Genomic DNA, 60,948 nt, shown 5'->3' with positions numbered 1-60,948 from the left:
TATTACTAGTAAGATTGGTAATTTACTCCCCGAGGCACTCTACGAGTTATTTTAAGTTTTATGATGGCGACTTAGTAATACATAATTAAAAAAATAACCATCGCGTCTCATAAAAATCGCAAATTTTGTATATTACCCGGTTTTGGTAATATTACCGGTAAGATTGGTATTTTACTGGTAATATTCCCAAATGGAAAAATACTGGTAACGAGTATTTTACCGACGACCCATCACTATGCGCACACGAGGCGACGCAACTTTTTATACTAAATACGAAAGTCGCCGAGCAACTGTTGCCTCCGTGTGCGCGGAGCCTTAGATTAACCTTACATTGTCTATGATATTCTAAATGTGCTGCTGCTGTTGGTGCTGTCAATGTCAATATGTCATGTCATAAAACCATAACAAAACAAATTGCACAAATATTATAAAACATAACAAAGTATATATATTTTTATTACTAATTGTTTACAATGGGCGTCGATATTGAAGTTATCTCTCCCGGAAATGGTATTCACACTTACTATTTGTTTTTACGATAATTTAATCTACATAGCTATACATATATGTATTAATAACCCTTTTGGTATTGTTACCATTTTAGGATCTACATATCCAAAACCGGGTCAAACAGTAGTTGTTCATTACACGGGCACCTTAGCCGATGGAAAGCAGTTCGACTGTTCTAGAGAGCGTGGTCAACCCTTTAAGTTCACTCTTGGCAAAGGAGATGTAATCAAGGGATGGGACAGAGGTATTCCAAAAGTAAGAAAACCATTATGTTATTGCATCAGTCAGGGTTCATGGCAAAGATATGACCACGAAACCAAACTTTCACGACAATACCATACAATGTTTGCCTATATTATTTGGAAATTGACCTTTTTAATTTAAAACAGTAGATGTAACGTTTATCATTGGCCGTGTCCACTCAGAGCGAGGCAGGTCGCGAGGCAATTTCCTCGCACAGCAAACGTGCTATGTAGGTAGGGCCTGCTCCCGGTTCTCTCAGTACCGGGAATTTCCTGGTTCTTTCCCGGTTCTATGTTAAATAATCAAGATGCGTGTTTTTTCAGAGCTGTGTTGTGTAGGTATTAACAAATATAGCAGGAGATTATGTTTTCACCACACCAACTGGTAGACTTACTTTGCTATTCGAAAACAGATAGCAAAATTGCATTTTATCCACAAGAGTGCAAAGTAATTTCATACAAATTTTAACTTGATGTCTTGAGCTGGCTGGTATAATTTACGTGTAAACGATGATTCTCAATCATACATATTGATTAGATTGATATAATATTTGATTTAGTTTGATGTTTTATAGTCAGTATTTTGTTTGTCTTGGTGTGGTGAAAAATGTTGTGTTTCACTCGGTGGAAAAGTTTGTTTAACCTACGTGCCTTGAAACCCTCGCAACGCTCAAGATTCCACTTTTTGAACCACTCGCTACGCTCGCGGTTCAATATTGGAATCTTTCGCTTTCTCGGGTATCAATATTGGCACGTGCGGTTAAACAACAACTTTGCCCCCTTGTAAAACAAATAACTATTTTAAGTGTTATGTAGATATGATCGCGTGATTCGTGTGCTTGTGTGTGTATATGTCGCAGGGAAATGGCCAAAACAGAGATTTCATCAAATCACTATAGACACTAAGGGATATGATCAAATCACGCAAGATGTCAAAATGGCGAATCCATTTTAGAAAATTTCAGTCATTTGACTAAATCCCTTATTCTGTTTAGTGAAATCACAAAACCGACCAATAGACACGCTACGTTTTGTCATTTCACTAGTTTTTTTAGGGATTTGATAAAACCCCTGAACCACGTCAGTAAGTTGACGAAACGAGCTTATAAAGTCAATTAGTTTTATCATTTCGCTTAACAAGTTCAGTGAAAAGACAAAATGTTTTAATAAATATGAAAATAGACTTATTCTATTTTTCGTCTTATTTATAGAAAACCGAAAAATCTTAAAACGGATTCAATTTTACCATTTCACTAATCTAGTAAAGGATTCAATCAAATCAAGCGACAAAGGCAAGGGTCTAATAAATCTAATTGGATATATTAGATTCTTGGCTTTGTCATTTCACGAAACCGGTTCAGACATTTGATCAAGTCACCAGTTGAGACTTTATCATTTCCCTAAATTTGTTTAGGGAAATGTTAAAACTAGTTGACTTTTTGAGTTCGTTTCGTCAACTCACTGTCGTGGTTCAAAATGACAAAACGTGGCATGTCTATTGGCCGATTTTGTGATCTCACTAAACAGAGTCAGGGGTTTAAATGACTGAAATTTTCTAGAGAAATGATGAAATGGATTCGCCATTTTGACATCCTGGGTGATTTGATCAAATCCCTTAGAGATTTGATCAAATCTCTGTTTTGGCCATTTCCCTGCGACATATACATTTTTTATATTTAAAGTAAAACATTATCCCAGTTTTATGTCCCCAACCCCATTTTTTAACCGCCGCCTCAAATCCCTCAAGGAAGGACGGTTCTCAATTCGTCTGTATGTTTTTTTTTTAAGTTTTGTTCCACGATATCTCCGTCGTTACTGGACCGATTTTGATTTTTTTTTGATTGAATGTATATGCATACAGATTGGTCCCATTTTTCTCAGGACCCAGTTCTGATGATGGGATCCTGGAGAAATCGAGGGAACTCCTCAAATCTGAAAGGCACACATATGGTGATTTTTGTGTTTTTTAAGGAATAGTATGTATTTACGTACGGAACAGTGACATTTGGTGCAGTGGAACTGCTGATGATGGTCAGAACGGAACTCCTCAAATCTGAACGGCACGCTTATAGTGACTTTGGTATTTTTATAAGAACAACATGCACTTACGTCCAGAACAGTGACAGGAAATGGTGCAGAGGAAATGCTGATGATGGTCAGAACCTAACTCCTCAATTCTTAACGGCTGACTTTGGTATTTTTATAAGAACAGCATGCACTTACGTCACAGAGAACCTCCTATAGAGTAGCAATATTAATATAATGTATATTTTGTTCGCGATACGAGTCACCAGTGTTTGGGGTCCGAGGAGCGGACGGGGAATGTGTTAAGCGCGCTGTGATTGGCCGTTTCAAGGACGGCGGGCAGTCGCGCCAGATGAAAAGGGACAGAAGTATGACTGTCCCTCTACTGACGCGTAAGTGGCCAATGTAAGTTGACCTATGCCGGCTCTGAATAAATTATAAATATGACTTATTTGTGGAATGTAATGCCGTCTGTTTTTAAATTTGAGCTTCTTGTTACCTTTCCACACCATTTCACACTACAGGTGGACATCTTTAAGGCATCAAAATACCCTTTTCCAATTTTTTAGTGCGAAAAACACGCGCTGCTTTCGGGTCTGTTACTTGGTCGATACTAATCGGGCACGGCGAGCGCCCGCGCTTATATCAGTGCAAATACTAGGAAGGCTGGCGACCGCGAGTCGTCTTGTAATAGATGTCTATAGGGGTTGGTCTGTGACTTACGTCCAGAACAGTGACATTTGGTGCAGTGGAACTGCTGATGAAGATCAGAACGGAACTCCTTAAATCTGAACGGCGCACTTATAGTGACTTTGGGATTTTTAAAAGAATAGCATGCATTTAAATTCAGAACAGTGACATTTATTTAGTTATGTTTGTTAAGAATATTGAGTTTTCAAGTCAAATTTTGTCAAGCTTCGATTTCTTATAATCGAATTCATGAGGAATTGAGGAAACTCCTCAAACCTTAACGGTATACGTATATTCATTTGTGTTGCCGTCAAATCATTATCATCCTCCTTGCTTTATCCCGGCATTTGCCACGGCTCATGGGAGCCTGGGGTCCGCTTTGACAACTAATCCCAAGATTTGGCGTAGGCACTAGTTTTACGAAAGCGACTATCATCTGACCTTCCAACCCGGAGGGTAACTAGACCTTATTAGGATTAGTCTGGTTTCCTCACGATGTTTTCCTTCACCGAAAAGCGACTGGCAAATATCAAATGACAAATGTGTTGCCATCAAATATAATTAATGTATTAAAAGCAGCTTTAAAAACCGGCCAAGTGCGAGTCGGACTCGCCCACCGAGGGTTCCGTACCTACAAAACTATTAGGTACTTTTACGTTACTCACATAAGTCTAAAGACTGGGCTAGGCTAGAAGTATAGGTTCTCTAATGAGCATAATTGTGTTTAGCGCCACCTCTCGACGAATTCGCGAACTAATTAGCACAGCTTGCGTGAGGTCTTTTATAACGTTAACCAAATTCAACATTTTTTTTTTATTTTAAAGTAGGTGTTTTATGTAAAATTTCGTAGCTATAAATTTTAACACCTTTATTCATAAACGTACACTAAAGTTATCCAGCCGATAAAGTTCGTTTGTCCCTTTCTATCACACCAATACGTCGGAAAGGGACAACCGAACTTTATCGGCTTGATACTTAGTGTACGTTTATGAATAACGGGGTGAGTATTACCGTACTGTAAAAATGTAATGTATACGGATTAATGAATTTAATATAGATAGGTAATTATTGATATGTGGCAAATGATGATATTTTTTTAATTTACCATGTTACTTCACGTACCTACTTAGGTACTTATTTTAAAAACTAAAAATGTCTATTGAGTTTCTGTCGCAGACCACCATGTGGCTTCTGCATATTCTGCGCTGTGATAGAGTTGCCATAGTAGGTATGTATATATTGTATAATAGGCAATAAGAGGCAAAAAACATATTGTGCTAAAATATTTAAAATACCTACAGTCATTTCCGAAACGTGTGAATTCATGTCAATACTTTCTTTTATCAGTATTACACGGAGTAGGTAAACGTTTCGTGGCAGCGGCAGCGCACACTGCAGAGAGCGCACGTGGACACCGGCGCGGCGCCACAGAATATATAATAGCACAAGTAAAGAAGGCCCACTGCTTTGATGTTTTATTTTTATTTTATTTTTATTTTTTAATTTTAGTTTATGGAGATCCAACAGCTACTTTTACAATATAACGCTACTGAATAAAAGATAGAAAGCCAATTACAGGATCACACTTATAGAAACAATACATATTAATACATTTGAGTACATATTACTCAAATGAAAAGCATCAACGCACGGACACAAACACATTGACGTAAGAATTCAGACCAAACGTGGTATTTCAATAGTGGATGGTAATGACAATGTTTCCGAAATGTCGCCTTTTTAAATACCTACAACATTCTTACAAAGAAACGAGCCGCACGTGCGCGGCGTCCGGTGATAGGGTTACCAATGGATCCAAACGAATTAATACTCACATTAAATGTTATATTATTATATTCAAGTCTTGAGTACTTTCTAGGTATATACGCTGTATTTATATATTTTTGTTCAAGGTTCCAACATCACAAGCCTTATTGAACTTTTCCGTAGGACTTAATCAGTAGTAGATCTGTATAAGAATATCTTTTGGTATTTATTTTATTCAATATGTCTATTTAATTAAGTATTATTAGCCATTCCACCCGCGGACATCGCTTAAAAAACCTCGCGACGTAAAGTAACAATAGAAAGTGCGAACGTGCATTCCGTGAGAATGTGCGCCACCCCTGAGTAGGCCGCGAACTCGCGGCCACAGCTCGCGGCCGCCAGGATATACTTGTAGCGCGGCGATAGGATAGCGGAGTGAGCCGCCCCTGGCGGCGCCAGCGGACGCGTCTGTGTGCGTGAGCTAGGTATGCATACAACTACAACTGCTGTAGGCACCGCCCCCCTCAGCGCGTCCTCTGCGGCGCGGCGATAATCACCTAGCCCTAAGGCCCTGGTTTCTCTGGCCCGTCACACGCGCCCGGCGGCGTTTGGATGTGAGCCGCATGTGCCGCTGTGCCACACGCTGTCGGTCGCGGGTGCGTGGGTTTTCTGACCCTTGGTCACCCGTCGTCGGCGACGGAACTCAGAAGCTCTGGTAGTCTGATTTTTGAACTGTTGTGTTGTGCTCTGATCAAAATGAATGCAAAAATACTTACATTGTAATTCTTAGAGGAAGAAGATTATACGCGACTTAATCCGTTTCCATATAAATATTGATATTACCCAAAAAAAGAGACAGTCAAACGATATTTTTGTATGAAACCGGCAAAAAGAAAGTGAAATTATTTAACTTGGTACTCAAACACTTGCATTGTAGTAAAGAAAAATTTACATCATATATTCGATTAAGTATATCGAAAACAGTTCACAGAAGTACAATTCATCCATTGAATTACTATGTACTAACATACTAGAAATTACACCCCAAACAAAGTCTGTGCTCCGGCCGGCAGCGCGCGGCGCATGCGTGGGGAGGTACCGTGTCATAGAGTAAGACTTGACCAATGACCACCTAGACGCGACACTCTTAGTGTAGACCTTTTTTTATACTTTTTTGTAAAATACTAACCCCTTATTCATAAACGCACACTAAAGTTATCAAGCCGATAAAGTTCGTTTGTCCCTTTTCGGCGTATTGGTGTGATAGAAAGGGACAAAGGAACTTTATCGGCTTGATAACTTTAGTGAACGTTTATGAATAAGGGGTAAGTAGTTTAATTTTAGCACTATCATACATTGTGCTATGTTTAAGTTCTACTAAGTGAAACAAAAATACATTATTGATTTTTTCATATACCTACTTTAATTGCCCTTGAAGAAAATCATAGGTTATTATTGTATGAAAATATCGATTACAACTCGTGTTAGAACTGTGTAGTATTCATAAGTATAACGTGAAATAAATTTAACATTTCTCTTTTATATATTACAAACAGAATATAATCACAATTACTATACTTCATTACCTACATGTCAAGTCTGTGCGATTATGATGCGATTAATCTATGATTTCGTTCAACAAAATGGCAGCGATAGCTTCGCGTTTGAGGAGCGCGTGAAGCGCGTCCCTTCATTGAAATAATTACTTAAATAAAGATCGATTAACATAGCGTGTATACTAACCGATTAAATGTGACACGTCAGTTTTATTCGATTTTCTCGTATGGCTTAAACAGCATCTTGTTGCGCAGGAAGGCATTTTTACATTTTATTTGTGTGCAGGCAGAAACATAAGTCCAATGGACTTATGTTTGTAGCGCAAACGTTTTGCTCGCAGTGTCCTCTCTAGTATTACCTCAATGAGTTCATCATTATCTTTAGTGAAGTCAGTCATTTTCCATATCAAGACGGCACCCGCCGTCCGTTGCTATTGTACAAAACGAATACAGACCGTCGCGTGCGGCGTGTGACCTTCGCCCGTCGAACCACCCGCCGCCGGCGACGTTTCAAAGAAACCACCCTCAAACATTTCCGAACAAAACATTCGAACGTCGTCAGTCGCGGACCCGCGTAAAAAACCACAACACGTTCTATGAACATTGGTCAAGTGCGAGTCGGTTTTCGACTTTTCCATACAAAGAACTCATGAGCGCCTGAACGACTGTGATGGCAAAGTTAACTTTTCGCACTTTCAAGACTTTACGTATATATCTCGGAAACGATAAGAGATAGAGCAAAATGGACTTCAGATATGGGCTGTCGTTGGCACAAATTCTATGTTTTCGTCAACAGAGACCTTTTTTTGGACCGATTTGAACAAAATTTTGCTCAGTCCACTTACAAACGGTCTTAAACGCCTCCTTTTTAGTAGGAACTTAAGTCATTTTGGCAAATGAAAAAAAAATTGAACAATTTCTAAAAAGAAAAAAAAGACAGAAATTAATTTCTTTCTACCTGTCCATCACGCTTACAAAATTTTAAGACGTTTAGTAACTGCTTGCAGCGTCAGTGAGTGAAAATCTTAATTTGAGTTTTTTCTCGTAAGTCCGACTTACGCTTGACTGTAGATTTCTAATAGGTTTTCCTGTAATCTACAGGTAGAGGGCTATCTCGTGTATTTTTTTGAAAATTTTACGCTAAGTAGTTTCGGAGATAAGGGGGGGGGAATGGTCATTTTTTGTCTTTTTTCTTAAATTACTTCTAAAGTACCAAAATTAAAAATTAAAAAAAAATATATTTCAAATGCTCATAAAATGCTCTTTCATTTGATATATAACACAATATAGTTTTAATAACTTTGATTTTTAATTTTCAAGTTTACCCCCCAAAAGTGACCCCTATGATTAAATTTCATTTAATTAAATTACATGTCCGTCTTTGGGCCACAGGTTTACATATGTGTACCAAATTTCACATAAATCGGTCCAGTAGTTTCGGAGAAATCGGCTGTAACAGAGGGACAGACAGACACACGAGTGATCCTATAAGGGTTCCGTTTTTCCTCTTTGAGGTACGGAACCCTAAAAATACCTACACATTTCTACATAATCCAACATTCGCAAGTAGCTTTCATCAGAACCCCAAAGGCTCAAATTACAATCTCGATGCGTATATAATTTGTGACATTTTCATAAAGGTACCACATTGTCGCTTAACAGGTAATTCGTATAAAGATATGAGCGAATTTCGTCCATATGGTAAGAGAAAATCTGGTACCTTTTACTTCAAAACGTCACATTTCATACTATAAGCGCTGCATAACGGTTTACTTGTATTTATTTGTTCAATAAACAATTTACTAATAAAGTCATACGCAGATGGAGGAACCGGTCAGAACCGGGAATCCCGGTACTGGTAATGCTCGGTACCGGGAAATTAAATTCTCAGTACCGGCCCCGGTACTGCAGGCCCTATATGTAGGCGTGCCTCAGCCGAGGCAGTGCGTGAGTTTTGCTTGGCCAAGCAACCTGTCTCGGCCGAGGCACGTCTACATTGGATGATTGCAGCGCGAGCACATCGTCTCGCGACATGCCTCGCTCTGTGTGGACCCGGCTATTGATACAAACCTCTGTAACTCCAAAAGTCCAATGCAGAAATGCAAAGGCCAAATGAATGGTACATTTAATCAAAAATGCTGCAGTTTAGTAGGTAATGTGTCTTAAATCCATTTGCTGAATCTACTTCCACTTAAGAAGTAATATTTTTTGTTACAGATGTCAGTAGGTGAGAGGGCCCGATTAATCTGCTCACCTGACTATGGTTATGGCTCTCGAGGCCATCCAGGGGTCATCCCACCCAATGCTACTTTAATATTCGACGTTGAACTGCTTCATGTTGAATAGCTAAATAATTCAGGTTAAAAAGTTAAGTTTCTGTATTATTTAATTTGTAATTTATGGTAGCAGAATCTTTGTTGTTGAGTCTAGAGTCTACATGACTTCTTATTTAAATCCTATAACCCTCCTTAAATCATATTAAGTCTAATTAATTTCCTAATGATTTAAGACAAAAGAGGTCTACCTGAAAACGAATTTATCATACTTAGTCCTTGTATGCCTCTTTGGATTTCAGTGTTTCAATTACTTCTGTAATAATAATACATGGTTAAAATACAATTATTATATTCTATGTCTTAAAAATATTTTTCAAAATGTTGATTCAATATCCAGAGATGACAATGACTTGATGGGATTTTTTATTATTTCTCATTATTAAAATAGGAACCTTTCTCAGTTCAGACCAGCTTTATTGCTGCATAATATTAATTATTTGATAACTATTTTAGGGATGTATGATTGTCTTGATGATGCTTTTAATTGTAAATATTAGGGATGGATTGACTATATTGAGTACCTGTTATTCTTTCACTTATTTATTACATAGTATAAAACAAAGTTATTTCCTGCCATCTGCTTGTCCCTTAGTATGCTTAGCTCTTTAAAACTATGCCTACATAGCTACATAGTTATTGAAGAGGAAGGTTTATTTAGTATAATAGCCGTGTGAAGCTGGGGTCAGATCACTAGTAAATTATAAAGTGAAACACAAACTACAATTGTGGCTGGATTTTAGCCCCAATTAGTCAATACATCCCTGGTAAGTACATGTATGTTGTATGTCTCCTAGCATATTAACTGGTTCAGTGACTTAAGAAATTATTTTATACCAAAAGTATTATGCTGAATTATTTAGCGTTTATATTTACGTATGTTTTATATACTTCCATATTTTAGTGTCTTAATTCATGGTTGCATTTATATACTTGTTATTGTTTTACTTAGAAGTGTTACAAAAAAGATGTATAATATTCCCCTGTGTGGTGACGGGTTAAGAATTTCACCACCTCTTTACTCCTGTAGGTGTTGTAGATTTGTGGGAGATTGGTTCAATTACGACATTTCTTTCAACCCTATAATTGCTAAAAGTTTCACTGAAACTTGAGCAAACTCATGTGTATGATATTAATGTATCATTAAATTGATAATGTATGAATCTTACCTCTTCTTATGCAAAATACTCATAATATTATTCAAATCACCATGATTAAATAAAAATGTTATATTATATTATCATATGCATATTATTAATCTAACCTTTGCGTGTCCATTTTTTTTGTATAAACTAAACTTGGTAGTTGGTACGCTACGAGTACGACGCCCCCTACCGCCGCGCGGGCGTGCGGAATACAGAGACTAATTCATCATATTTCAGTTTTATTATTTTTAAATTATTTTATGCGTTTTAGAATATTGAATAAGAGAAGACCACATGGAGAACCTCAAATGGAATATCATTGAAGATTTACTTTCCCATTGCAACAATCACTGGTTCGTGGTGTGTGCTACGCGAGACGTGTCTATTTGATCATGTAAGTTTTTAATTAATATTTCTTCAAATGTCGAAGATGACAACACGTCGTCTTCAATTGGTTGTAAATAATAAATAATTCTGTAATACATGTATGTCTGTTAGTGTCTAATAGTAGGTAGTTATAGCAGGATCTCTTCATTCGGTGCGGATTTATGCAATGATACAGTTGTCTTTCTTACTAGACGCGGTTGTTTTATGCGATAAACGCGGAGAAAAATGTGTTTGTCGCACTCCTATGTTTAGTTTCACATAAGACTTCAATTAGAGATGTGCCAAACCGAAAATATCGCAAACCGGGCTGAACGGTTTGATTTTCTACGTAAACCGGTTTCAACCCGGTTTGACCAAACCGAGTTGCTACGACGGTCCTTAGCGTATTAATGTAGCGGTTAGGTTTGGCCCGTGTGAAGCGATTCGTCAAAATTAAACACGAATCAAGTCGGTCGGGTCGAGTCGAGTCGAGTCAAGTTATGCCCAAATCACATTATATAACGTGACGCGCGATATAACGACTTAAAACGCGTCACAATTAAAGTTGTGTTTGAACAAGCTAAAACTAAATTAATGCAAATAAATATATTTAATTTCATCAAAATATTCGTAATGGAGACAAAATTCACACAACATCGGCAAGGGCGGCAACGGCAGAATAGCGGGAGCATTTAATTACAGTTGTAAACTGTTGTATTTTCCCATTTATTATTAGGAAAAAGAGTACCATCTGTTATACATACTTCAATGCCCTTTTACTCCTAAGCAGCTCTACCCTTTTCCACGGGCATATCATTATGATTAGACGTATGCGATCATCGCTGCATCGATTCGCATTAAAAGCCTGGCGTCCACATGGAGTCCACTAAGGTGGAATCGAGTCCTCATACAATTTGAATGCGATTCGACGCGGCTCGATTCCTTAACGGCCTTAACGGAAGCAGTTTCATAAGAAACGCAGTAAGCGAATTAACGAGGCTCGACTCGGCGAGCCTAGTGGGCACCAGGCTTAAACGACCGTCGACCGGGCTTTCGCGTCATATACCAAATTGCCAATGTGCTCAGGTTTTAACTAGAGGTGAGGAGGAAAGAATAAATTAGCATTTTAAACTTTTATTTATTCGAAACAACAACTAGTAGATACAAGGTTAATAATTATATTTTGGAGTAATGAGCTTTTCATTACTATTGATAGACAGGTTACATTTTCCTATAGAAAACTTTAGAATATTTAGATTAGGTAGGTACATGTAGGTTGGGTAGATAGGTCATTAATAAATCGCAGGATTTACCTTTTTATAGTCTCTTTCAATTGAATCAATTATTCCGGCTTTGCGGTTTCGTATCTAATTACTCTCTTAAAGCTATTGTTAATGGACAGTATAAATAACACTAATAAAATATTTAAGCTTAAACTAAGTAATAATATTTGTTACATAAATTACTTTTATTCCCCTTCAAGAAAATTCGACAATGTCAACTACTAGTTAAATACTACCATTACCGTAACGAATTACTTCATTGAATGTTCGCATAATTTACAAAATAGAATTCTTGTTGGGAAATGCATGAGGATTAAATCTTTGGTTTTTCTTCCATCCTTGCAAGCCTTTGGTGGCCATATAAAAACATACTAAGATGATGTCAGTGCAGTCAAAGTAATAGTTAATATCCATGAGGAAAAAGACAAATTAATTGGTCGTAAAATTCGGTTACTTTGAAATATGAAATAAATATTGAAATATTTATTTATTTTCCAAGTAGGCATATTACAATGCGCATATGCACGTCAAATAAAGCTTTCTGTACTTGACTAAAATACTTTTCTATACTAATTTTCTAATATTTGAGAAGCAATGAATCCATCAAGAGCCAAATGCTAATCTCCCAGGGCCTTAGACTTTAATGGCTGTCGAGCTAGATACAATTATCAGTCTGTTCAAATACATTTTTAAGGGCCATCTAGTTACCAGTTCACTCAATTGTATTTCCGCACACTGTATTACAGACCTAATTTAAAAAAAAACTGTATATATATAAAAAAATATTTATTTCCCAATAAGTATGTAGCTTATGTACATAATAACAGTATAAAAAATAGTGAGTGCTTTTATTGTTTATATTGTAATACAAATCAGGTAATCTACACCGATAGCATGGTCGCGCGGTAAACGATAAAACATCGGGCCGTCACTGTCGCACTTAGAAATAGTGCGATAGAGACGGCATGATGTTTTATCATTTATCGCGCGACCATGCCTGCCTGCCTATGAATCTGATATGAAGTTTTTTAATTTATATGAGAATGCTTGCTTTCACTCTTCAATTAAAATAAGCTAAATGCACGACTAGTGCTGCCCTAATTTTATTGGATATTCATAAGATTAGATATACATCTATGCAAAAATGGTTTTTTATCGTGTTTTCTCTTTCTTTCGGAAACGTTCGTGTTTGTCGTGCTCGGTCAGCGTTAGTACTTCTTGTACTGAGCCTGACTGAAATACGAGTAGCATGACTGCACGCTCGTGAGTTTCCGTGAAAATACGAAGGACAACATTTCGCACATCTATAGTAAATATTTGTGACAATCAGCGCGACTCTTCCGCGTATACTTTTGTGATAAAACTTAATTCAAATCTTTGGTCTTGCGTCTGATTCAGCTGTTTGCTTGGATTATTTCGGCGACAATGCAATATTATCCAAAATATACCAGTTTTAAATATGCAGTTAAAAGCTATCTAAAATAACTTTATTACGGAGAAGCCCTAACAAATTCTAAACACCTAGGACTTTTTTCAGAAAAGTGTTTGATAGGGCAATAGGTTTATAAAAATGTTTTCAAACAGCAATTTGTAACAATCCTGATCCTAATTAATTTTAAAATGTCACAAGAAATATCCGCACAATTTCTTTATTGCAAAAATATTAGCATACCTACATTTGTTTCAGAGACGCGTCGAGTACCTATTGACGAGTCTCGACTAAGACTTCTGGCTAATTTACCCTTAAAGGAGCTCTTGGCACCAACAATTTGTTAAAATATTTTATTGTATCTTGGTTTATACGCCGGACGTACATGTAAAGTAAGGCTCTATCTGTAGTATCTATCCCTCAAGAGCTGGCAAGGCACCTACGCCTATAGCCCGACGGCGCTACTGGAAAACGGTTCTTCACGAAACGCCCTGTGGACACTATTCATGTTGTTACACTTATTATTACTTACGTGCTCGCACATTAGGTACAACCACTTATTTGACGCTGCGTAAATACCTAAATCAGTAGAATGCGTCGTCAGTGGCTATAAAAATACTACTACTTATATACATCTCAGCTCTAAACATGTAGGAAGTAGCTACTTTTGGTAGTTATATAATAATGAGTGCACTCGGCCGAGTTAGAGTCACTGCCCTGTTCGGGCCGGGGTGGTGATCAGTACGTTTAGTTAGGGCGCAGCACTGAGTTCCCGGAGGCGGAGGCGGCTCACTGCGCCGGCGCGTTGAGGTCGCGCAGGCGCAGGTCCGCGAGCGGGTGCGGGTGCGGGTGCTGGTCGTCGGGCCACTTGACGACGACGTTGGTGGTGGGCGGCAGCGTGACGGGCGGGTCCACCACCACGGGCAGCCCGCCCTCGGGCAGCACGTGGCCGATGATGGCGCCGACGCGCCGGAACGCGGGCGGCAGCGGCAACGGCAGCGGGCGTTGGTCGTCGTGCGGCAGCAGGTGCGCCACCACGATGACGGCAGCGTCCTGCCGCGGCGCGCCGTCGCTCAGCGCGCGCATGCTGAGCACGGGCGCCGCCGTCTGCGTGCCCAGGCACGTCGACGACCCGCTCACCCGGGCGTTCAGGTTCTCCAGCATCATCACCATTTCATTCATCCGTTCGTCGCACAATACCGGATTATCTGGAAACATAATAATTCTTTGCTTTTATTACGCTGATTATTTATGTATTTAATTAGTTGCATTTGACAATCATTGTTAAAGCAGAAATACGTCAAGTGTATAAGTTATTTAAAATGCAACCTTAACTTTTCGTCGTCATGAACGATTAACGAACAACACACTTAAGAAAAATTGAAAGGATTATTTGTCTTTTATAGAAAAGATAGAGCGCGGCGCAGCCAGCATACACCTACACAATTTAAAATAATTGTATTGCTCTCTTAACCATCAGTTCTGTTATTGATGTTATTATCCATATTCGTAAATATCCCGCACATGCCATTACCGATGGTAAGTTAGCAAATATGAAATATAAGAGAGCTTGGACAGAGCACATAGACGTTATGAGCACGTCTACTTACGGAGTCCAAGGGTTAGTAACGTTCAAATGATAAATAAATAATACACATGAAATCAAATAGAAATCTAATTCAGTCGCTAGATGAAACGGGTACCTATAAACCACATCCAAATAAATAGTTAATCGATCGCTAATGCAATAAAGTGACATACCAATTCGCCTAGCTTTTGCAGGTAGAGAAATTAAACATAAAATAGAAAAACTAAAATACTCAAGTTTTGAAATACACAAACTAATAAAATATCACTACAGTTAGCAAACTATTATATCAGCACTCTTTCAAATAAAAATAAATGCTGAGGTGCAACGCAAAGCTAAGTTATGCTGTCCTTACCAAGTAGTGCCAGCATACTACTTAGAGTATAATAAAACAATTACACTTTTAATGAGAATCTTATTAATGACAATTAGTGCTTTATGTTTATTTTAATGAAAATAGTAGTTTACATATCTCGGCCAGTAAAGTAAGAAATTGTTTCCTCCACCGGCAATCGGACAAAGGAGCCGCGTTCATCGAACATGTTATTTGAGGCTTTTTTATTTAACGGCCAAGCTGTATGTACTACTTTTCTGTTCAACACAGCCGGGAAGAGATAACTTCGATTAGCACAGCGCCAGCGGCCTGTTTGACGCTTTCCGGTCGGAGGACAGAAAAGACATTGTGTGCACTCACCTTGAAGATATATCTTCAGTTTACTGGGCACTCCGTTGATGGTACACCGCGTCTTGGACACGAGGTCGTAGTTGATGGAGCGGATCTTGTTGTAGGACAGGTCCGCCATGCACAGCGACGGCAGCCCGTGGAAGTCCTTGTCCAGGGCGCTAATGTTGTTGTGGTGGGCGATTAGCTCCTCAAGAGATGGCAAAAATGACTGAAACGTAAAAATAACGGATTTACACATACGCAAAATGGCATTTGAACTAATTTTGCATTGACTCACTTAGCATTCATGCTTACTGCATATGTTTATTAATTAGCGAACAAACCTTAGAAGTTTCTTCCAGCGTCGCGATGTCGTTGAACGATAAATCGAGAACTTTTAAGTCCTCCAAGCCGTTGAGGTCGTCCGATGACACCTGCTGCAGCTGGTTGTTGCTCAGGTTGAGCCTCATGAGGCCGTGGAACCCAATCAGGGCGCCGCCGAGGGTCACGAGATGGTTGTGGTCCAGGCGCAACTCCAGAACTTTAGTCTCTACGTCAACTAGGTTCTAAAAATGAAATATAAAGATTTTTCATTATGTTCAGAATGAAAGCGCTATTATAATAGTACATTACGATACAAGTGCGAAAAAAAGGATGTTCGAAACGAGTGGCGATAAATTAAAACACGACCGAAGGGAGTGTTTTAAATCGACACGAGTTACGGATTTCCTTTTCGCACGTGTATCGTACGACGTTTTTCAGTACAGATGGCACTCCGAAATTGCGACCTGACGTATAATGAACCACTTCTCGCACTAGTGCGTAAAAAAAACATCATCTGTACTGAAGAATTAACTGTTCGTTACATTTACCTCCATATTTCCAGTAATGTGATTAATTTTATTGTGCGAAAAATCGATTACATCTAATTTCTTTAATCCTTTTATTTCTTGCAGAGAAAACTCTGTTAAAGCGTTATAGGTTAAATTCAAGTAGCGCAACGACTTGAGGCTTCTCAAGGAACCATTCAGTGATTTTATTTGATTGTACGAAATGTCGAGATATGCCAAAACTTCAGCTTCTGCAAATTCATCTTCAGCTAACTGAAAAAATAATTTTCATAAGATTATATGATTAAGAAATTAAGAATACAAAATCATGTTCAAGACATTTAAATCTATCGTATTCTTACGCTTTCGATTTCATTAAATGAGAGATTGATCTTTGTTAATTTTCGAGATTTTTGCAGTGCCCCATCCAACAGTTTGATGTTATTGTCATAAAAAAATAGGGAGTCCAACGTAGGCATTTGCCTGAGGTCTTTGGGCAAACTTTGCAGCTCGTTTTGTGCGGCATGTATGAAGGATATCTTTTTGGACTTCTGTAAAAAATATGAGCACAATTTAATAACATTCGAGTAAGAAGTTCTGTTCGGTTCTGTAGGTCATTTCGATAGAAAATTCATGGTACTTACGGTTGGCAATTCATTTTCGAGGGATTTCAGATTGTTAGCATTAATGAAAATCCACTCCAGCTCATCCAAATCTCTAAGTGCGCCATTTAGGCTGTTCAAGCTGTTGATGCCAAGGTGAATGTGCTTCAGGGCTTTCGGTAAGGCGTGCCGCTCGATCTTTGATATTTCATTGTTGGCTATTAACAAGTGTTCGAGTTCTTGTAGGTCCTGGAACATATATTTAATTTGCTTAGTTATGATTTCATACTGTTAGTAAGTTTTGTGAAGGAGTGGCCTGATAATCATAAATATACGATAGCGACAGCAAGCGAAGCGTTACAGCTAAATTGACTCCATAAGATTTAACATACTTAAAAAGCCTAGAAAATGAGGACAGCACCAGTAGTGCGCTTGACGGTGTCGAATAATAATCACAATTAATTTAAGTTCCTTTTTCGTAGGGGTTTGAATTAAATTATTACATGTGGCGCCGAGTGCCGAGACGATTATATCTAGGTAAATATTAAATAATGTTAACATTAATGTGTCTGTCGCCATCCAGCGATTCCACGCGTCGTGGATCAATAATGTAATCAGTTTCAAATGTATTCCTTCGTATAAATTTAGAATCTTGTCTATTGTATGCTGTTATTTATTTACACAAGAAATTTTACATATTGAAATAAAGACTAAACATCTTAATACTAGCTTAAATTGAAATTAGGCCATGTAGCACAATACCACAGTATAATAAAAGAGTACTATCGTATAGTATGGCCACTCCCGCTCCCTGCTGAAAGTGCCGCCCACCCCCTCTCGGTTACCTCACAGTTACCGCCTGTCAAACCTGTCGATCTGTCATATTTTACTCATAGAAGCATACTACGCGTTCAGCTACAGTCTACACGAGCTTAGACTGTGGTAATAGGAACGCGCCTCTTTCATATATTTGATCGCCAGTGTCCGAGGACGACAATACTGATATGATAGGTACGTTGTGCGTGGAAATTGCCATCATTGGTGCCGTCTTTGGTCATCATCAGCTGCGTAAATAACCGGTTCACTTGTGCGCTCTGAGACGCGCCATGGGCCTAGAGTTTCAGTGTAAAGTTGAAGGGTAATAGTTACTTTAAAGTCGTCCTCAGTGAGCTTAGAGATCTTGTTGCGGCAGAGATCCAGGGTCTTGGCGTGCGGCAGGTGGCGCGCCACGTGGCGCGGGATCTCGGCCAGCTCGTTGTCCGACACGCTGAAGTAGTCCACCAGGTCCAGCCGCGTGAACGCGGTCTCTGGTAGCTCACTGGAAACAACACACACTCATTGAGTACAACACAATGTGTTGTCTGATATCCCTTTCAAATTTTGATATTTTCAACCAACTTTGATGATCTAACTATGACGTGCTGCTAGAAACTCATATGGGACATTTTTTTTCAAAGTAGTCCGTCCACCCCACTTTTTTTGTAACATGGGTATTTTCTACACGATTCATACTTAGAATTGCGAGGTCTCGATCCTGTTAGGGGAAAAATGTCCCCAGATTCCCATAAATTTTTCAAACCTTCCATTCCGTTACCACGCGCCACACAAAATGTATGAAAAAATGGTACCGAAACGGAAAAAAAAACCTTGGGACACTTTTTTTCTCTTATTAGGATTGAAAGAGCTCGCGCTCGCTAAAAGTGGGGGGGGGGGGGACAACTTTGAAAAAAGTGGCCCGTCTACCTATGTGCTAGAAAACAAAAAAAAACACTCCCTAACTTTTTCACTCATTTATTCATAGCTCTTGCTACAGTTGCTCGGTGCAACGGATACATAAGTAGCGGAGAAACTTATATTATTTTTAACATCCCTCATTTTGCATCGGTGGCTAATAAATAATAAACCAAAATGTAGCAAACGAAAAGCGTTAGTTCATGGTGTTCTTAGGGACCCTTTAGGTACGAAAACTATGAAGTAGGCATCTTTAAAAGGTTAAACCACATTCGTGGGCTCATGAGTGCATTAACTTTATCAGCGTCATAACCATATACTCGTACCTAACAGATGAATGACGCGATAACATCTCGCCGCGAAGTACATAAATTACGTCTTTTCTAATTGTATTAATGATACAAAGACGGGTATTCTATGTCGCGGCGACATAATCTCGCACCTATTATGTGCTAGCACTCCGAACCGAGCTTATAAACTACATATTTACATTTTCATTTTTTATTAAAAATTGAATTTATTCCGTCAGTGGCCAAGTACACCTGCCTGTTATTGACCAGCATTATGCCTATATCGAACTAATGGTTTAAAGTGTCATATCTGTAATTACATCATTTGATAACTCTGAAGAGAAAAAGCTAAGAATAACAATACATGCAACTCATGCAAAAATAAAATGATGTTACAACGAAACGGTATAATTAATTGTATCGTCCTTTTACGTACTAGCTATTTGATATGTAGTTGTAGGTACTCATTAAAGCAATTATACCTACAGACATGTCGTGATAGGAGCTATCAGTTGCATTGCTTTGAACTCGAAAAGATGCAAATCAAAGTTTATTACCCTTATCATCATCTAATGATGATGTATTAAAAAGGTTTGTTTTGACACAGGAAGTGTGGACTTATAAAATTAAAATCGACAGCAGTTAACTGGTTATTTAAGAACGCCCTGGTTCTAAATACCCAGCAGATAAGCTAAGTAGCTACATCGACGTCTAGTCATCGGTATCGTTCTGACCCGCAGCTATCTATCTGTTTTTGATCGCAGACATATTTAACTTACTTCAATAACGTGAACACACTTAATCCGTCAACCGTGAGATAAAGAGCAACTGCATATCAGTGAGCGTCACCGGACTCAATAAAAGTCCAGGGTAAAAATAATTCTTGTGACAATTATAGCTTTTATATCGCACTGACCTGTGCCCTCAAAGTCTACTAGGAATGAATTACTACAATGGTTATTTTTCTATGGCTACGCGCATACGTAGACCAGTATACCTACGTATGCTGCACCAACTTTATCGCGCGAGTCTTTGTTTTGACATCTAAAACAAAAGAGCGATTATATTTGAGTAGCAGATTATGTGACTGTTCATAGGAGCAGAATGACATATTTTCGGCGAGGGAGTACATTGAATCCTGAACCAAGCGAAGGACTCTATAATTGAATTCCCAGCAACAGATTCTAAAATCCAGAAAAGAGCTTACACCCGTCTTAAAGACGGGCAACGCACCTCCAACCCTTCTGGTGTTTCGGGTGTCAGGCGACCTGTCTGCTCGTTTGCCTACTATCGCATAAAAAACCTGAGCGTAGTGAGTGATTCAAGTGAAGAGCGACTTTTCAAACGCGCTTATTTATCTATCAAAACAAAGATTATCTTGCTACCATGTGACACGTGTGAAATTGACTTCCTCACTCAAAACGCCTCATAGTCATACGTTAAACGCCACAAAGTGTTTTGTGTCCAAGCTCCGTAGTAGAAAATACAAAGACGATCCTAATACGGTCGATACTCATGTAAGGATGTGAGTCTTGGAGGCTGACACTTAAAGAAGAAAATAAGCTTCTCTTTGGCAAAGCCCAGAATAATCCTGGACCCTGTAAGAAGAACAGACGGTAGTTTTAGAGTCCGTAAGAATGATGAGATTGAGGGTCTTGTAGCTGCGCCCAATATTATTGGTAATAAAAAAGCCCATCGCCTACGCTGGCTGGGCCGCATTACGAGAATGGATGAGGATCGCGGCGCGAAAAGACCATACCTGGGACTCTTGACCGGCGAACAGAAAGACGACCCAGGTATCGCTGAGGCAATGCTATTAAAGTGGATTTGTGCATGTGCGCTCTCTATTATCTCCGAGCTGCCAAGTTGGCGGGAGATCGGACAGGAACGAGACAACTGGTGTAAGTCGTATCGGAGGCCGACACTCATTTTGACCAAGGACAAGAATTCATATTTTATATTGGCAACTGGCAACATATGTATAGTCTTTGAACAAAAAAATGCCACTTGTATCCCTTTAAAAATATTTTAAAGGTGCTTAACTAATACTTCCTGACAGTCACTTGTTTTATTGTGCTTGTTTCCGTCCTATTTTACGTTTATCTTACTGTCCGAGTCGAGTTGTACGCCAGAGACCTACTAGAATAATATTGGGAAAATCTATAAGAAATGACAGCCTACAAGCTCTTTCGTTGATTTTATCTCTTGCACCGTACTCAGACTCAGGCTCTACTTACAAAAGGTCGGAAGAGCAAATGAACCCGTCCTCTCAATGTCTGAACTATGTATGTGTACAACAAAGTGATGGTTCTATGACGGCCTTCTCAGGGTAACGTTTTATATACCGGTCTTTCCCACATTAACCTTACACCTCATTATCATAGTACCGACTGCGTTAGAGACATGGGATAAAATTATTAGTCACGCGATTAAGTTGTAGTGACTTTGGTTATGCTGATGGTCATGTATGCGGCTATATGTCAGTCTAGGGCTAAGGAAGATAATAACTTAATAACGCCCTTTTGAAGAGAGTGCTGTGTCTGGGATTGGGCATATGCAATGTGCATTTTGTCTTATACATATAAATGGGTTGGATAAGTGCTGAAGGTTTCTTTTCTTATGCTCATGACTTTTTTCGTTAGTTTTAATTTACTTAGGTGTGAAATATGTACTGGGTGTGCCAGAAAGAAACTGTAAATTTTAAATGACAAAACTAAGAAGAAATACTTAGCTAGTTATAATTTGGCTTGAAAAGATTCACCAGGAGGACCTAAATTAGTTTATTTGTACCCTATTTTGTTACCAACGTGTTTTCAGTTCTGACTGTCCAGCTTCTTCCGAACACCTTCCAGAATAATTTTTCCAAGCTCTTTTTGCCTTTGATTTCTCTCAATCTCCACTTTCCGCATGTTTCTAACAACTCTCCCGACTGTCTTAATATACCCTTGTCTTAGGCCCAGCAATGCTCGTTGGGCGGACGTGTATCCCATAATGTGGGTTTAGTTTGGGTACTAAATTCATGTTTTTGATCTTCATACATTTCAAGGTTTCTTTGGCATTGTGAGTTGAAGCGGAATCAAGTCAGAACATAGTAAGAATATGCCCAAATCAAGGGTATCCTAAGGAACACGGGAAGAGTTATCAGACACATTGACGACTTACGGATGAGGTTGCAGCAAAAAATGTTTGGAAAAGATATTTCGCAAGAAGCTGTACATTCAGAACTGCAAATACAGTGCCGACAAAAAAGTGTAAAAGTAAGCTAATGTAAGTCCTCCTGGTATTTGTTTTCAAGCCAGTAGTTAGTGCCAACTAACAAATTCATCCCGATTTTTTCATTTGAAATGTTTCAAGTTCAAGTTTCTTTATTTGGCCAAGTAACAAAACACGTTACATCTAGCAAGTCAATTACAGGTCATTGCTAAAACTAATCATGCAATGTCTTAAAATAGCTTATATAAAACAAAGATATAATTCATATAAGATGTACATTATTTTTCATTTTCTCAGTAAATTCATTGATTGAATAGAACGGATTACATTGAAAGAAACGTTTCAGTTTATTTTTAAATTCCGTACATGTTAAATTTATTACGTTTACAGGCAGTAAATTATAAAGAGTAACTTTTAAGGAGATACCTTGTTTAAATGTTTTGACTAACTTTGTTGCAGGAACGCATAGCTTATACTTATTTCGTGTGTTATATGTATGAATGTCCTTTCGCGTTTTAAAATCATTCTTACTTTTGTGGATTTCTAATAGGCAGTTAAATATGTACAATGAAATTACTGTCATGATTCGACTTTTTATAAAGAATTCTCTAACGGAAGTGCCTTTGCGTAGATTGTATACAATTCTCACTGAATGTTTTTGAGATATAAGAATTCTTTTTATTCCAACTGCGTTGCCCCAAGTAGTTACAGCATAATTCAGATGAGCGTGAACTAGAGCATAGTAAGCCGATATAAGTGTTTTACGATTGATTAAGGGTCTTAGTTTTAATAGTGCATAATTTCCTGAAGCTATTTTGTTACAAATTTTGTCAATGTGAAATGAGTGACTTAACTTATTGTCAATATGATATCCTAAAAATATTGTGTTAGTTACGTTTACTAATCCTATCTCACTAATATTTATACTATCAATTATATTTTTATTATGGTATGTCAATAATGTAGTTTTGTTAGAGTTTAAAATGATTCCGTTAGCATTGAACCATTCTCCAAGCGTTTTCATGATATTTTTGATATTCTGTTCCAGTTTGTCTAGGTTAGTCTCTTTTAAGCCCACATGTGTGTCATCTGCAAATAGGGTAACCATAGCGTAATTGGGTATGCATTCCGGTAAATCATTAACATATATTAAAAATAAAATTGGGCCCAAGATAGATCCTTGTGGTACACCAACATTTACGACTATTTCTTTTGAAGATGTGCCATTGATATTTACTTTTTGACTTCTGTTATTTAGGTAGCTTTTTATCAAATTAAGTTCTTGGTGTTTAAATCCATAGTAATCCAATTTCATTAATAGAACATCATGGCGGATACAGTCAAACGCTTTAGACAGATCACAGAAAATACTACAGCATTTTTGTGATCTGTCCAAGGCTGAAAGCACGAAATCTATAACTTTACGCAACACCATTCCTGTTGATTTTTCCTTTTGGAACCCATATTGGTTCGAATTAAACAAACTGTAACTATCGAAATACTCGGTTATTTTATTTTTAATTACAGACTCTAATATTTTAGACACAGCTGGAAGTATGCAAACAGGTCTATAATTGTTAGGGTCCTCTGTTGCTCCTTTCTTATGAAGTGGAATTACTTTCCCTATTTTGAGACATTGTGGAAATATACCCTCTGTTAGGCAGCTGTTAATAATATTTAGTAAGATTTCTAGTAAGTAGTTATTTCCTAAGAATATTTTTTTAACAAAACGAGAATCTACATTATATACGTCTTTGGAACATTTATCCTTCAACTTCTTTATTGTCTTAAATAATTCAACTCTATCAATTGGAATAAACTTGATACGCGTGTTTGGACGTTCAACTTTACATAGGAAGTCTTTGCATGTTTTTTTGTCATTAATTAGGTGCCCAGCCGTTTTTTCTGCAACCGAAGAAAAGAAATTATTAAAGGAGTTTGCGATTTCTTCTGTATTAGTAATGCATTTACCATCATCATTAATTATCGCTTCAATATGATTTTGTGTTTTTTTGTTTTGTTTCGTTTGTTCTTTAATAATTTTCCATGATTCTTTAACAGTGTTCTTAGCTTTATTTAACCTTTCTGACAAACTTATTCTTTTTGCTGAGATCAAAACTTTACGTAGTAGTTTTTTGTAGGTTTTTATATGATATTCTCTCTGAGCGCAAGGTGTAACTTCTTGTAAGATTTCTAATTTTTGTAAATTTTGTTTAGATATTGATATGCCCTTTGTTTGCCATTTTACATAATTAGAAGTGGGTTTTGATACTTTACGCTCTGGAAAAGCTATGTTGAAGTAGTGAGTTATCGCTTCCATTAGTAAGTTCATTTTAGAGTTTGGGTCAGAATTTGTTACAATTTGGTGTAAAAGATCACAGTCACTAGTAATTAGATAATGAAAATATTCATAGTTAGATTTGGACATGCTTCTGACGAGTATGGGAGATTTTTCACATTTACTATTATTATTTATTGACTCCACTGATATTTGGACAGTAATAACATTATGGTCTGATAGTTTGGTGTCTAATACTTGAGATTTGCAAAGGTTGTCCTCTAAATTAGTTATAAAATTGTCGATACAAGTAGCACTTGGCCCTTTTATTCTAGTTGGTTCTTTAATAAGGTATATACAACCATAATTATTTAAAATGTTCTTAAATTGTTTAATTCTACTGTCAGACTTTAAAATATTGAGATTAAAATCGCCAGCCATGATCATCTTCTTTCCTTCGCGCGTGATCTTATTGAATATCGTTTTTATAGTATCTTTAAAAGTCGGAAAGTCATGCTCAGGGCGGTACACACAGATTATGACAATGTTTGGCGACTTCAACTCTACGGCTGCAATTTCACAGCTCATTTCAAATGCAAGCTTTACAATATCTTTTCTTTCTTTTACTCTAATATGTTCTTTTACATAAATAGCCACACCCCCGTGCTTAAATAGTTTTCTGTTGTAGTACGATGTTAAAACATAGTCTTCAAGTTTCATGCTATCTACCTGACTATCATTGGCCCATGTTTCAGTAAGGCAGAGTACATCACAATTGCTTGCAATCACAATGTACAGTTTCTTTTCGGTACACCCTTTATCCATATAGTTTAGGTATTGTTTCTAATCTCTGGACAAAATGGGTGCATAAAGGGCGCGAAGCATGTAAGTGCGTTTAGTAAACACTAATGTGAAGGGGTCAACGTTCCGGGGTTATCGGTGCAGGGGCGGCGCCAAACGGCCGCATGGTCGCTCGGCGGCGTCAGGCCGCGCCGGCCTGTACGTGTAGGGTCATCAGATTCCTACTAATTTCAAACTCCTGACACGATATCAACACTTGAATCTTTATTTCAGTAACATCATTGTAGTTACAAAATTGTACGCAGGTGTCTCTAATCGAGTATCTTTCCTCTTTTACGTACCTATTCTTGTCCCAGTCGTAACAGTCGACCGAAATTCCTGAAATGTCAAGATCACTTAGCACGTTTGATAACCCTACGCGTGTATGTCCTCATCCTGCAGCCAGTATAAGCATCCACTGTGTCTTGTCGCTCAATTCCGCATCATTTTAAATGGGAACTACACAAACTAAGGCCATTCATTAGTACAAACGACATTCATGATATCTGGGAGTCCAAGTATTTTGGTAGGATAACAACGTGAGTCGGAACATATTTAAAACACTATAGTTACCGCAAAATGAAAGTTAATAAACAATCATTGAGTTCTTAACATCACGTGAGGTTCTCTTATCAGTTGGACAAAATTTTAAGTACCTTTACATTATAAATGTACCTACTACCTACTACCAGTACTACCTAATCTGAAATAGGTCTTTCTGCACGAGTTCATGTCGTGTCGTCTCGTCTCCTTAATTTCTGCAAACCATATAGATATTTATTATACGAAAAGACCCATAACCTGGCAAATTTGACCATAAACAAATATGTAAGTAAATATATTCCGATGTTTTAACATTGGTAGGCACATTTTCTATTTTCTCAAGACTCTTTTGCCAAACTGGCCTTTAAAATCAAATTACTTACATTTTGTAGGCTTGAAATTCGCTGTTAGTGGTGATTTTTTTTTCACAATAACTGTGTAGCGCAAGATGTTATATTACTCGTAGGTGCGCAGATTCGTTGATTAGTATATGGATACTTTTATCCCCGAAAAATATGCCATAATTGAAGTAAACAAGACGAAACCTTTTAAATAGTGCTAGAGGCTGACATGACACCACATTTATATCAGTTTAAAATAATTCTGTGAAAAGATGTTGGGTTTCCGTTTACTTATAAATGTTTTTTTATATATACATAGACGATTTAAAACACTCTTTTGAAGATACAAGTGCAGAAAAGAGGAAATTCGAAAAGGGAAGGGAGTGTTGCAAATCGTAACGAAATACGAAAACTAACCTACCTCAGTAGGTAAATATGGACTTACTGCAAAACTTTGCAGTAAGTAAGAAAGTATATAAACTTTGGACATACGGAAATGCCTTTTACCGCACTTTCGTGCCAATTATTAAACATCAACGGTATTGATCGATCACGTAATAGTATGCAATTAAAATGTCAAAGTTTTTTGCAATTGTCTATTCAACGTGGACGAGAAAATTCACCAATATAAAATCCGCTTGTAGGTACAGGACAGTAGCCGAGATGGTCGTTAAAGCGAACGATGCATAATTGACGTACTCGCTTAGGCCAAAGGGTAATTAAATTACAAAACGAGACCAGCAAATACAATGAAGCGAACCGCGCTAGGCTGGGGAACTGGGCGTGATTGCATGCTATATCATTTTCTCTAACCGAAAATGAGGCACATACATTATCTTTCACTTTAGAATGTGCCCCTTATTATTAAATAAAGACTTTCCCTTGTTGTTAATCGGGATTAATGTAGGTAAGTCTCTGTTTCAAAGGGCCTGGCCGGACTGCCATGGTAAAATCGCCCCTGGCTAAATATGAAATATTGATATGCAGGATTATTCGTATTGTTACTACATGTACTACTACTGAATATTATGCCTCAAACTATTTCCGTTTATGAAAAAAATTAAAAAAAAGAAATTTTGTTTTTTATTTTTTTCTTTAAAACCGCGTATCTGATTAACTTGTTCTTTGGATATTTTATAGATATATTAGGGATACATCAATTAAAAAAAAATGAACTTCCTGACTTTTTGTTAAGTAATTTTTTTTTTAATTTTATGTTTTAATTTTTTTTTTACCACGTACGAGTTAGCGACACCTACTATATTTTCATATAATAATCGCGATTTTATACTCTATTACATATATTTTTATCAAAAAGTTATTTATATATTTATATATTATTACCCTTTAGTACTTAGTACGTTGCTCCTGGAAAGAGATGTATGAAAATTTTGGCATAATTAATGGAAGATTTTTTTAAATTGGGATATGTACATTATAGGCCGAAGTTATTTTTGATCAACCCTCCCCACCCCTCCCCCCTCTGCGTCACCCATCTACCCCCCCTTAAAGAGCCGAAAATGCGATTTTTTTCGATTTCTGACAAAACCGATTAAGATACAGAAAAAGCGTGTAGGAACGAAGTAATCCTTAATAAATTTACTACAAATCTCTCATAAACACTAGCACTTATAGTTTTCGCGCAATCCGTCACGAAAGTTGCTCATTTCTTCAATTTTCTTTAATGAATGAAAAGTTTTCTCCTTAAATGCTTACGAAATCATCGGTTTGATAGTACTAAAACATTATAAACTCAAGAATTAATTTCAGGGGAAAAAATCACTACCATGGGCGGGACTTGAACTCACGGCCTCTAGATTGATAGATATGATAGATAAATAACGCTAGGGGTACCATTGATTCATATAGTAGAAAGCTGAAAGATTCGCTAACTAGAGATGAGCTTTTGGTGGCTCAGTTGGTAGAGCCCTCGAGTTTCTATCCAGAAGCCGTAAGTTCGTCCCATCCATGGTAGTGATTTATCCCCTTAATTTAATTATAGTCATGAGTTTACAATATTTTAGTCGTATCAAACAAATTTCGACGATTTCGTAAGTATTTTGGGAGAACACTTTTATTCTTTAAAGAAAATTGCAGCAAGGACCAACTTTCGTGACGGATCACGCGAAAACTATAAGAGCTAGCACTAAAGTGTTAATAAGAGATTTGTAGTAAATTTATTAAGGATTATTTCGTTGCTACACGTTTTTTTCTGTATCTTCAACGGTTTTGTCAATAATTTAGAAAAACCGCATTTTGGGCTCTTTAAGGGAGGGTAAAGGGGTGACGCAGAGGGGGAGGGGTAGGGAGGGTTGATGAAAAATAACTTCGGCCTATAATGTACATATCCCAATTAAAAAAAAATCTTCCATTAATTATGCCAAAATTTTCATACATCACTTTCCAGGAGCAACGTACTGAGTACGAGTACTAAAGGGTAATAATACATAAATAACTTATTTTGACATTGTTGATCCAAACTAATATTTTTGATAAAAATATATGTAATAGAGTATAAAATCGTGATTATTATATGAAAATATAGTAGGTGTCGCTAATTCGTATGTGGTAAAAAAAAAAAATATTTAAAACATAAATTAAAAAAAAAAATGCTTAACAAAAAGTCAGGAAGTTCATTTTTTTTTAATTGATGTATCCCTAATATATCTATAAAATATCCAAAGAACAAGTCAATCGGATACGCGGTTTTAAAGAAAAAAATAAAAAACAAAATTTCTTTTTTTTAATTTTTTTCATAAACGGAAATAGTTTGAGGCATAATATTCAGTAGTAGTACATGTAGTAATAATACGAATAATCCTGCATATCAATATTTCATATTTAGCCAGGGGCGATTTTACCATGGCAGTCCGGCCAGGCCCTTTGTTAAAAACGAAAGTTCTCCTCTAGAAACAAGTCGCTCGACCTAGTAGGATGTAGATACTAGTAAGGTCTGTGCGGGCAAGACCGGCATAGGTACTTTATTTGAAATAAAGTTTGAGTGGATAAAACTCGACAATAAAAGTAGTCTGGAGTAATCCGCATGGTCCTATGGGCTAACAAATATTATATTTTACAAAGCTGTTATAATACTTTGGTGAATTAAAGTAAACTTAAGTGATAAAAATCACTTTTTTTAAGGCTCGGCGGGTTGACAGTCCCCCCGCACTAAGTAAGGCAAGACCCTCTAGTGCTCGTTGTCGCGTAATTTCATATGGGAATAAGTGTCAAAATCATAATCATTGTTATATTCTGTAATAACAGTAAATAATGTGATAGATATTAAAAGAAATAACGTTGAAATTTTCAACATATCAGATTTTTTCTATTTATAAGGCAAGGCCGTAGTCCCCAACCATATGTCCCGTAGATCAGGTTCATAACCTTCTTTTTTAAGGTCCAGGAGTCGGAACTTTCAATTAAAATTAACCTACAACACTTACACTCGACTTATTTCCCATAAAGCCTAAAAAGATGCCTTACTCTTATATGCCGGTCTTTCCGAGTAGGCACAATTTCGAAGTTACGTATTTTAAAACATAAAACAATAAATTGAACGCGTTTTAAGATCATTAATAGTACTAGTCAGTAAGAACGATTATTAAATTACTACGTTACATACATAATGCACAAATATTCTGACTGCTTCCATTTTATTAAAATTTTTTGCTTAACCATGTTGAACTTGATGTTCGAGTTCGAAACACGAATCAAGTTTTTTGTTATCTAGTGTTCGTCCTAGGGATATCTATTGAAGACCAATGGCTTAAGGGTAAAAAACTGGTATACCTTTGGAGGTGTAAGAAGCGTAGATATATAAATACAAAAGTTATGGACGGTCTTTCCAGGTAGACGGTCTTGGCGACACTGACCTTACTTAGTAAACAAGGGTTCCGATCAAAAAGGTACAAAAGAAACCCTCTTATAGTGCGACGTGCGCCTCTACCTGTCAGTTCATTGTTTGTCACAGGCGTCACGACCATGGGCCCATTCCTTAGCGTAAGGTGCTTTGCGCACACTAGCGTCCCCTCCCCCCACCTGACGCAACCCCCCTTTTTCCCAAAATTTAGTTTTTTTTTTAATTTTTGTGGAAAGTATACATTTTAGAAAAAAGTTGTCAATGAAAGAAATAATGCTCATGAAATTCCCAAGACGAAAGGTCATATAATATTTTTTGATATCATGCACTATTTTCATGTTATCTACATACATAAAAGACAAAGTCCTAAGTGACTGACTGACTTAAATCAAGGTACAGCCCAAACCGCTGATGCTAAAGAATCCAAATTTGACACGTAGGTTACTTATAAGGTCTACAAACCCGCTAAGGAAGGAATTTTCAAAATTCATCCCCTAAGGGGGTGAAATGGGTGTCCAAAGTTTGTATGAGGATCTACCTTTATTTTGAGAATATGAGCTTGAAACTTCGTGTAAAGACTATAAAGGTAAAATTACAATGGAAAGAAATTAGTTTCAGCGTTTTTGGATTTTTATCCTTTAAGAGAGTTAAAATGAGGCTGGCTGAAGTTTGTATGGGGAATAAGTTTTATTTCAAGCTACAGGCTTGAAACTTGGTAAAAAGGTAGAGGGGCAAAAACTAGTAGCTTGATAAACTTTGTCAAAATTCTGAAATTAAACCACTAATACACATATGACTATTTCATTAGATACTGAGTTATATCGAACTTCAACAAGCTAATGCACGAATATGGTAAGTGCTACAAAAAAAATGCATATAACCTTTTTTGTCTAAAATTTAATAGGAATTAATTCTTTCATAGACACTTTTTCCCTAACTCTGATACTTTTCTGAAAAATGAAGAAAAACCGTAAAACGGGACCTGTTTCGTGCTAAAAGGGGGTGTTGCATCAGGGGGACGGTAGGGGACGCTAGTGTGCGCAAAGCACCTTACCCTAAGGTACCATACTGCATTAAAATTTTGCTGGATTTAATTTTTTTTAATTTCCCATACATTCGAACACAACTTGACCGAATCATTGTAAGAGACGATCAGAATAACCACACGAGTCATTAAAAACACCTTATACAGCCACGCTTTCGGGGACATCCGTTGACTCATGATAACACAAGTTAGCTTTCAGTGATTTCAGTCTATAGACAATGTGACTAGGGGATCCTCCGTAGGCTTCTACATTTATAAATACAGGTTTATAAATGTCCCAATATACAATGGCAAATAGTCGTAATCGGTTACAAATGAGCAATTCCCGTTAAGTTTGTACATTTGGATCAAGTCTCCGATTTTTATAAAAATTGGTAGGCTGATAGAGTGCATGATGCTGAGCAAGATCCACTAGCTCACATTCCTAAAATTTCCTATGTAGTTTGTATGAAACTTCTACCTACATATAAAATATGGCGGGGCAATTAAAACTACCAAATAGTCGAAATTAGCCTCCATCGCAATTGAAACTATCGCTTAAATACTATTAAAACATGAAAATCAGAAGATTGAAGGACATACAAACATAAAAAAGTTTATAATTATGCAACTAACTGTAGAAAAAAATATTAAATCACATTAAAACCATATTTTTTTATAATGTTTGAGAGGCTGTCTCTCACGCGCATACTACCAATTTCGTCGAAAACTTCACGGTCGTGTAGATCAGAGATCATTAGGACTATCAACACAATCTACGGTGAAATGATGAAAGAGCTTATACTGGACATATATGGAACTACAGTAAATGATGTAAAATATGGAAGATATTTCGATTAGTTACAATTGCCCCGGAGTTACTATTACCCCGACTGACCTTACTAGTTACTGTCTGTTTTCGTAAAATAATGGATTAAGCTTGTTGTTAGTATTGGCCAGTCATAATGTGTAATTTAATACTTATTAATCTTATTATCTTCTTTATTCATTTTAAATCTTAGATAGATTTTTTACAATATGTATATAAAATTAAAATATTAAAACACAAAACAGTACAAAAATACATAAACGCATTATAAAAAAACCTAACATAGAGTACCGGCAGCAGCGGGGCATGGCATGGCATGGCACAAGCTGCCGGTGGTTAACGGCTGCATAGCGAGGAACCGCCTCAATAACCGCGCTGTGTCAAAGATCACCGCCTTCTGCATCTGACCCTTGATCCAACCAACTAGCGAGAGTCTCTCAAGATGTTGGCCGAGACTCTTCGCTATGAGACCTTTCGCTGGAACAACTATCGGGACAATGATCGTTAAATGAACATCCCACATGGCGGTTATCTCGTGAGCCAAGTATTGGCTTCGTGCGAAGTGCATGGAGGGGGTAAGCAAAGCGATCGCAGTGCTTGCGGTGGTCAAAATCGACACTGATTGTGGTTTGTCATCTATCAAAACTCAAAAAATATAATACAATGTGTAATGTTTGAAATGGGCCCCCAATGTTGTTTTGTTGTTAATTGTAAAAATAATGTGTCCGTCAGGATGGCGTGAGAGATGTCTGAATCGTCACAACATTTGCACCAAATAACTGTACCTAAACTGTACTAAACTGTACCTATAGCGAAGAAAACTGTACCTCAAACAATAATCACGCATTAAATAGATAAGGTAAACGTCCCAATGGATGACACTGACCCAATGTATGACTATTTCACAGTTTATTTAAAAAAATAAGAAATCGGTTAACAGTATGAACAAGATACAGGACTTAATCGATCGTCAGCGTTATCTATGAATTTTGTTTAGAATTTGTGAATGATAAGTTTAGTAATTTTTATTCTGTGGGGTAGTTTTTGCAAGGAGGTGCATCTAGCTGGTTGTGCGTCGTAATTTTTACTAAATCTGTTAAGAAACTGCTTTTGAAAAGTGGAAATAAAAACCAGGATTTTGAAGTTACTGGTAAAACATCATTATATTCATTATAAACTGTTAGATGATACATTAAACAATTGATTTAGTAAATTGAAAGTGGCTTATTTTCCTTACTTTAGTATTTTAAAGACATGTTATTCACTGGAACAAATTTTTAGATTTTACTAGTGTATGACACCCGCGTCATTCATTGGCACAACATGTAATTTCACAAGTTTTTATTTTGACAATAAATTAAGGAAGTATAACATACGTATAATATACCCTGTAAAAATAAATGTTCTATCTGGGCGTTTTCCAAATTAAATCCCGAAAATCGAATTTCACCAGATCTGGACGTGTCTGGGCTCATTCTACTCAGAATCACGAGCTGATTCGATCCCGACGATAAAAAAAGTGTCCTAATATTTTTTTCCTTTTACGTCACGATTTTAGTATGGACTTACTACGAGCGTGACGTATTGGAAACTCGAATTCTGTATGGAAAATTTGGGACACATTTTTTTATCGTCGGGATCGAATCAGCTCGTGATTCTGAGTAGAATGAGCCCAAACACGTCCAGATCAAGTGAAATTCGATTTTCGGGATTTAATTTGGAAAACGCCCATCTATCACGTGAGTAGTGTCTGACATGGGTGTCATACACTGTTTTACTATGGATATAGAGTGAATGACAGGTACGTATTTACATGTCATTCATTAGGTCTAAAGTATAGTGTCATACACTGGTTACAGATATAGATAAATAAAAGTAAAAATGCCTCCAAACTCTAAAAATATAGTTTAGATGACGTATTAAAGGCATTAGACGAAGTATCGAGAGGGATAGCTGTTGCTACAGCAGCTAATAATTACGGAATTACCGTATCACACTGTCATACATTAGGACAGCCAATTTTTTTTTCCATAGTCATATATTGGGACATACGAGTTGTCGCGTGTTATCCATTGGTACAATTTCAGGTCTCAAGGGAAACTGAAATTATAAAGAAATGTTATTACTATTATACAATGTAATGTTTCACTGACATAAAGGAAGGATTGGTTCATAAATCTGCATACACCAGTAATCTGTATGGGTGACATAATAAGTAGTTTTCATAGAAAATATCTCAAATCCCTCCTAATAGTGTCATTCATTGGGACGTTTACCTTAGTTACATAGACACGCCATTCTGACGTCAGGTTGGCGCGCATAACCGTGTATCGCCCCAACGTGTGGGAACTATGTTCTGGATCATATATCAATAAACTGTACCTAAACTGTACTTCATAAAACTGCCAATAGTAATATTTAAATCACACGTGATATCGGTCAAATCAACAAAAAAATTTACTGCTCATTTGTATGTTTTGCCTATCAATTTGCAACAGGCGCTTGTTTTCTCGTAATACATGTAATTAATAAATGCGCATAAATTATTCATTACTTCTGCCTTAGTGCGTTTTCACATTATCCGATCCGATATCGGATGTCGGAAGGATTTCAATAGAAAAAATGCCTGTAATGTATGGGATAACGGTCCGACATCCGATACATACATACAAACATACATACAATCACGCCTGTATCCCGTAAAGGGGTAGGCAGAGCACATGAAACTACTAAAGCTTCTGTGCCACTCTTGATAAAATAAGGGGTTGAAAGAAAACGAAACTGTGGTATTGCAGTGACAGGTTACCAGCCTCTCGCCTACGCCACAATTTAACCCAAGTCGCATAGTCGCCTTCTACGACACCCACGGGAAGAAAGGGGGTGGTGAAATTCTTAACCCGTCACCACACAGGCAATATATCGCAGCAGGCAGGATATCGGATCGGATAATGTGAAAACGCACTAAGGCAGAAGTAATGAATAATTTATGCGCATTTATTAATTACATGTATTACGAGAAAACAAGCGCCTGTTGCAAATTGATAGGCAAAACATACAAATGAGCAGTAAATTTTTTTGTTGATTTGACCGATATCACATGTGATTTAAATATTATTATTGGCAGTTTTATGAAGTACAGTTTAGGTACAGTTTATTGATATATGATCCAGAACATAGTTCCCACACGTTGGGGCGATACACGGCTATGCGCGTCAACCTGACGTCAGAATGGCGTGTCTATGTAACTATCTATTTAATGCGTGATTGCTTGAGGTACAGTTTTCTTCGCTATAGGTACAGTTTAGTACAGTTTAGGTACAGTTATTTGGTGCAAATGTTGTGACGATTCAGACATCTCTCACGCCATCCTGACGGACACAAAATAATGGCATAAATAGTCGTTGCACGTTCTAAGCGTTTCTTGGAGCACACTGGAAATTGGATCAAATAACTAAATGGATATAGCTACAGTGAAAATTAAGAAAACGAAAGTGATATGTCAAAACAAAACATTATAATAAATTATATTTAAGCTTTGTTTACCTAATATTTTTCAATACGCTGTTAGTATTTTTCCTACCGTAAAAGATTATGCTTAAAGATTCAGGCCTGACCTGGGAATAGGCCCGTGTCGGATATTTCTGCGGCCGCGGACATGACTAGGTACTTCGTTTAGACTTGTTTTATATGGCATTAACGGGACGGAGGTTTAGCGAATACCATATCACACGCTCGTAGAACTTCTACCATCACTCCTATGTTCTTCAAGATTACTTATACTTATGCCCTGCCAGCACCAATTTATTGCCTCTTTCTGTAGTCTGGGGTTGGAAATTTATACCGTGAGTAATGCTTTGGAAACTGATTTTTATTATTATATCCATGTCTTTATAATCGATCTATTTACCTAAATTACACTTGAAATAGTAGCTCTTGTTATTCAATTTATTTAAAATTAACGAAAAATCGTTAAAATATATGTTTATTTACATGTCATTTTTTGACATTTTCCACTTCAAGTTCACATAGTAGTGGGCGTAATTGTCGTGCACGTAGCCGGTTGGTACTATCGAACCAACTGATTCATGACCCAAGATCTATCGCTTAAAATGCCCTTAGGTCGTTTTAACCCATTCATTGCCGGCGCCTCATATTTTTAATCATCACGAAGTGCCGCCGCCTTCTACGCGACGACGCGAATTCGCGTCCACGGCATCACGTTAACATTTCAACGGACGCGAATTCGCGTCCGCGGCATTAGGTTATATATCACACTTGAAGGACGCGAATTCGCGTCTGCGGCATTAGGTTATTTCACACTTGAAGGACGCGAATTTGCGTCCTCGGCATCACGTTTACGCATACACAGGACGCGAATTCGCGTCTTCGGCATCCGAGATAAGAATTATGAAAATTACAAATGCACTGAATCCAGAAACTAGCGACGGTATAATATTATCCCATTCAAATCAACTGTACTTAAAAGCTGATACGAAAATGTTATTTTATTTATGAAGGATCCCATTCATTGCCGACGCCTCATATTTTTAATCATCACGCAGTGCCGCCGCCTTCTACGCGACGACGCGAATTCGCGTCCACGGCATCACGTTAACATTTCAACGGACGCGAATTCGCGTCCGCGGCATTAGGTTATATATCACACTTGAAGGGACGCGAATTCGCGTCTGCGGCATTAGGTTATTTCACACTTGAAGGACGCGAATTTGCGTCCTCGGCATCACGTTTACGCATACACAGGACGCGAATTCGCGTCTTCGGCATCCGAGATAAGAATTATGAAAATTACAAATGCACTGAATCCAGAAACCAGCGACGGTATAATATTATCCTTCATAAATAAAATAACATTTTCGTATCAGCTTTTAAGTACAGTTGATTTCTAGCAAAAAAAAACAAATAACTCGTGGACGCGAATTTGCGTCCTCGGCATCACGTTTACGCATACACAGGACGCGAATTCGCGTCTTCGGCATTGAATGGGTTAAATACTAACAAAATTATGTCACCACACACGTGTCAGTGTCTAATAAAATGATAACAAGTTCGTCACCAAGGAAACCCTATCTGCAAGCGAATTTCGATCTACTTACATTAAGACAGTTTGGCAAAATGAGCTTATGATGGGTCATGATTCAGTTGGTTCGATTGTACCTACTTACTGGACTTGTCCTTCTCGGCTTTCACGAGATTCTCAAAATGGGGAACGGCGATGTCAACGAAAACGACCCGGCGTTGCGACCGATCTATTATCTTAATATTATTGTACTTAATTAATAATGTACGTCTTTCCCTTTACGGAACAATGGTGTTCCGGACCTTTGGGAGGCGTGCGCGGGGCCGAAGCTAAAAGGCCCTTTTTACACTTTAATGAAATGTAAGAGGTACACCGAGCGGATGTTGCCTTTGCCCGTACCATGGGACACACGCAGAGGCAGAATCCGCCAGGGTGTAAGGACTAATTGACAGTTAATGGAATCTAAAATGAACTGGGCTATTGGATGAAAGTGGTGGACTAAATACTGAGCTATGGGATAAAAAAACCGGACGCCTGCCTAATAAAACGGTATCCAATTTTATTTTCGGCAGAAGGTGACTTGTCCCCACAAGATGGGCCTCCACAAAAAGCGACATCCAAAATGGCTCAAGGGCAACACCGGTGTGAGGACTCAAGGGTGTCGAGAGGTGTACACCGCTTTCTGCCCAGTGGCTGTCAAGCCACTGTACCAACTCGCGTCTTATGCAAATTTTCACTTCCACCCCTGTAGGCCCTGTAGCCCTAACGTCTCCACTCTGGACGGCCAGCCAAGGCAAACCAGAGGTAGAGATCGAGTCCTGACCTGAAAAAGGTTACTTTTTTGTTCAATTTTGTTCCTCCAATGAGTCGACGGTCTCCAAACAATTAACTTACCTATGTTGAACAAATAAAATCCTTTTCAGATAGGTTCGTTAGTTACCTTTTGTCTTCTAGACCGGATATAGACGTCGTCGACGTCGACTCCTTTGCGAGACTATTTAGTTTAATAGGTACTATGAAAATTTAATAAATACCTACTGGGGAAGTTAGTAAGTCAAATTATGACTTACGAACATGCAGACGAACAATACATTACGACATATTTTTGGGAAACAATAGAGATCCCATTGAATGCTATTAGTGAAGAAACACATGGTTATTAATTATTATCATGACTTTGACTCTGACTGAATATCATGACTTGCGAAAAAAGGCCTTAGAACAATTATTCCAAGTAAGGTTAATTATATTTCCTTCAACATTATGGATTTGTAAAACTATGGACTTTGATTATTATGGCTAATACCTGTGGGTCTAGGGAAAAAGGGTATAACTCAAATTGACTCGGTGAAAAAGGTATTCACCGACCCGCCTATTCATATTTAAAAGCCATGGTTCCTAACTGGTATGTAAGCCACGGATCAGAGGGAGGAGGGAGTCATTCGTTTTCGTTGTAGAAGAACTTTTTTTCATTTTGAAAGGCCTATACAAATCCCCATTAACTCAGGAAAAATCTTAACAGCGCGAAGTAGCCCAAAGTACATGGCCATCTCTCAGGAAACTGGGTTTCTAATTTATACAAACTATACTAAGTATACGGGTATTTTTCGGTGGTAATTTCGGATTGCATGAACTAATTTTAATAATATTGTTTTATTTGAAATAAAATTTCGTTCAAGGATAATAAAATATGTAGCTAAAAAAATGCTTGCATATACGGTTAAATGACAAACGTAGTTCCGAAATTATTTTGTACAACTTTTCAAAAACTGTTCAACACATCAAGTTCAACTCAGTTGTAATAAATTAATGAAGCCAAACCATCAAAATCGATATCCAAAGATGCACGAAGTATGCGTTGCTCTATCATCGTTTATTATTTCCCTTACGAGACAACAAATGTTTATTGTATTGTGTGTATATTGACCTAAACATGAATAAATTTACTCATTAAAAGAACGTAGAGATATTGGTGAAATAGAAGCACTAATGTGTTGTACCGACGAGATTCCTAATTGCCTAGAAAATAAATTATGCACTTTGCACTTGTTATCAAAGCATTTAATACCATGGATCTCATTAGTTCTTTGATTTCTGATAACCGGTGGGATCAAAGCAATAGGCTATACTTCTTAAACTGACCAACATTTGTTCAGCGACTTTTAAAAATTAGTTGCGGTTTGGGGTGCATTGGGGTAATTTCTAAGCACAGAAATGCTCGGGTAATGTCGAATGGGAATCTTGATATGATGGAAATTACCGATTCACCCTATAACATTTAGATTTTTATCGCTCTTGAAAATTTTTCCTAAGAGGTAAATGTATTGTGAATTTTGTTAAGTCTAAAGCGTGACACGTGAAAGACAACGTCAGTGACAACAATAATGGTGTAGAGTACAGAAATTATGTAGAAGCTAATAAGTATTTATAAACCGGCAGAAATAAGGTTAGATTCGTGGCGTCTTTACTTATATTAACAATTTTCGGCTTCGCCTCAAATTATTACCCATATTGCATAAAAATACTATAAAAAATTTCGTTGGTAAACTTCGAAGATAAGGGGGGGGGGGCTTAGGACGATACGGGAGGGGCAATTCTCCATACAAACGCTCTATACTATTTCCTCCCTGGTTTTTGAAGATGGAGGAATGATTTTTTCAACACAGATTGTTATTATTTTTACCTGTGTCGGACCGTTTTAATCCAAAAACGGTCTTTTTCATTATGGCGCAAAAAAAGGCTATGAAATATTACAGGAAAAATTAAATCGTGTCTGTATCTTGGAAACTTTTTTTTAATAAAAAAACCTTTCGGATTTTAATTTTCAATTTAATTACCCTTCGTTTTATTTAATTATCGTTCTACAAATTGACACGAGATTTTACGTAATAAATAGCGATTTCACCGAGAGATGGCGCTATACCTATACTTTTAGTCGTCTTTAGAGTTAAATGAGAAACATGAGATTATTTTAACTATTGAAAGTTTGTACGGATACGGAATCCTCGGTAGGCGAGTCCGACTCGCACTTGGCCGGTTTTTACTTTTTTTAATCTGTTTGAGGTAACCTTTTAAACGGTGACATTCAAATTCCGCGCCTAACTTTTTTTTAAATCTGTTTGAGGTAACGTTGTAACCGGTGACATTTACCGCATACTCTGGCAAAAAAAGTAGAATTTAATAGGGGGCGCCACCATCTATGTAAAACGTTTTGAATGTTTTTTTTTAGACGATGACGTTGTCCTAAGTATTATTTATTCTGTGGCGTTGTGTCAGAATTTGACGTTTAGAAACAAATGACTCGAGCATTGCGGTCTCAAGTCTGCAATGTTCTATGAAGTTCCATTACATATCATCCTCACTCAACGAACCAGATACATAGTACTTCCCGACCTAATTTGAAGTACGTATTACGTATTGACAACATTTCTTTGCAAAACACTGATTTAAACTTGCACGATTTTTACACATAATTTATAATTGCAAACGGGACTTAATCGCGTATAATTTATGTTTTTAACACGGACCTCCGACGTTTCGAGGACGGCATTGTGCCCGTGGTCTCGGAGTAGACGTCGGCGGTAGGGTTGCAAAAAAACGGTTTTTTTTCTGGCTTGAAAAAAAACATGAAAAAAAACCGTGAAAAAAAAACAGTTTTTTTTTCTGGAGTATGTTTTTTTCTAAAGTACGAAATCTCAAAATTTGAAAGTAGTTAATACTTTTATACGGTTTTTTAGACTTAATGTTAAATATTAAACGAATTTAATCAAATAACTTTAATTTCTGGTCTTATAAAAGTAACATTTACGAAATCTGTAGTTGGTAGTTATCACTTTTTACTGTTGGCAACACCACCGCCTCTCCACGCTACACGCAGCATCGGGGATTCCCCAATAAACGTTTGTATACTGAATGTTAATTGAATTAAATTTTACGTTATTGTTATTGAAACACGTTACAACTCACGAAAAACCGTTATTGTCGTATTATTTGTTCATCTGAAAAAAAAACCATATTTAGAAAAAAAACCAAGGTGCTCGGTTTTTTTTTCATGTTTTTTTTTTCACAATTCTGAAAAAAAACATTTGGTTTTTTTTCTATTTACAATCCTAGTCGGCGGACAGTGTTAAAAACATAATAATACGCGATTTAGGGTCGGTTGCACCAAACCATCTGTCGCCGTTAAAGAGTTCGTTAAATTTTATTGTATGGGAAGTTCCATAGACGTGTGCTCCGTGACGATGATGTGTCTGTCAAATGTGGTTGATGCAACTGGCCCTAAGTCCCGTTTGCAATTTTAAATATTTCATTGCAAGTATGAGAAATAGTTATTTGTTATACAAGGGGGCAAAGTTGTATTTTAACGTCGAATGTGGAATTGAAAAACGAGCAAGTGAAAGGATTCTATAGTTGAACCACGAGCGAAGCGAGTGGTTCGAGAATAGAATCCTGAACATGCGAGTTTTTTAACACACGAGAAGTAAAATACATTTGCACCCGAGTGTAACACAAAACTTTTACCCTCACTATAGCGAGGAAACTGCAACGCAAAAAAATGCGTTTATCACTGCTTCCCACTTCCAGTAGTTCCACAGGTGGTAAATCAAAATAATTAATTACTAGATTCACCTACTTTTATCAACTTTAAAGCAGTTCATTTGACTTTATTCAAGGTCAAATTACTTTACCCACTAGTGGATAAAATGCGTTTTTACCCGCTGGTATTAAAGGACAAAACACGTGTTTCCGAGCTAGTGAGGGGAAAAATACTTTTCATCACACTCACTCGTAATAGTACATTACGTTTTTCAGTACAGGGTACTTTTATATATTCTGTGGTACATATGGCCATCCGAAGTTTCAACCTGGCATATAATGAACCACTTCTCGCACTAGTGCGTAAAAAAAACCATCTGTACTGGAAACGGTGTTATTACATGCCTGCATACTGATAATGAGCTATTTCACCGCCCTAGGGCGGTTAAGTGAATACCTGGGTGGGGCCTTCCACGACCTGTCAAAAATTACATGATGGCGGACGAATATCCGGAATGTCAGCTCAGGTATTTCAATACATTTAGTTTAAAATTAGATTATTACTTCGCAAGTGTGGTGAAACACATTGTGTATATTACGGGCGGCTAGCAAACTCGAAATGAAATGAAATGAAATGAAATGAAATATTTATTTTCCAAGTAGGCATATTACAATGCGCTTATGAACGTCAAATAAAACTACGCCGGCTCTAACCCTACGCCTCAGCCTCGAGAAGATTTCAGTCCCCCCTCAGTTGGAGGAGGGTATCCACTATGGGACCGGCAAGAAACTCGGCGGGCCACTTCTTTTCAAAACATTACATCTTATATTTAACATGCATTAAAAAAAAAAAAAAACAAGATACAATTTAATAAGCAAAAGTATTCATAAAAAAAAAATATTAACACAAGAAATTATACAAAGTACAAAGCTATTATGATTATTAATAAGAGATGTTAGAGATGTATAGAGTCTCTAAGTGTCAAAGTACATCTAAAAAAAATTATACATGAAGAAAAAAACCGAATAACTAAAATAACTTTAGAGTTGTAAAAGACTCTTGTTGTCTTAAGCAAAGGAAAAAAAAAAATATATGTATACTTAATCTACTTTTTTCCTTGGAGATGTATATGGTCTCCAAGAGTCAGAAAGAAAAATAAACAAACAAGGACCGAACAGAGTGCCTCAACGTAATCTCATTCAAAATTAATGTTACATAGAATAGCATAGCCCCTATTAGCCGAAACAGACCGGTCTTCACAAACAGCACCCGTTCACGAATATGGCGCGCATCTCAGCCATCGCCTCCCTCAACCTTCATTCGGGAAGGTGGCGACCCGATCAACGACGTCACCGTAAGCAAAGACTTTTTAGCGAGCATGACATGTTCAAGCTGTCCGGGCTGTATTAAATATTCCAATAATAAGTGAATACGGTATACCTAGATGTAAGACACAACATTCCGTGCTTGTATGTTACATAGTTTAAATTGACTTAATTGAAAACAAGATCTTGGGAGATGTAAAAGGTCCCCACAGTCAATTATAATTAATGGGATATAATAAAAAATAAAAATTTGGAGGTGTAAAGGTTCTCCAAGTGTCAAAAGAACTAGAAATAGAAAAAAAAAATGCGTATGAAATACAAATTTCACGTCAAGAGACTGTTAAGCTAGCAATCTCCAACTAATTCTACAGAATACATAACTAGTATGTACTCAACAAGTCAATATATATATATACCAAATTATAATTATACAACTAGTTTTTTAAAGGTGCGCGGGGCCCGAGGGCCCCGCGGTGTTCTTTTTTTGTTTTGCTTTTGTGCTTTGCTTTATGTTTTTTTGCTTTTGCTTTTGCTTTTTGTTTTTGAGCTATGCTTATGCTTTTTGTTTTTGAGCTATGCTTTTTTGTTTTTTTGCTTTGCTTGTTTGATTAATTGCTTGGGAGCACTCTCTGCCCGCAGCTCGGCCTGCGGCCTCGCGTGCTTGGGAGCCTGTCAGACACGCTCCGGGCCTTCGGCCCTCCGCGTAGTTACTGTGGGGGTTGTGGGGAAGTTGGAGCTTAAACACGACCCAATAGTAAAAGTGTCTTGAGAAGCTCACGACGGGCCTACGGCCTGCGGCCTCCGGCCCGTCGTTTCGCTTCTCTAAGACACTTTTACTATTGGGTCGTGTTTAAGCTCCAACTTCCCGGACCGCCGGCGAGCCGATCAGGGACGCTCCGGGCCTTCGGCCCTACGCGGAGCTCGGCCTTCGGCCTTCGCTGGGTTTCGAAGCTCCGCGTCGGGCCTTTGGCCCGCCGCTTCGCTTATTTAGATACTTTTTGTTATTGTTTTCTTGGGAGCACAGTCTGCACGCAGCTCGGCCTGCGGCCTTCGCGTGCTTGGGAGCACTCTGCCCGCAGCTCGGCCTGCGGCCTTCGCGTGCTTGGGAGCCTCTCAGACACGCTCCGGCCTTCGGCCCTCCGCGTAGTTACTGTGGGGATTGTGGGGAAGTTGGAGCTTAAACACGACCCAATAGTAAAAGTGTCTTGAGAAGCTCACGACGGGCCTACGGCCTGCGGCCTCCGGCCCGTCGTTTCGCTTCTCTAAGACACTTTTACTATTGGGTCGTGTTTAAGCTCCAACTTCCCGGACCGCCGGCGAGCCGATCAGGGACGCTCCGGGCCTTCGGCCCTACGCGGAGCTCGGCCTTCGGCCTTCGCTGGGTTTCGAAGCTCCGCGTCGGGCCTTTGGCCCGCCGCTTCGCTTATTTAGATACTTTTTGTTATTGTTTTCTTGGGAGCACAGTCTGCACGCAGCTCGGCCTGCGGCCTTCGCGTGCTTGGGAGCACTCTGCCCGCAGCTCGGCCTGCGGCCTTCGCGTACTTGGGAGCCTGTCAGACACGCTCCGGCCTTCGGCCCTCCGCGTAGTTACTGTGGGGATTGTAGGATTTGTAGGGAAGTTGGACCTCTGGCCTGCGGCCTCCGGCCCGCCGCGTCGCTTTTTAGACACTTTTACTTATATTTTCTTGCTTGGGAGCACTGTCTGTACGCAGGTCGGAACTTGGACCGGAGCAATGACCGTCGGGCTGTAGAACGCTCCCTCAGGCTGGTAGGGAAATTTGACTTTGTCCCCTCTCGCCGCCGTTTTTGACTTTTCCAAAAATTTTTTTTTCTCATTTCTATTTTTGGCCCCCGCTCTTACCACGTACCAAATTTGAACGCGCTCGGACCGAAAATAAAAAAAAAAATTTCAAAGTCGGCCATTTTGAAATTTTGTAAATGCCATTCGATGGACCTCAGATAACTGTACAACATTAGTTTAAGCACTATTAACCTTTTTCCTACCTACCTTGATTATCGTTCTGCTTGGGAGCACAGTCTGTACGCAGCTCGGCCTGCGGCCTTCGCGTGCTTGGGAGCACTCTGCCCGCAGCTCGGCCTGCGGCCTTCGCGTGCTTGGAAGCCTCTCAGGCACGCTCCGCGTAGTTACTGTGAGATTTGTAGGTAAGTTGGAGCTTAAACACGACCCAATATTAAAAGTGCGGCCTGCGGCCTCCGGCCCGTCGTTTCGCTTCTCTAAGACACTTTTACTATTGGGTCGTGTTTAAACTCCAACTTCCCGGTCCGCCGGCGAGCCGATCAGGGACGCTCCGGGCCTTCGGCCCTACGCGGAGCTCGGCCTTCGGCCTTCGCTGGGTTTCGAAGCTCCGCGTCGGGCCTTTGGCCCGCCGCTTCGCTTATTTAGATACTTTTTGTTATTGTTTTCTTGGGAGCACAGTCTGCACGCAGCTCGGCCTGCGGCCTTCGCGTGCTTGGGAGCACTCTGCCCGCAGCTCGGCCTGCGGCCTTCGCGTACTTGGGAGCCTGTCAGACACGCTCCGGCCTTCGGCCCTCCGCGTAGTTGCTGTGGGGATTGTAGGATTTGTAGGGAAGTTGGACCTCCGGCCCGCCGCGTCGCTTTTTAGACACTTTTACTTATATTTTCTTGCTTGGGAGCACTGTCTGTACGCAGCTCGGAACTTGGACCGGAGCAATGACCGTCGGGCTGTAGAACGCTCCCTCAGGCTGGTAGGGAAATTTGACTTTGTCCCCTCTCGCCGCCGTTTTTGACTTTTCCAAAAATTTTTTTTCTCATTTCTATTTTTGGCCCCCGCTCTTACCACGTGCCAAATTTGAACGCGCTCGGACCGAAAAAAAAAAAAAAAATTTTTCAAAGTCGGCCATTTTGAAATTTTGTAAATGCCATTCGATGGACCTCAGATAACTGTACAACATTAGTTTAAGCACTATTAACCTTTTTCCTACCGTTACGGAGCTATGGGGATTTAAAAAAACCTCCATACAAACTGGTAGGGAAATTTGACTTTGTCCCCTCTCGCCACCGTTTTTGACTTTTCCAAATTTTTTTTTTCTCATTTCTATTTTTGGCCCCCGTTCTTACCACGTGCCAAATTTGAACGCGCTCGGACCGAAAATAAAAAAAAAAATTTCAAAGTCGGCCATTTTGAAATTTTGTAAATGCCATTCGATGGACCTCAGATAACTGTACAACATTAGTTCAAGCACTATTAACCTTTTCCCTACCGTTACGGAGCTATGGGGATTAAAAAAAAGACCTCCATACAAATTTCAATTGGCCTTCAAAGGGCGCCATTTTGAATTTTTCAAAATTTTCTTTTTGTATACTAATCTTAGGGTGGCTGTCCACCCGTGTGCAAAATTTCAGCGCGCTCGGACCATTTTGAAATTTTTCAAAAAAAAAAGTCGGCCATTTTGATTTTTTTTTAATGCCATTCGATGGACCTCGGGTTACTGTATAACATTTGTTTGAGCACTTTTCACTTCTTTGTACCGTTACGGAGCTATGGTAATTAAAAGAAAAACCTCCACTCAAATTTCAATTAGCCCTCAAAGGCCGCCATTTTGAATTTTTCAAAATTTTCTTTTTGAATATAAATCTTGGGGCCACCTTCCACCCGTGTGCCAAATCTCAGCGCGCTAGGACCATTTTGAAAATTTTCAAAAAAAAAAGTCGGCCATTTTGATTTTTTTTTAATGCAACTTTTTTCTACTCGGATACCTGTATGACATTTGGTCGAGCACCCCCCGGCTATCTCTTACGGTTTAAAAGTTGCCATACAAAATAAAAGTGGCCAGTTTTCCCACATTTGTAGCACTTTTCAATTTTTTTTTATTTCATTCGAATCAAGGCCACTTGGAGATTCTATGACCAAAATTTGAGCTCTCCACGACAAACTTGAAAAATCGTCAAAAAAAAAAAGTCGGCCATTTTGAAAAAAAAATGGCGGCGTCAAAAACTGCCCAGGGTCCTCTATGACATTTGGTCCAACACTCCCCGGCTAACTCCAGCCGTTTGGCCAGGCCGTCCAACATTTTTTTACCCGGAACCGGTAGACCGACCGTCTGATCTATCCGGGGTCGCAGGACCAAACTCTATACGACCACACCAAACACTGCCACCTTCAAATCCCCCTTCTGCCTATTTTTTGAAAAATGTCAGTCGGGTTGTAGCTTTATATTATATAGATAGATAATAAGGATCAATAATTTAAACAGCCAGTAGCAACAGCGCCTTAAGCATGACACAATGTCTCCCCGGGACACTGCTAGCAAAACTATGACAGATTTTGAGCCTGGATAGTCGGCCATGGTGTAGTATCTCCCAGGTAATCATCAATTTTGTAGTACCCCTTTTTGAGAAGTGCACTTTTTATGTACTTCTTGAATGAAGTAAAGGGCAGATCCCATGCCTCTAAGGGTACCTTATTATAAAATGTTACACAGTTTCCCAGGAACGATTTCTTCACTTTCTGTAGACGAAACTTGGAAACCGCTAGCTTATGTTTGTTCCGTGTATTATAACTATGAATATCTGACAGTTTCTTAAAGGACTCTATATTCTTATGAGTATACATTATCACATCTAGTATGTATTGTGAAGCTACTGTAAGGATGTCTATCTCCTTAAAGCGTTCCTTCAGTGAGTCACGTGACGCCATGTTGTAGATAGATCGTATTGCCCGTTTCTGGAGAACGAAGATGGTTTGAATATCTGCTGCTTTTCCCCAGGCCAATATGCCGTAAGACATAACACTATGAAAGTAACTGAAATAAACTAGGCGAGCTGTCTCCACATCAGTTAATTGCCTAATTCTCCTTACGGCATACGCGGCAGAGCTCAACCTTTTTGCTAGGGCAGATATATGAGGATCCCATTGCAGATTGCAATCTAAAGTAAGACCAAGAAAGAGCGTATTCTCGACAAGGTCCAGGTTTTCGCCATTCAGCGTGATGGTAGTATCTGTCTTCCTTACATTGGGTAAAGAGAATTTAACACATTTCGTCTTCTTGGCATTAAGGAGCAAGTTATTTGCTGTAAACCATTCTAGTACCTCCTTCAAAGTTTCATTCACATGGCTATAGTCACTCAGTTGCCTATCAACTTTGAAAATTAGTGAAGTATCATCAGCAAATAAGACTATCTCACATTTGTTCTTTACAAGACATGGCAAATCATTTATATACACAAGGAAAAGAAAAGGTCCCAGAATAGAACCCTGTGGTACTCCAAGCTTTACAGTTGTACCGTTAGATTCAGTACCATTTACAACCACTTTCTGGGTCCTTTCGTTTAAGTAAGATTCAACAAGCTGTAAAGCTTTAGAGGATAGACCGTAGTGCTTCAGCTTGTGTAGTAGTGTGTCGTGCTCCACACAATCGAAAGCTTTGGAGAGATCGCAGAAAATACCGATAGCATCTAACGAGAGTTCCCAGGCATCGTATATGTGCTTGATTAGCACAGAGGCAGCATCTGTCGTCGAACGACCTCGTGTAAAACCAAATTGCTGATGCTGAAGTAATCCATTCGTGTTAAAATGTCGAAGCAACTGGTTCAATATAATTTTCTCAAACACTTTGCTGAGAACGGGAAGTATGGAAATTGGTCTAAAATTTCCAAGGTCATCCTTGCTGCCTGATTTAAACAGAGGAATAACCTTACTATACTTCATCAGATTGGGAAACACACATTCCCTAACACAAGCGTTAAACACATCGGCTAGATAAGGTGCCACGACGTCAATAATTGAATACACGACTTTCACAGATATCCCCCAAATGTCCTCACTGTTTTTAACTTTTAAGGACTTGAAAGTTTTAATAATCTCTTCGGGGTCAGTAAATTGGAAATATAATTCCATGCTGCATTTCTTAACATTGTAATTGTCCAAGTAGAGACCTGCCTTAACTACAGAGGAGTTTAAATTCCGTGTAGTATCAGTGGCTATATTGGTGAAAAAGTGTTGAAAGGCGCCAGCAACATCGTCGTCTGCAGACAATACTTGGTCTTGAACTTTTAGTGTGTAATGGCCATCACGGGGTTTCGTCTTCCCGGTTTCAGCGTTTATCATATTCCAGGTAGCTTTTATTTTATTGTCTGCCGACCTGACCTTCTTGCTTAAGAATGCAGACTTAGCCGCGGCGCAAACTTTCTTAAACACTTTTGAATACCTCCTTACATATTCAGTAAAATTTTCATCATGGTTAAAATTCCTCATTTCATACAGGTCAGAGTTATTAAAGCCCTCCGCCTTCGGCGTCGTGCTTCAAACAGCCTCTCGTTCATAATCCTCTACTTTCTGCCACTTTAACCCTAATAATAGGGCAGGGGGCATATATTTACCACCATAGTTTAGACCACAGCGCGGACACTCGCGATGAAATATATAAAAGAGGCGCGTTCCTGGCACGCAGTCTAAGCTCGTGTAGGTGAACGCGTACTATGATTGTATGAGTGAAATATGACAGGGTGGGCGGCCTTTTCAGCGGGGAGCGGGAGTGGCCATACTGTACGATAGTACTCTTTATTATACTGTGGTTTAGACTTTATTTGACAATTTGACAGAATTCAAATTAGACTAATTTCCGAAATTCTTCTGCCCTATTAAGGGTACAACAACACAATGTACGTACTATACTGTCACACAATATTTAATAGATATTATGGGTACATAGCTCACTATTTAAACAGAACGGGATTGTGAAAACCTGGCCATAAGATAGTATATAATATTACTAATAGATAGGTATACCATAAATTAAATATAACAAGATCATACCATCCCATACATTAAAATGCGACCGCCTACGAACGCGCTTACACTCCACCACACATAGATGGCGCCACAAAAATGCCTTGTTGCCACCGATTATTTGTAGATTGGCATTAAGTGTCAATTCCGAGCCGTAAATCTATGTGAAAAGTGACACTTAACGCCATCTACAAGTATAATCGAAAGCTACAAGACATTTTTTTTGTGGCGCCATCTATGTATCGTGGAGTGTAAGCGCGGTCTTAGGTGGTCGCATTAATGTATGGGATGGTATGATCTTGTTATATTTAATTTATGGGTATACCGACATTCGAAGCAAATTAATGCACTCGTTACAAATGAGCTCCTGCCGCCCACCATACAAAAATTTGCTAGGTAATTTACGAACCTTGTATATCATATTGAGTTTAGTTTCATTTGTTGGAATTTATTTTAAAGATACTTTATTTACTCACATGATACATGAAAAAATCATTGCTCTAATATGTACATTGGGCGGCCAGAGGTTAAACGGTTATAAATATTCTTATGAGATGAGGTATTTGTATTAAAAGGTATTTTAAGGTGGTTTGTATACAGAATGGGTTAGGTTAAGAAAAAAAATTCCGTTCGCAGTTCGCACCATCATCAGCGTTCCACAGCACCAAATGGAAAACCACTGTTCTGGAAATCTGGACGTAAGTGCATGCTGTTCTTATAAAAATACCAAAGTCACTATAAGTGTGCCGTTCAGAATTGAGGAGTTCCGTTCTGACCATCATCAGCAGTTCTACTGCACCAAATGTCACTGTTTCGTACGTAAATGCATGCTGTTCCTTTAAAAACACAAAAATCACCATATATATGCCTTTCAGATTTGAGGAGTTCCCTCGATTTCTGCAGGACCCCATCATCATAACTGGGTTTTGAGAAAAATGGGACCAATCTGTATGCATATACGTTCAAACAAAAGTAACGACGGAGATATCGTGGAACAAACATTAAAAAAAACATACAGACGAATTGAGAACCACCTTCCTTGAGAGATTTGGGGCGGTGGTTAAAAATAAACTTCAAGGTAAAGGTTGCTGGTGCTGATTGTCAATAGAAATCGTGTTTTTCTTTAATTCCTTTAAATTGAAGGAAAGGTTAAGGGTTCTTTAGGTCATATACAATTCCTAATAAATATTATTTAATTTGACATGTGCCGTCAGACACTTGGCACATGTAAATTTTTATGTTATCCTTAAGGTTGTCTCACGCTTGTTGATTCGTTGATTATACAGTAGGTATGTATCTGAACGAAAAGACAACACTTAAACCCGTTAACGATTAGATCATACTGAGTAATTTCTGCTATGGGACCAAGACTGAAATCGCGAAAAAAATATTGAAGCTCCCATAGAAAAAATCAGCTTCACACGACCAAAATATAAGAAACAGACAATTTTTTTTGGAAATTCGGGGTTGGTCCCTTAGTAAAAGTCGCTCAGTATGATCTAAACGTTAACGGGTTTAAGTGTTGGCTTTTCATTCAGATACATGCTGTATACGAAAACTAATAAATACTAATTTAATAAAAATCTACATATATACGTATACATATACTAGGTATGGCGATTTGTCGAACGAATTCAAAGGAAATAAAAAACACGGTGTTTAGCTGTCTTAATTGCACGTTTATGCCCGGGATAACGTAGCAAAATGTACCTATTAGGCTAAACGACTTGTTTGTTAGGTTAGGTTACTATGCTTAAGGGTCACTTGCGCCACCGAAAATGGAGATGTGCCGATGTTTCGGGGTGCAAGTTACCCTTAGTATCGTTGTTTTGCAAACCCAATATTATCAAGAAGTAACGATAAAAATACGACACCAAGCAAATATACTTCTGGCGTCGAGTGATGGTCCCTGTAGAAGTCCCATCAAGAATCATTTACGTGGGCTTTTATTTATTGCCTATGTAGGCCCGTATTTTTATGTAATATACCGTAATTTAAGGTTGCATTCCCTATTAAGTGAATCTGATAAACTCCAAAAAACCTCAGTTGCCTTTTTCAGTTTACCTTTACCGTCCTTAGAAACCAAAATTAGAACAAATCACCAAACAAACAAACTAACGAAGCCACCAGATGACAAGACTATAAAAATAATAATCAAGGAGGGAGCTATGTATTTTGTTTAGATCCCTTAAAAGCTACGCAACTCCAATAACAAACAAGGGGCACTGTGACTTGTTAGTACACCATTTGTGGGTAAATATAGTGAATACGACACGTCCAATACGATATCATTCAATTTTACTGCTTTAGACGCGACCCCCGATAACCCGGGCTAACTATCGACCAGCCTCTCCTAGAAGTCGTCCACACACGATTCTACTAATGAAAGGTTATAAAGTGATTAAAGTAAATGATCATCTGCCACATAACACCGCTTTGACATTCTTACTAACACAACTTACTAAATACCTAGTTTACTTTTCCTTAAACGGCAAGACAGTACTTCATCTCTGATCATGATTCGATTTAGAGCCATGAAAATCTCAAAATATTAATTGATTGATTGAACGAGCTCACAGGTCACGGACAGCTCAATAATAGGCGCCTTATGAATTATCGAAAACTAGAAAATACTCCATCATATTATACATATGTACCTACGAATTACTCAACTATCGTAATGACATCGATCTCATTTGAGTGGGCATTAATAATTGTTGTTACAGAGCTGATAAGATGAATATGGGTTCAATATAACAAAATTCACACTAGAGGGAAATTTACTGAGACGTCGAGACAGTAGTCTGTTGATAGAAGTACGTAATTGTTTACTGTGGCGGAGCCAATAGATGCATTTGTTCTCTGGGAGAGTATGGGCATACAAAGGACGAGATCACGAGAGTGGTGTGGGGTGTGGGGCACCACCAGACCGCGGCCGGCCGCCAACCCTGGCGAGGGCGCCGCCCACTGCTTTGATAACGAGTTGATCCTCATCGTTGTTGTCCTCTTCTTATCAGAAACCTGTTGTTTACTCATACGTCTCACGCGGTGTTTTGGATCGAATGACATGAACACACATCTTAATTATTTTTTTACTAAATTACACACAGGTTCGTACGACACGAATTGTGATAAATTGATGTTGGAAAAGTAAAAGCCCGATTAATTATATCAAACCAAACTTGCCTTAGATTGTCATTATTCAGTTTCAGTTTTGTGATAGAGAGGCCTAGTTCTCGAAAACTGTGGTCTGCAATATCCGGCAGCTGCGAATGGGATATGTCCAATCCGATTTTTGTTTCTGGGCTGAATTTATTGGTGAGGGCTTTCGCGATTTCTTCGTAAGCTTGTATCCGGTGGCAGAGGACGAGGATGGCACCGGTGTTGGAGTCCTCGCGGCGGCAGGTGCACGGGGAGATCTCGCGGCGCATGGCGCAGTGCAGGCTGGCCCCGGCGCCGAGCTGGCCGGCCAGCGCGCACAGGAGCGTGGCCGCGAGCACGTGCTTCTGCGCGACCATCGTGCGTACCGTGCGGGGCTGATCGCGCTACTGCCGCCGCGAAACTCCGACGTCCCGACCGAGCGCTCAAACAAAACACCCCGCGCCACTCTGCTTGCTCGAGTCGAGTGGGTGCCAGTACGAGTGGCCGCGGAAATCGAACTTTACAATTAGCTTCCGATAAGTTCATATTTATATATCTGCACAAAGGAAAGTTTTCTAACAAGGCACCAGAGAACAACTGGGACCGATATACACCTTAGGGTCCAGATTCCAATGGACAATTTTTTTTGTTATCCCAGGGTTTTTTGCTGTCTAATACTTCGAATATATTGAACCATAATATTGCTATGTGTATTTTTAAATTTATATATTACTAGCTTTTGCCCGCGGCTTCGCTCGCATTAGAAAGAGACAAAAAGTAGCCTATATCACCCTCCATCCCTTCAACTACCCCCACTTAAAAAATCATGGCAATTCGTAGCTCCGTTTTGCCGTGAAAGACGGACAAACAAACAGACACACACACTTTCCCATTTATAATATTAGTATGGATAAACATAAAAAACTTTACTTCCTGAAATATGTTATGTTAAATATGTAGTATTTCATATCAAACCCACAAAAAGCGTAATTTTCCGCTACGAATATATCGCGTGTCCCACTTATGGTTACGCTAAAAAAATAAGTTCAAACTTGCAATTTATCAACATATTTCAATAGATATTTAATATGTAGGTATACAGGTAGTTTTTGAAGCTCCAGTACCATTCGTACCAAAAACTAAAAAGGTACAAAGGAAATCCGTACGGTGCCACTCTCGCTCTGTCCGTCTGTCACATTGCTAAATATCTCTAGAACCACTCAAGCTCTTGATTTAAATTAAAATAGCCATAAATAACGCTAACCCAAACGAATCGGGAGTGTTACAATTTGGTACTTACCTACGTTTATATTTCTATGAACTATGGAAAATGCCAAATAAGAAGATAGCACGAAGTCTAGATATACACGGTGTAACATGAGGGAACCGAAAGATTTTAACTACGCATTTCTGAAGGCAAAATAAAGATAAATGTTATACGACGTCAAGCAAATTTCGCCAAAAAAAATGTTTTTTTTTTTTAATTTTTTGGATGTATTTTCACGTAAAAAGTAAATGTTATTCGCAAAATTGACACTTAAAATAATAATTTGTATTTTTTTTCTAAAAAAATACTTTTTTGCAATGCGTTATTAGTCATTTTTGACATCTATCAACGAGGATAGTTAGATTATGTCCGATAACGGCATTATCGCCATCAAAATAGCGTTTCTTTCTGAGAAATAATAAGTAATTTTTATTTTTTTAAATGCCTATAACTCTGAAAGTAGGCGAAATCCAGAAAAGTTTATATGACATTTTACTCTTCTAATATGATGAAGATATAGAATACGCTGTTAAAATTATTCGGTTTCCTCATGTTACATTGTGCACTTAATCAAATTTTTAATTTTTAAATATTTGTGGAAAATAAAATGAGAAAAATGTGACAAAATAATATAAAAAAAAAACCGCCGCTTTTGGGGTTCTGGTGAAACTTGCGATTGTTGGATTATGTAGAAATGAGTATTTTTTAAACTGTTTTAAAATCATTGATTATTTGATGGAAACACAAATGAATATGTGTACGTATACCGTTAAGGTTTAAGCCTCAAATTCCTCATAAATCCGATATCCGATTATAAGAAATCGAGCTTGACAAAATTTTATCAGAAAACTCAATATGCTTAACAAACATAACAAAGAGAACAAATCTCTTAACAAATAAATGTCACTGTTCTGAGCGTAAATCCATGCTATTCTTATAAAATTATGCTATTCTTATAAAATTTATTTAGGTATATATGTATATAGTTCCTTTTTATTTCACTACTTAACTGTTTTATGACCCTGCACCAACATGATCTCTCGGTTTAGCCCATGGATGACTGGTAGAGATAACTGGTAGAGATGAATAAAGTTTAAATAAATAAAAATACCAAAGTCACTATAAGTGTGCCGTTCAGATTTAAGGAGTTCCGTCCTGGGCATCATCAGCAGTTCCACTGCACCAAATGTGACTGTTCTGAACGTAAATGCACGCTGTTCTTATAAAAATACCAGTCACTATAAGTGTACCATTCAGATTTGACGGATTCCGTTCTGATCGTCATCAGCAGTTCCACTGCATCAAATACCAAATGTCACTGTTCCGAAATGCTGTTCTTAAAAAAACCTAAGTTATTATAAGTGTGCTGTTCAGATTTCAGGAGTTCCGTTATGACCATCACCAGCAGTTTCACTGCACCAAATGTCACTGCATGCTGTTTTTATAAAAATGCCAAAGTCATTATAAGTGTGCCGTTCAGATTTGAGGAGTTCCGTTCTGATCATCATCATCAGCAGTTCCAAATCACCAATTGTCACTGTTCCGAACGTAAATGTTTTATGTTCTTATAAAAACACAAAAATAACTATATGTATACCTTTAAGATTTGAGGAGTTCCCTCATGATTTCTCCAGGGTCCTGGCCGGAAACCGTCAAATTTCATACAGCTGTGCTTAACAAAGTTACCGCTTCCCGGTTCCGTCCAACAGAATAGAAAAAAAAAACAGTATACACCGTGTTTTTTGTTTTCCGTTAAATTTTTATTTTTTTAATAACTCGATAATCGTAAGAGTTAAGACGCTAGTTTCTTAGAGAAATTAATTGTATTGATCTAAAGAACCTTCCCTTAAAGTTAACGGAATTCAATAAAAACAGGGTGTATATTCCTTGGCCAGTAAATAACAAAGCCTCATATTACTGGCTTAGGTATACATACTATAGGTACATATCTACTAATCTATTTCATTTCTTTTTTCCAAAATACATTTCTTTTGATTGTAAAATGAATTCCTCATCCTTAATTTATCAAAATATGATATATCACATCACATCACATGTCATACGGTGGAAGTATTCGCTGTGTTGGTTGACTTGGTTGGCGTCTTGGTGGCTCAGATGAAAGAGCACACCTATGGCACAGTATAATGAAGAGCCTATAGCATTTCTAGTCAAGTTATGTGACTTGGCCGTTTTGCTACTTTTGCTGCCGGCATGGGCATTTCGAAAAAAAAATATTTACGTTTCATTAGATTAAAAAAGCTTAGTTCTTATAATACCATTATATTAAGGTAAGTACATATTTTAAAAAAACTTTTTAACAAAAAATAAAACCGCCTTCAAAAATAAGCGTGTTACAAAACACGCAGAAACTAAAAAGCCAAAAATAATAAACCTTTGAATTCAGATTTCTTATCGGATTGCAATAATCTAAACATCCCAATTATAAACATATCAATTATTTTTGTAATCGGTACCAGACCTGTTCGTCGCCTTGCTATTTCCTGTTTGCCCCACCCAACCATACTCAGGCTGGCCCCGACTCCAAAAATAATTGATTTGTTTATAATTGGGATGTTTAGATTATTGCAATCCGATAAGAAACCTGAATTCAAAGGTTTATTATTTTTGGCTTTTTAGTTTCTGCGTGTTTTGTAACACGCTTATTTTTGAAGGCGGTTTTATTTTTTGTTAAAAAGTTTATTTATTTGTTGATTTTTAGTGGTTCCTATTGATATTATATGTATCAGTCCGAATATATGTACAGTAGTGAAAGAATTATCCTTTAACTTCTAACCATTGAGGAGTTGACCTTCCATCATCAGCTCAGCCACATAAAATTATTACCATCAGACGTAAATACTGGTGTACCTTTGAAAAATACACTAAAAACATTACATGTGCCTATAACATTTGAAGAGTTCCCTCGATTTCTCCAAGATCCCATCATCAGATCCCGACTTGGTCATCATCAGTCCCAATGGGACCATCTCGGGGGTATACCCATTCGATCAAAAAAAAATTTTGAAAATCGGTTCACGATTTTCGGAGATATCGAGTAACATACATACAAAAAAAAAATTAAAAATAATTCAGTCGAATTGAGAACCTCCTCCTTTTTTGAAGTCGGTTAATAAGGTGTAGGTAGGTAGACTGTAGAGTTTGTGAAGAGCTGGTAGAGTTAGGAGCTGGGCTCTACATTAGATGTGATAACTTCAGCCGTATGGTTCTGTCTTGGCAATATTTTGCACAAAAATAATTGTGTGATTTCAATTCATATTTCAAGGGTTTTATGATAATCATCCATATCCATCCTGATTTGGATATTGGTGGGTGATTTCTGATTTCCTAAAAAATCTGAAATGCGTATTTTATTACTAAGGTAACTTATTAAATAGGATTCACTGTATCAACTTTTCAGTCTTTGACATCCTAAGGAAGTCTCATACAAACTTTCATCCCCCTTATATGGCAAAAGTTCCAAGATTTAGAAAACATTGTTGATGGTGTACTAATAGCAGTTTAGCTAAGTACCAATTTTCAGTTTTCTAGGACTTCAGGACAATTTGGATGACTGTCGCAAAGGTTCAGGCCAGTCAGTGACGAAATTGAGATTTTTTAGATATCAATAAAATCTAAAGTACCTAATAAAATTTTACCTATAGGTTGGTCATCAGAATAATATACCCCATGTATATTGATTTTTTGTAGTTTTTGAGTTACAAATTTTTGAAATTTTCTTCCTTGAGAAATTCTTGAGTAAAGATATTAATTTATTAAAAAAACTGTTGAGTTTTTTTACTTGTTTCTTTTTGTAAAATCATCATCATCACTATATACAAACGGCGCATTTAAGTACTGAAAAAAAAACTGCGTCCTCACTTTGATACAAGTCGGATAAAAAAATACTAACTTTAAAGTTTTACGTTTAAAACGTATCAAACTTAATTATAAATTACAAAATACCACATTCGACTGATTTTCGGTAATTTTACAACCTGCGCTGTAAAACTTCTTAAAAGCAAAAAAAGGTGATACTATTTTGAACGTAAAAATTTGAAGTTAATTTTTTTTCTGACTCTCATCAAAGTAAGGACGCTGATTTTTTTTTCAGTAAATGCTTGTTTGGTGATGATTATGCAAAAAGAAACTACAAAAAAAAATCAATTTTTTTTTCATGTTTTTTTTAAGGAAAAAAAATAGAAATTCTTAACTCGATAACCACAAAAAAATCTGCTATTATGGATGGGTATATTCTGATAGATGTGAGGAATCTAAAAAAAATACCTACAGTACCTAAAATCTAAGTTTTATTTCCTACACTTTTCCGACGATGATCACTCGTCAGATGTCGTTTAAGTGCTCATTGCTATTAAAATTATACCAGGCTTATATTCAATTACATCGAATGCCTCGAACATAAATGATTAAAAGGTACGCTTGTTCATGGTCATAGTACTTAATTAGTTTAATTACTTACATGTATTTAATATGACCAAAATTGTTGACAAGCGTAAAATAGAAAATTATACAATTTTTGGGTATACTTTACAATTTTTTTTATACAATAAAGTCAATAAATGGACTTACCATACTCGTGGCCTAGAATGGAGCGAGATCGCCCACAACTCCCAGAAGGTGTCTACTTATTCACCCTGTTCACCGTGGAATCCACAACATTTAGGAAATATCGGTAGGTAAGACACTTGTACAAATTAGTTTCCTTCAGCCATAGACAGGACAAAGAAGTCGAAAGACTGATCATAACATAACGCGTGGAGGAGCTATCGGTCTATGAAGGAACTGATGAAGGACGATCTTCCTCTCCCCTTAAGGGGCTGACAACACCCAACTCAACGGAGACTCGTCGACATGTGCATCCTGCCTGTCCTAACCTATGGTGCTCAAACGTGGTCACTCACGACACTCACCGAGGCGCAAAAAAGACACTTGTGGCTGTCTGAAAGAGATCGCTTTGTTTTGTAATAGCGATTGTTTATGTTTATGTGTCTTGTAATAACTATTGCAAATAGTGTTGCTTAGATTATGCATTAAACAGTAGGTATCAGGAGGTTTATATTTATGCAGTGTTTTTATGGGTCAGTGAAGTTGTAGACGGTTACTAAAGTTTTCATTTTAATATAATATAATCGGTATTTTTAAACTACCCAAGGACATGTACCATGTCCACACTTTCTCTGTAAGTATCGTAATCTGAAATCCCGGCGATCTTTCAATTAATGCGTTATAACTATGAAAGAAATCGTAGGTATATAACTAATAGGAGTAATAGAAATGAATTACCTAATGTAAACAAAACCAATTTATTTCTTAATTAGTGAGGGTAATTTAAGTTTATTTCCTATTTGCATTGGATAAACAGTATGTGTTATTAATGTTATTATTTACACTTTTTCCTGACATCTTTAACCGAAGTGAGGACGTTTTGTATTTGGTGGTGAGTCTATTTTTTAAGTATGTCCGATTACTCCGACTCTCAAAATTTGATTAAGGTTTTAGGAGTTCTCATAGCAAAGTATACAAATATTTGTACCTTAACCACGACGTCTCTACCCGGACGCGAAACGTGTTTCAAAATACCTACTAAAAGGTATACCTACTTATTAGGAATGTCCCGGCTATATCCATACTAATATTATAAATGCGAAAGTAACTCTGTCTGTCTGTCTGACCACGCAACCGATTTTGATAAAATTTGGAACAGACAATCTTTAGACCCTGAGACAGAACATAGGCTACTTTTTATTTCGAAAAAAAGGGATGAAGGGGTTGAAAAAGAGGTTGAAAGTTTGTATGGGATTTCTTAATTTTAAAAGATAAAACCATGAAACTTTATATTTTAGCACTTGATAAGAAATCATTAAACATCTTGATAAGGTCGAACGCGATTAATTAACATTATTTTTACCTTTTTTTTTGTGTGTCGTGCGGTGGGAAATAAACATTAACTAAAAGCGGGTAGATTATATTTATTTGTCTACCCCGAACATTTATATAAATTAATATCGGGTAGTTTTGTGTTGTTTACATCTCCGGTGACATTTTGCTGGGACGTCAGTCTTCCGCGACCACGGCCAGTGCAACCTGGCCGAAACGTTGGGAAAAAAGGTAAAAATAATGTTAATTAATCGCGTTCGACCTGTATGTGACTTTAAATATGTGTACAAAGCGCGAGAACTTAAAGTGTTATCTTGATAAGGGATAGGGATAGGGATAGGGATAGGGATAGGGATAGGGATAGGGATAGGGATAGGGATAGGGATAGGGATAGGGATAGGGATAGGGATAGCGATAGGGATAGCGATAGGGATAGCGATAGCGATAGCGATAGCGATAGCGATAGCGATAGCGATAGCGATAGCGTTAGCGATAGCGATAGCGATAGGGATAGGGATAGAGATAGGGATAGGGATACGGATACGGATAATATGGGTATCGTTAGAGGGATACGGATAATCGTTCGGCGGTCTCTTACAATCAATGTGCTCTAAGACGATCGTTGTTTGCTTGCTTGAAGATTACGTTTGCGATAAGTATAAGCAAAATGTAAAAAATTGTAAGGGATAATAGAAAAAAGTACTTTTTACCCACCGATCATAGTGTCGAAATACGGGCTATGTGGGATGTTTATAAAGGTTTCCCCAGCGTATATAGAATTACCTACGCTGTGGTCGATGTGTAATATTTCTACAATCATTGCAAGCAAAAGTATTATGTGCAATCGAAATAATCGCAGATAAATATACCTACAGAGAAACCTACGGATCCAAATGAAAATCTTAATGAATACTTTTATTACGCGGGCGAAGCCGCGGGTAAAAGCTAGTATATTAATATTATTATCCATAAAGACTATAAACGTATTTTTGTTTAT

General features: G+C 38.0%; 2 protein-coding genes across 5 annotated transcripts; one reads left to right on the top strand and one right to left on the bottom strand.

The window, feature by feature from the left end:
* The first annotated feature begins 378 nt into the window (after nucleotides 1-378).
* LOC125241197 (peptidyl-prolyl cis-trans isomerase Fkbp12) lies at nucleotides 379-10,753 on the top strand. Of its 3 annotated transcripts, none has more exons than XM_048149560.1 (4): nucleotides 379-510; nucleotides 605-765; nucleotides 9,008-9,149; nucleotides 10,540-10,753. In XM_048149560.1, exons 1-3 carry the CDS (start codon nucleotides 474-476, stop codon nucleotides 9,134-9,136), a joined length of 327 nt encoding a protein of 108 aa, XP_048005517.1. In that variant the 5' UTR covers nucleotides 379-473; the 3' UTR covers nucleotides 9,137-9,149; nucleotides 10,540-10,753. The 3 variants fall into 3 exon arrangements, with proteins under 3 accessions (XP_048005517.1, XP_048005516.1, XP_048005515.1); XM_048149559.1 differs by having other exon boundaries at nucleotides 9,008-9,157; nucleotides 10,540-10,752; XM_048149558.1 differs by lacking the exon at nucleotides 10,540-10,753 and having other exon boundaries at nucleotides 9,008-10,363.
* A 999-nt stretch (nucleotides 10,754-11,752) lies between these two features.
* LOC125240809 (leucine-rich repeat-containing G-protein coupled receptor 4) lies at nucleotides 11,753-53,271 on the bottom strand. Of its 2 annotated transcripts, XM_048148927.1 has the most exons (8): nucleotides 52,835-53,271; nucleotides 18,180-18,348; nucleotides 17,073-17,279; nucleotides 16,791-16,979; nucleotides 16,471-16,701; nucleotides 15,943-16,164; nucleotides 15,629-15,827; nucleotides 11,753-14,554 (listed from the first exon to the last, which is right to left on the bottom strand). In XM_048148927.1, the coding sequence occupies exons 1-8, from the start codon at nucleotides 53,164-53,166 to the stop codon at nucleotides 14,136-14,138; spliced, it is 1,968 nt and encodes a 655-aa protein (XP_048004884.1). In that variant the 5' UTR covers nucleotides 53,167-53,271; the 3' UTR covers nucleotides 11,753-14,135. The 2 variants fall into 2 exon arrangements, with proteins under 2 accessions (XP_048004884.1, XP_048004885.1); XM_048148928.1 differs by lacking the exon at nucleotides 16,791-16,979.
* Between the last annotated feature and the right edge of the window lie 7,677 nt (nucleotides 53,272-60,948).

Source organism: Leguminivora glycinivorella, chromosome Z, assembly GCF_023078275.1.
Source record: "Leguminivora glycinivorella isolate SPB_JAAS2020 chromosome Z, LegGlyc_1.1, whole genome shotgun sequence".
Taxonomy (NCBI): Eukaryota; Metazoa; Arthropoda; class Insecta; order Lepidoptera; family Tortricidae; genus Leguminivora; species Leguminivora glycinivorella.
This window is presented reverse-complemented; position numbering and strand designations above follow the sequence as displayed.

Bases quoted from the DNA above. Each gene is read 5' to 3' on its own strand.
- LOC125241197 (XM_048149560.1), top strand. From the start codon at position 474: ATGGGCGTCGATATTGAAGTTATCTCTCCCGGAAATG. The intron at 511-604 runs GTATTCACACTT...TTACCATTTTAG, and splicing joins AGTTATCTCTCCCGGAAATG to GATCTACATATCCAAAACCG. The intron at 766-9,007 runs GTAAGAAAACCA...TTTTTGTTACAG, and splicing joins GGGACAGAGGTATTCCAAAA to ATGTCAGTAGGTGAGAGGGC.
- LOC125240809 (XM_048148927.1), bottom strand. From the start codon at position 53,166: ATGGTCGCGCAGAAGCACGTGCTCGCGGCCACGCTCCTGTGCGCGCTG. The intron at 16,980-17,072 runs GTAAGTACCATG...TATTTTTTACAG, and splicing joins TCGAAAATGAATTGCCAACC to AAGTCCAAAAAGATATCCTT. The intron at 15,828-15,942 runs GTTTGTTCGCTA...TTTACGTTTCAG, and splicing joins CGCTGGAAGAAACTTCTAAG to TCATTTTTGCCATCTCTTGA.